Source organism: Hyperolius riggenbachi, chromosome 1 (genome assembly GCF_040937935.1).
Source record: "Hyperolius riggenbachi isolate aHypRig1 chromosome 1, aHypRig1.pri, whole genome shotgun sequence".
Classification (NCBI taxonomy): domain Eukaryota; kingdom Metazoa; phylum Chordata; class Amphibia; order Anura; family Hyperoliidae; genus Hyperolius; species Hyperolius riggenbachi.
In genome coordinates this window covers 159,123,932-159,196,020 of record NC_090646.1, presented here as the reverse complement: position 1 = coordinate 159,196,020, position 72,089 = coordinate 159,123,932, and the positions used below count along the sequence as shown (strand labels likewise).

General features: G+C 44.2%; 1 protein-coding gene and 1 long non-coding RNA gene across 5 annotated transcripts; one reads left to right on the top strand and one right to left on the bottom strand.

Annotated features, from left to right (window-relative positions):
* Positions 1-13,501: 13,501 nt before the first annotated feature.
* SCRG1 (stimulator of chondrogenesis 1) lies at positions 13,502-63,303 on the bottom strand. 4 transcript variants are annotated; one of them, XM_068269225.1, is made up of 4 exons: positions 63,225-63,291; positions 52,354-52,527; positions 24,548-24,824; positions 13,502-13,820 (listed from the first exon to the last, which is right to left on the bottom strand). In XM_068269225.1, the coding sequence occupies exons 3-4, from the start codon at positions 24,784-24,786 to the stop codon at positions 13,766-13,768; spliced, it is 294 nt and encodes a 97-aa protein (XP_068125326.1). In that variant the 5' UTR covers positions 24,787-24,824; positions 52,354-52,527; positions 63,225-63,291; the 3' UTR covers positions 13,502-13,765. The 4 variants fall into 4 exon arrangements, with proteins under 4 accessions (XP_068125326.1, XP_068125334.1, XP_068125342.1 ...); XM_068269233.1 differs by lacking the exon at positions 52,354-52,527 and having other exon boundaries at positions 63,225-63,303; XM_068269241.1 differs by lacking the exons at positions 52,354-52,527; positions 63,225-63,291 and adding an exon at positions 43,129-43,161.
* Positions 43,220-46,708, top strand: LOC137546571 (uncharacterized). Its single transcript, XR_011026291.1, has 3 exons — positions 43,220-43,306; positions 43,943-44,014; positions 46,321-46,708. It is a non-coding gene; the product is annotated as an uncharacterized lncRNA (long non-coding RNA).
* Positions 63,304-72,089: the final 8,786 nt, after the last annotated feature.

Genomic DNA, 72,089 nt, shown 5'->3' with positions numbered 1-72,089 from the left:
TTATTAATGGGAACCTGAAGCAGTACACTCCGGACGTAGACTTGATTGACAGCGGCGCTAGAGTAGGCGTAGTAGAGGATGACCTCGCGAGGTCAGCCTCTAAACCGGTGGGGACCCCAGGCCTGTGGCCGAAAGAGGAGCTGCGGCATGGGACATGTAGGCTGCAAAGGGCTGGAGGAAGCCCCGGGTAAGTAGATGTTGTCTTGTTTTGTTTGCCTGGACATTCTCTTTAAGCCATAGACCCTGAACAAACATGCAGATCAGATGTCAATGACAAATCTGACAAGATTAGCTGCATACTTGTTTCAAATGTGTGATTGAAGGGGCCCTTACACTGGTCAATTTCAGCCATCAATCGATTGATTGATTCTATATAATCGATCAATCAGAAATCGATTCTTTCAAATCTATCAATTGGTTTGTGGCCGATTTCGATGGATTTGATCTATCTGACAGGATGGCAGATCTAGGTCGATCTGCTGCTGGGTAGCAGATCCATGGCCCATAGACTTGCAAATTGGATCTAATGGTCCAATAATGCATTTAGACAGATTGGAAATCTGTTCTTAGTGTGTGCCACACATCAGATAGATTCCTTTCAGATTCGACTTGGCAGCCATCTGACAGAAATCTATCTGATGTTCGAATCTGCGGCAAATCTATAAGTGTATGGCCACCTTTAGACCCTACTGACCAGAAAGCGTAGCAGTACTGCCAGGGAACTGGTATTGTTTAAAAGGAAATAATGCAGCTTCCATAAGTCTCACACCTTGGGTTCCTTTTAAGTAAATTTTATTAGAAAAGTGTCTATGTCTCATAAATCTAGGTAAATCAGCACTGGGCAAGCTACAGGCAATGGGACGTATAAGTTGTGGATTTATCTCCTCCCTCCCTCTCTGCAGAGTTGAGAGCGGGCTAATTCGAGAATGTTTACTCAACTAATTGCCGCTTCCAGCATCGGGTCTCCATGGCCAGCACAGCCCGCTGGCACATACTGATGGAGTGTCACATGATGCTGCTGTAACAATGGAGACCCGATGCTGAAACCGGCAATTTGATGAGTTAACCCTCTCACTTAATCTCGCTCGCAACTCTCCAGGGAGGGAGGAAAAGAGGAAACGAATGCAGCCTGCGACCCGGCCCGCGTAAAGTTTGCGCAGCCCTAGTAAAAACCTATAATAGTGCCAGCACAATGTTGATAAGGTACAAATGGCTAAGAAGGCTGTTCTTTCCGTGCATGCTCCCATGGGAGTGTCCCTTACACTAGATACTACTGAGAGCTGAAGAGTGAATTCCACTACTCATGGGCCCACATGCAATTATATTTTTCACCTGAGTTTTCTCCTAGGAGATAATTATTCATATTTAATGAAAATTAACTTTTTAGCACTTTTCAATGGAAAAATGTACCAAAAATAGCTGAACAGGTTATGTCAATTATTCTGAGTATTTGTTTGCTTGCTGGTGGTTTAAAATGCATTTTATTTACACGCTGTAAAAATATCACCTAGGAGAAAACTCAGGTGAAAAAGTTAACTGCATATGGTAAATGGTGCAGTATCAAAGATTATTACTTCATCATGTTTGGTGCAGTATTAAAAATCCTTACTTCTTCCTGCCCCATTGGATCTACTTCCTGTGTAGTGAGGTGATCCCATTAATGGGAAGGGTCTTTAAACGTAACAGTGATGCCAAGAAGAACTAATGCCAGTATTACCATAACACCTTCTCCCTCTATCCCCTATCCCTCATCAAGGGACATGCTACGTCTTTGACACCTCAACTTGTGGCAACAATGTCCAAGGGCCTACAAAACCTCTCACATTAAAGATTTCCAAGCTAATCTCAAGCTGTGAAGGGAAGGGGGGAAATCTCAGTGTCCAGAAACTCTTGCCCATATGACAGCAGCAGATCATTGATTTGACCATCCCTACCTTCTCTGTTTTAGCATTTGGCATCATCATGAAGGAACCAAGCCGACTGCTACACTGCATCTTGAGAAATCACATCCCTGATATGCAATTTTTTTTTTATCAAGACAAAACAAAGTGTGAGGCTTCTTCAGAAAGTATTACCTTGCAGTTTCCAAGATGTGATCTTTCTTCAGAAGATTCAATGCTGTCATAGTAGTTCTGGCAGAGCTACAAAGGATGCACAGCTTGCCCTTACAAGGACTGTGCTTTCATATGTTGACATGGCTACACCAGCAAAGGAAGTTTGTGAGTAACTTACTGTTTATGTATGGCAAAAGGACTAATCTCATAGGGCCTAATGCATTACACTGAGGTAAAGTTACCATGTGTAGCCAGCGCACAGCAATTTTACCTTTATTTTAGATTGGCCATTGATTTAGAGTGAATTCTTCTACCGACTGATCAAAAATAATTGAGAAAAGATTGATCACTAGGATGATAAAGGATAAGTTGAAGTGGTAAATAACAATTGGCATGGTATGTGTTTATGCAAACAGTCGATACAGGTGAAAACTGAAATTGCTGGCAACAAAATATCAAACAGCTGGGCCCATATGCAATTCACTTTTTATCTTCAGTTTTTTCCAAGTTGATATTTTTACACGTTGTCAATAAAATGCCCTTTAAATGCCCAGCCAGCAAGAAAATACACAAAATAATTTTGATGGTACTTTTTCTACTACCGTCTTTCCCCTAAAGTAAGGCCTACCTTATACTTCAAGCGTGCTTGAAATATAAGCCCTACTCCGAAATTAAGACCTAGCTTGGGGACGCTTTGTGTATGGGGATGTGTGTGGTCTCTTACCGCACCTCCCTTGTGGCTGCGTCCCCCTCCGTTCCTAGTAATTCCTCCGGTGGCGGCATAGTAATTCATCTGTGAGGGCGCCCTTTGACCCTCACGCAGTACGCTGGTTCGGGCTCTGCACTGGCGCTCTCTTCCTGTCATCATGTGCACCCGGCTGATGCGTCCCAGGCGCACATTGAATCAATGTGCGCCTGGGACACATCAGCCGGGCACACATGATGACAGGGTAGAGAGCGCCAGCGCAGAGCCCGAACTAGCGTACTGCGTGAGGGTCAAGGGGCGCCCTCACAGATGAATTACTATGCCGCCGCTGCCGCCACCGGAGGAATTACTAGGAACGGAGGGGAACGCAGCCACAAGGGAGGTACGGTAAGAGCCTCCCCATACACACAGCATCTAGCCCCTCCCACCCCCGAAAATAAGCCCTAGCACTAATTTTCTCCCCAAAAAGAATATAAGACAGTGTCTTATGTTCGGGGAAAGACTGTACTTTTGGTACCATACTTTTTAAATTTCAAAATGCTGAAAAGTTATTTTAAAATGAATATAAAAAATTATCACTTAGGAGAAAACTTAGGAGAAAAAGAAAATTGAATAAGGGCCCCGTTATACAGGATATGTGTGTATGCTGGTTTGACATCTGATTCTTTACCGATCAATGAATCTGTTGGATGACTTACCTAAAAAGCTGGCCACAGTCCGGATCCCGTTGTGTGTACCAGTTCACCCTCCAGGCTTCTGTTACAGAAGGATTCCAGCACATTGGGTGACATATGTGGACCAGTTTGTCCCCTAAAAACATAGACTACTTGCCTTTTATAAAGTGGAGCAGGGTGAAAGAGTCAGCACTCTGAGCTACCCACTGCTGATATGAACTGCTAACCTGACTACACATTACACCACCTTTTTTCACCACTGCTTCAACCACCTCAGTTCCCTCTGCTAGGAAAAATAAATATGTACAATCTATATATATAATAGAGTAAGTGCCTCAACCTTCAAGCAAGAAGAAGAAGTAGCGCCCTGCCCCCAGGGCCGGTCCAAGCAAGAAGAAGGGGCTGGTCCAAGCAAGAAGAAGAAGTAGTGTCATATCAAACCAAGAGAAAAGAGGGATAATTTGCATATTCAGTAGCAGTGCATTGTGGGTAACCACAAATGTTCACTTAGCTGAATTATTGCAGATTTGCTTCTGTTTTAAGAAGGAAAATTACACCAAGCTTTGCTTTTTTTAGTAGGAGGGCTTTTTGGTCTCTTTTATCCTCCTATACATTCTTAGTAGTTTGGGTCACCCTGAGCTGGTTGGTTACTCTGTTGTACTGGTCATACAGCCTTATCAATCCCTGCTATGTACTGATGAGGACTAAATGTCTGAAACAGGCTGCCACATGTGGGGTTGATATAACTGTGTAGAACTTAAAGCTATAGGTTTGCTTGACTTACCAAGGGTGAAAAGGAATAATTTGCATATTTAGTAGCGGTGCATTGTGGGTAATCACAAATGTTCACTTATAACTGAATTATTGCAGATTTTCTTCTGTTTTGAAGCGGATCCAAACCAAACATTTTTTTTTTATTAAAAATATTTAGTTGCACCACTTAACACATACAAAGATAAATAAACACTCCTTCAAGCCTATGAGCATTTCGGTGCATGCTTTTCACTCTTCTCTTTTCATAACTAGGGTTATACTGGGGGCAGCCCTTAGCAATTCCTCCATTGCCGGACACCACCTACTCCACCAGTTTGCCAGATTTTTTCCCGGCAATTTGAAAGGAAGGGAGGGGCTCCTCCAATAAATGTTAAATAGTTTATATTTGTCATCATGCAGCTGAAAAAAGGCTGCTATTTATTATTATAGTTTAGAAAATAGATTTTATTTCTGACATCTTGCATTTTTAATTTGGGTCCACTTTAAGAAGGCAAATTACACCAAGCTTTGATTTTTTTTTAGTAGAAGGTCTTTTTGGTCCCTTTTATCCCTCTATACATTCCAAGTGGTTTGGGTCACCCTGAGCTGCTTGGTTACTCTGTTGTACTGGTCCAAGCCCTATCTCATACAGCCATATCAATCTTTGCCATGTACTGATGAGGGCCAAAGTCTGAAACAGGCTGTCTACATGTGGGTTTGATATGACTGTGTAAAATTTAAAGCTATAGGCTTTAAAGTGGTTCTGGATGCTTGCTTGGCTTACTAAGGGTGAAAAGGAATTATTTGCATATTTAGTAGCAGTGCATTGTGGGTAACCACAAATGTTCACAAAGGGCTGGTGCACACGCGCTGAAACGCATACTCCCGGGCTGAGGCATTTTTTGGATTGTGGATGCGTTTCTGCCTCAATGTTAAGTATAGGAAAAACGCAAACCGCTCTGAAAAACGGCAGTTCAGAGCGGTTTTGCAAGTGTTTTTGTTACAGAAGCTGTTCAGTAACAGCTTTACTGTAACAATATCTGAAATCTACTACACCAAAAACACTTCACAAAACTGCAAAATGCTAGCTGAAACGCTACAGAAAAATAGCAAAAAGCGTTTCAAAATCTGCTAGCATTTTGCGGATCTGCTAGCGTTTTTTGGTGTGTACCAGGCCTTATAGCTGAATTATTGCATGTTGCAAATTACACCAAGCTTTGCTTTTTTTAGTAAGAGGTCTTTTTGGTCCCTTTTATCCCCCTATACATTCCGAGTGGTTTGGGTCACCCTGAGCTGCTTGGTTACTCTGTTGTACTGGTCCAAGCCCTATCTCATACAGCCATATCAATCTTTGCCATGTACTGATGAGGACCAAAAGTCTGAAACAGGCTGTCACATGTGGGTTTGATATGACTGTGTAAAATTTAAAGCTATATGCTTGCTATACACCAGCAGCTCTGAATGCTTGCTTGGCTTACCAAGGGGGAAAAGGAGTAATTTGCATATTTAGTAGTAGTGCATTGTGGGTAATCACAAATGTTCACTTATAGCTGAATTATTGCAGATTTCCTTCTGTTTTAAAAAGGCAAATTACACCACTACAGTGTGCGGCATTCCAGGAAGTGACGGCAGTGGAACGCACGATGGAACACAGAAGAGATGAGTCATCCCCGCCCGCTGCCTCTTACTAATAGTGGTGGCTGCCTCTGTGCTTAAGCAGGAGGGGGAGCGCACATGGGGGACCCAGTTAAGGGGGGGGGGAGTTCCTGCTGAGCTTAAGCAGGAGGGGGAGTGCACATGGGGGACCCAGGTGAGGGGGGGAGTTCCTGCTGAGCTTAAGCAGGAGTGGGAGCGCACATGGGGGACCCAGGTGAGGGGGGGTTCCTGCTGCACTTAAGCTGGAGGTAGAGCACACATGGGGGACCCAGTTGAGGGGGGTCCAACCCCCCTCCCCGCCGCTGTGCCCAATACCCCCTTCCTGCCCTATACCCTCTTATGCGGCGTATGCTACGCCGCGGGTCGGCTAGTAATAAAATAAATGCCCAAAATAGCAGTTACATTCCCTGGCTGTGTTGCTGCTGCTGCAAGTGCTGCTTCCACTGCCATTTTATCAACTGCTAGCACTAGAGATCTTCAATGAAATACATATTTTCTGACATGACTGTAAATTGAATGCATATTTTATGCAGAATGGATCTGGGCTATTCGATTAAAAGGACACCTGAAGTGAGAGGAATACGGAGGCTGCCATATTTATAACCTTCTAGACAATACCAGTTGCGTGGCAGCTCTGCTTGAACATTCTGGCATCAGTAGTATCTGAATCACACACCTGAAACAAGCATGTGGCTAATCTAGTCAGACTTCAGTCAGAAACATCTGATCTGTATGTTTGTTCAGGGTCTATGGCTAAAAGTATAAGGCTCTGTTCCCACCAGAGTGGAGAACATACATTTTTGTATCCATTCTCCACTCATCGAGTGAACGGCTCCTATTTTATAAATAGTAACAGTTCACACTTGTCAAGCTGCAATGGATCAGCGGGATCCGTGGCAGTAAGCGGGACACACTTCTGTGCAGTCGCTCCCCCATATAGCCTATGGAGGTAATGCATCTACTCTGGGCTGTAGCAGGAACCAATCAGAGCGGACATTGCATTGTCTGCTCTCGCTGGTCCGACTCAAGTGGGAACCAAGCCTATTTAAGGCCCATTCCTACCTTGCAATTTTTCTGACAATTTTCCTGATGCCTGACGATTTTTTGAGTGATGAGCGGTCATTTCCACGATCTCGCAGTGTGGTTACAGGCACATGATCAGCGAACGTCACTTAGCATAGGGCGGCCATAAGGACCATGACGGCGGATTGGATCTTTAAGATCCCCAACGACTCCTGCACAAAGTAACACGACAGCTCAAAGTCTCGTTCGCACCCATCGTGTGACGTTGTGCATACCTGCCAGCCGGAAGATGGAGAAAGATGGATCAGGGAGTGCTCATTGTCAGGCAGACGTCACTGGATCCATCACCGTGGGTATGTAGCTTAAAAGGCAGATGATCAGCAAGGCAGCCAGCCAGTTTGCATTGTTTAAAAGGAAATAAATGTCAGCCTCCTTATCCCTCTCTCCAAGGTGATCCAGCACAGTTCTTTTATCAGAAAATTACTTTATTGGATCATAAAAAGTACATAAATATAGCTGCATAGTGGCTACGGTCCACCGTTTCGGACCATCACAGTCCTTGTTCACGCCACACAGCCAAATGAACAACTGCAAGCATGCTCCTTATATATTTAAAGCTATGCCATGGCAACCAATCAGAGGAACCTATGCAAATGACTGGACCTGATGGGGAACTACAGGGCTTGTCCACAAAGGGTACCGCCCTCCCACTCCATTAGTCAAACATTTTGAAATGCATGATGTCATTGCAACAACATAAACATGTAAATGAAACACATTTCTAACTCTGATCTATTGCACCTATTAGACATCTAAAAAGATCCAGGGTGAAGTCCAGGGCATCATGATGCAGAGGGCATGGGCACAGACATGTCATCGGCAGTATAAAACTGCATATAAGAGTACACCGTGCGCTGCCCGCTGTCGCCATGGCAACCGACGTCACATGACCGCCAATGTGGAAAGACGTACAGGGGAGGATCCGCTGCACGCTTATCCCGGACATCGCTTGTGTGCGGTCTCACACATCTTTTTGGCTGTCCTTATCCCTCTCACTGCAGGTCAAATTGACCTTTAGCAGCATATTTATTACAGGTATTTTGAAAAAAAAAAAACAAAAAAAAAAACATGCAGCTTTAGATGTAATGCAGAGCTGAAGAAATAAGAAAAATTGATACTTACCCACTGCTTCCTCCAGCAGCATAAACGTGTGTCCCTCGCTGTCCTCCATTCAGCTGCGATCAACCCCGGTAACTGTCTCAGTCAAGTCCAGTTTGGGTCTTCTGCGCATACAAGACTCAGACTGGACGTGACTGAGACAGTTACCGGGGCTGATCGCGGCTGAATAGTAGGCCGCGGGAGGACGGCGAGGGACTTGCACGTGTTTATGCTGCCAGAGGAAGCAACAGGTTAGTATCGATTTTTCTTATTTCTTCATCTCTAGTACACTTTAATCCTTTTTCCTATATGCTGTGAATTGGCAGATATGACCGGAATTACCCTTCACAGGATACCTGTTTATTGAAGAACATTCATTGGCAGCCATATTCAGCTAATATTTAAAAAGGGTTAGCTGATGATCATTTTTATTTAGCTGCAGTGGATGACTTTCCACTATACCCAGCAATTAGTGTGGTACACAGAAAACAGTGGGACCTCTGAACGGTAGCAGGAAAAAAGGGCGCCTACGGCTAGTGGATGAAAAGGGCGCCGCCATAGACTCTAATGCAATTATCGTTAATACGGCGAAAAAAGGGCACCCGATAAATATCATTAACAACATTACAACATTACAGTTTTTAAAGTATGCTATCATTTTAGAAGCTTACAAGAACGTTACAGTTTTTACCATATTATTACGTTTATATGTACAAATTTTACAGTATCAAAGATATTATCATTTCTATGAGTAAAAGGGTGTTTCTGCAGAGGGAGTGGTTAGGATTAGGCACCACCAAGGGGAGTTTTTAGGGTTAGGAACCACCCAGGCGGCGGTTAGTTTTAGGCACCACCTGGGTGGTGGTTAGGGTTAAGTTCTACCAGGGGAGTGGTTAGTTTTAGGCACCACCAGGGGAGGGTTCTGTGTGAGAGTAGGGTTTGGTTAAGCTGTATTGTTCAATTACTGTATGTAACGATTTTTAACATTAATAACTATTCGTTTTTTTTCACCTGTCTGTTTTTAAAATGGTATTTATCGTTAACCAAGTTCAACAACGATGTTTATCGTTATTAAGATTTCGTTATCCATCGGCGCTATTTCGTCATCCAGCCGGGCCTTTTTTTCCTGGCGCCCTTTCTCATGCACGTCTCTGAACACTTCTGTATCTAGAGTTGAGGCTTTCCCATTAAATTAGCATTTGTTGCTATAGGTCTTGTTTTGTAAAAATGGTGTGAGAAATACTTTTACTTACATATGATTTTGTGTGATGCAAAAAAAAAAAAAATAAATAGAATCACACAATGTGAAATAAACATACCATCTCTGGTGCCATTACCCACTGCTTACTGACAAAGCTAAAACAACAAGCTACACATACAATAAATATTTTGTTACATACAAGTTCTAAAGATGTCCTGTACACTGCTTCCTGTGTACCTATTGATGCTCTTAGCTTTCAGTGACTGGTAAAGCAAACTCTACAACAACAAAAACATTGAAAATTAGTTTCTCTAAAAAAAATTTTTTTTCAAAAACTCAATCTAATGCTGCTGTTATAAGTGTCTATTTAATATAGACGTCCCCAAACCCCGAATTAACACAGTTATGATAAACTAGAGAATTTAAAATGGGTCTAAAATTAAAGAGGGCTTGAAAACATTTTATAAAGATACAATTTATCTCTTTTTGCCCCTGTAAGCCAGACTAGCAACCAGAACCGCTGGTGTATAGCAAGCCTATAGCTTTAAATTTTACATAGTCATATCAAACCCACATGTGACAGCCTGTTTTGGACTTTTGATCCTCACCAGTACATGGCAGGGATTGATATGGCTGTATGGGATTGGACTTGAACCAGTACAACAGAGTAACCAAGCAGCTTGGGGTGACCCAAACCACTAGGAATGTATAGGGGGATAAAAGAGACCAAAAAGCCCTCCAACTAAAATGCAATGCTTGGTTACTCTGTTGTACTGGTCCAAGCCCTATCCCATACAGCAGGGATGTCAAACCGGTCCTCCGAGGGCCGAGGTCCTCACACATTTTTGACACAGCTCAAATTAATTGATGGGTCGGAATCAGGAAAGGTGTGGTCCATCAGGTACAACACATTCCTCTCTTTCTCAGTCAATCCTAAACACTGGGATGGATCTGGCCCTCCAGACCTGGAGTTCGACACCTGTGCCATACAGCCATATCGATCCCTGCCATGTACTGATGAATACCAAAAGTCTGAAACAGGCTGTCTACATGTGAGGTTGATGTGGCTGTGTAAAATTTGAAGCTATAGGCTTGCTATACACCAGCGGTTCTGGCTTACAGGGGCAAAAAGAGATAATTTGCATATTCAGTAATGGTGCATTATGGGTAACCACAAACGTTCACTTATAGCTGAATTGTTGCAAATTTCCTTCTGTTTTAAGAAGGCAAATTTCATGAAGCATTGCTTTTTAGTAGGAGGGCTTTTCTGTCTCTTTTATCCCCCTATACATTCCTAGTGGTTTTGATCACCCCAAGCTGCTTAGTTATTCTATTTTATAAAGATGTAATTGAAAGAAATAGTTATGATAAACAAATAAGTATAATACATGACATGAGGGTCAAAATTGAAGCATGCTGCTGCTGTTATTGATTATTGCCACTGTGAACACAAAGAGCTTTTTCTTGTATGTCCCAGAAAAAGGGAAGTTGTTGAACTTTAGTACACTAAAACAAATGTTTACAGTTGAGAGGAAAGTTTGGAGAGCCTGGAATGCTTTTCACTTAAAAATAATTTAATACATATTTCAAAATCACAAGGCTATTTTATAAGCATAATGCTGGTAGGAACCCAGCTGCATAGACAGTAGGAAAAAGGGCAGAACTCATGGCACACACACAAAAGGTTTTCCTGTTGATGAAGTCAGCTTCAGTAATAGATGGTAGCAAACAATAGGCTGCAGTGGATGCAGAGGCAAGAGCAGTACCAGGCAGCAGTTGCAGACAGTGGCTACAGTGGCAGCACTAGCAGTGTAGACAGGAGCAGCAGCAGCAACAGAAGCAGGGTTGCTCGTAAACTACGCCAGCGCGAATCTACGCGTCGTAGTACGCAACTACGCATCGTAGTTCGTAGATGAAGTTTAAGAACTACACGTACGCATTTCCGCATAGTCGTAGTCCCGCTATGCGAAGCTTCGCCCGCTACGCGTAGTTGATGTATGTATTGCAAAGTCAACTACGCGTGCGGTAACTGCATCTGTATGGATCATTGCGCATGCGCAGAAATATTATTGCCCTTTTATACGCATATAATTCCGCATTGGAAGGTGGAATGTACGCTGATATTAGTTTATATTTGCAAATAGGTTGAAGATTATTGCGGAAATTTTTCCGCATAAGGGCATAAGCGGTCGCATCAACTACGCTTCGCAATACGCAAATCTTGCGTAATTTAACACGTAGTCTATGAAATGCAAACATAGTGAAGCTTCTGATTACATAGCCGTAGATTGCGAAGCGTATTTGCGTAAAAATACGCGTAGTTCCAGCGTAGCGAAGTTGGCTGACTACGACCATCCCTGAACAGAAGAGACGGAAGCATCCACGACCAACTGCCCAATGTGTGCTTCCTGGGCCAACTGTTGACACTCTGACACAGCCAAGACAGAAGCGTCCACGACCGACATCCTGATGAGTGCTCTCCAGGCCAATTGCTGACACTCTGACACAGCTGAGACAGAAGTGTCCACGATCGACAGCATGATGAGTGCTCCCTGAGCCAACTGCTGTCACAGCTGAGACAGAAGTGTCCATGACTGACAGCCTGATGAGCGAGCCCTGGGCCAACTGCTGACACTTTCCTTATATGAGCTATTTATTCTATAAATCCTGCCATGGGAAGGGTGTTTTACTCACCAGAACAGCCAAGATTCTTCTTCAGCTCTACTGTCCACAGTATCATCTCTGTGGCCCCACCAGCGGCACATTTTATTAGGGACGCCACTAAATGACATCATAGAGATGAGACTATGGACGGCAGAGCTAGGAAGAGGATCTTGGCAGCGCTGATAGGTAAGTGATGCACATCTGCTAGCTCGATCCACTTCGGCAGTTTGTTCCCTTGGCACGCAGCGCAACTTTGCGATCTACGCATTGGGCACCCCTGGTTTAGTGTGTGTATTGTAGTCTAGGGCCAATTTGGGGAGAAGCCAGTTAGCTTATCTGTATGTTTTTGGGATCTGGGAGGAAACCATAGTGCCTATAGAAAACTCACACAGACAAGTGGAGAACATACAAACTCCATGCAGATATTGCCCTGGCTGGGATACAAATAGGGGACCCAGCGCTGCAAGGCAAGAGTGCTAACCGCAATACAACTGTACTGCCTGAATATGAAAGTTTTATTTTGCTTGCCCGCTGATGCAAATTCTGACGTCCTTGCTGTTGTGCTAATCCTCTGTCTTAAATGTTTTTAAAATTACTGTCCTAGAACAAGTACAGTATTTACTCAAGTATAAGTCAAGCTTTTGAGGCAAAAAAAGTGGCCTAAAAGTGGGGGTCTTGGCTTATAATCGAGTCATAAGTAATAGGAGCTAATAGGGCCAGATTTGTACTTTCCAGTGCCCAAGGCCAGCTGTCACAAACTGCCCCCCACCACCATTTCCACCTAATATCATTCTCTCTAACACCCAGGGTTGCCACCTCATCCCTTTAAATACCGACACATAGGAATTATACATGACTTGTAGCTAGTTATATGCTGTTTAGGCGCTGATTATGTGTGAGTAAGCCCCTGTTATAACTTAGATGAGTTCGTATTTAAAGGGATAAGATGGCAACCCTGCCTGACTAGCGATTGCAGGAGGAAAAGTTTGGTGGAGGGATTGGGGGTGTGGGGGCTTCATGGTAATGCTGCTGAACAAACAGTTACTGGCATTCTGCAGTCATGTGCCAAGCAGTGCAGAAAGAAAAAAGAGGTTAATCTGGTAGATGCAAGTTACACTGAAAAAATACCTTGCATGGCAGATAAAAGCTAAAGGTTGTTACATTCTGGATGACCATCATATTTTGTAAACTTTTTTTCGCTTCATTATCTCTTTAACTCACTTTTCATTGTTTCTACATCTACTGAATTCTTAGGATATCTACTGAAGTGGGTGCTTTTTGGCAGTCAGTCAACCCTTAGACGTTACATTATGAAATGGGGGTTGAAATCATCTAGCCTATTTCAGCTCTGATAACCTTCATGCAAAGCTCTACAGCTTCAGTGCGAAACAACATGTCACCAAAGCTGATGTAAGTTTCCAGAAAGTTAATGATTTCTGTCAAAACAGCACTGCAAGGAAATAAAATGCTTTGCTTTGTTGCCTGTACTGCACAGGGGATTCTATGTACATTGTATTTATAATGTGTGTATAAATATACCACAAACCAGGCTTGACACTGAGTTTTCTTGGGAATAAAATTCACTTTAATTTTAGCAGCTCTGTTCTGAAAATGTGAAAGTGCACATAGTAATAGCCTTAATCATATACTTCATGATTCATACAGGCTAATGGTCCGACAAAAACCCAGACTTGTTGTGGCCTGTCACCATAATCTTAGTGTGGTGTAAAATAACAACAGATGGATCCTTCTGTTAGGGAGAAGTAGGGCAGGGGTAGCCCGAAGTAACTATGGGGGGAGGTATTTTATTAAAAAACAATCCATTTCCCATGTTAGCCCGCCGTCCTCTTCATCTTCCTCTGTGGAGCTTTCTTTATCATGGGGTAGAACAGGGAATTACAAAGGAAACTTTCGGCCCAAAGAAAATCTCTCTGTGAAACAAGAAGAAAAAATGGCAACAGCGTAAGTTCATGTTCTGCAAAGGCTTGTGGAAAGTTGACAGTATTGCTCTGATGTGCCATGGATGTGATTTATTAATGGAAATTGAAGTTGCCTTCGCTAGTGAGAGCAATATTCTGGCACCTTGAAGACACAGTAGACAACACATTAGAACAAGCCGGCTGCTTTCTGAGCAAGTTCGCAATCTGATGCTTCAGGGGGGGAAGGAACAGAAGCATCATTGTGAGAGCATAATAGCACTTCAGTTGTGCTCTCACATCCAAATAGCCTGGCTGCAACTGCTAGAATATGGGAAAAACAGAGCCCCTGCTAACTCTCTCTGCCAGCCCAGTGTCTGCAGCCTGTGCATTACATTCCCTGCAGCAAAGCCCCTCATTGAAGATTTCTTTTTTGTTTTCTTTATAAATATTTATAGTTGCCAATAGTCTAAATTAATTTTGGTAGACTCCTTCCCTCTGAACTGGTGTATCTTGGCAAGATTGCCCCACATACGAGATCTGTATTTGAGATGTTTTTTCTTTATCACTTTTTTAATTTAGAGTATGGACAACTGTTTGCAATTTAAAAGCTGCTGGTTTGTATGTGGTAACTGGACGTGTTCAAAGGAACATAAAAAGGCCATGATAACTGATGTAACTGATTACAGCAGCTACATCTGTAGTTGGGTAGGGCTTTGTATCCCAGTACTCCTTCTCATGTGTCCTCTAATGCAGGGCTTTTCAACCTGTGGTACGCGTACCACCAGTGGTACTTTGCTGTGAGCCAGGTGGTACACCTCATGTTTGCCTGCCACTTGTCCTGGTCCCATCTTGCCTCCACAAAGTTCAGCTCCCCTCGCTCACTCCTCTCTGTGCTGCCCTGCAGCTTACTTCAGACCTCAGATCAGTGGTGAAGAGACAGCCAGGCGAACGGTGCATAGTGATAGTCAGGTTACTGCTGATCTGAGGTCTGAACTATTCTGCAGGGCAGCACAGCAAGGACCTCGGGGGCTAAAGAGGCTTCCCCCTTCCTCCACAGTAGAGGGGATCCAGCGATAGGACGCCCAAACATCTCCTTGTCCGCATAGCCGTAAATGCAGTAGAAGCTCTCCGCTTGAATTCTGGTGGAAACAGCCAAGCCTGATCGGGTGCACTCTACTGCGCAGGCACACGGGTGGTACTTGTACATTTTCAGGTGATAAAAGTGGTACAATTAGTGAAAAGATTGAAAAGCCCTGCTCTAATGGATTCTCTATGGGTGGCATGTCCAAACTAAGTCCAGCCCAGTGGTCAAATGCGGCCCGCCAAGCCTTTCCTAGAGGTCCACAAAATGTCACAGGCATAGTGTACCTAACAGTATTCAGCAAAAATGATCTTTAATTTTGCTAGTTTGGCCCCCTAGCACTCTCAAGAATGGCAATATGGCCCTTGGCCTAAAAAAATCGTTTGGGCACCCCTGCTCTATAGGAATACATGGAAAACTCAAGATGTCAGTGGCAAGAGTAAATCTGGAATGTCAGTCATTCATTCCTGGAGAGGAAGGTGAAGGAGCAGAGATGAATTAGAACTCAACTGTGTAGTGTACCAGGGGATCGTTTGCTACCTCTCCTGTTCATCCTAAACTCTGTAGCATGACTCAAACACCTTTAACCTTACTCTTCAAATGCTACTCCCGCTGCCATTCTCTTCACTGGCTACCCATCACTCAAAGACTCCAGTTCAAACTGGCAATTCATACCTACAAGGCTCGCTGTAATGCAGACTCTTCATACATTTCTGAACTGATCCCTGGATACCACCATAAACGTAACCACAACTCTGGTAACAAACTCCTCCTCCTGTCTACTCCAGTAATCTCCTCCCATGCTAACATTCAGGACTTCTCACAAGCTTTTCTCTGCTGTGAAACTCTGTTCCACAATCAGTTCAGCACTTACTGCCCCTGAAGGTCTTTAAGCAGGACCGGATTTGTACTTTCCAGCGCCCTGGGCCAACTGTCACCAACCGCCTCCCCCATTCTGTCCAACTCTAACTAGTGATCACTGGGTTGAATGGGCTCCCCTCTTTTTTGCTGCTTTGCCCCCCTATTCAACAAAGAAGCAGTGCATGCTCTGGCCACTCCATGTAATTTTGCACTCCAGCCTGGATGCACAGTAGCCGATAGTGTTCTAGGCTTGCATAATTCATAAATGACGCTCATATATGAGTAGAACTTCTCAAGTACGCACACCGATAACACTCCCAGCCTCGGCTGCTGTGCACATGCATACAGGAGTGCGTAATCACAAGAAGGGTATGCACTGCTTCTTTGTCCTTTGTGCGACTAGCTGCAGTCAGTGCCACAAACAGGGGGCAGTGCAGCGCAAAGGAGAGAAGAGAACAGGTAAGTAGAAGGATCCCAAACTATACACGCTGGCATAGATGTAGTGTAATGCTAGGTACACACAATGCAATTCTGACAGATTTACTGTCAGATCGATTATTTCCAACATGTCTGATCTGATTCTGATACATTTTTCAATCGATTTTCCGTTCATTTCTATGAAAAAATCATTTAGAAAATCATGTTGGAAATAGTCAATCTGACAGGAAATCTGTACGAAAATTGCATCATGTGTACCTAGCATAAGCTGAGGTGTACTTTACACAGTGACAATTTAGCACTTAGGGCAAGTAAAGACAGATCTTAAAATCAGTCAGCAGGAAGTTTTTAAGTTTTGTAATAGAATGATAAAATGTATTTGCTAACCAAAAGAAAACAGTGAGCCTTTGGCTAATGAGCCATTTTCAGACTTCACTACTGTTCCTGTATAAATATAAATACAGTTGTCATTCTGTTTCAAAACATCCTGCTTTCACTGATGGCTAACACAGTACAATGCTTTTCTGCTTCTAAAAAATGTCAGGAAAGAGTTAAACTGTAGCACAAAGAATGTTGCTGTCATTCTCTAGGAAAGAAAAACAAACCATACATTTAACAGGTCTCAGGTCTAACAGCTCTGACCAAGTAATAAACATCAGTCTGGGGGAGAGGAGAGCTGATAATTCCTGTCCATGAATGCGTGCATAAAGATACTAATCTGAACTCAAAAGTTCTACTACTTGAGCCCATATATTTTTCTTCTCACAACAGCTTGTATGTCCCCACTCATTATACTGGACAAGATCCTCAGATGACAACAGATGCTGACTGTCATCACACACACTCTGCAGTGAGAGAGATGCAGGGATCCCTGGAATTCAGGCAGAATAGAGCAAAGCCGAAGTGATTTACTTTGATATGTGACTTCTTATCTCTCCAAGTCCTGCGCCTTGCTGAATTTTATCGCCTAAGGCCATGGCCTTTGTGGCCTTCCCAGAAACCCAACCCTGTCTTTAAGTGTAACCTGAAAACTCTCCTCTTCAAGCAAGCAGCTAATTTGACCTAGGACATTATCATTATTAAGTATTGTGCCGACATCTTCTACTGCACTTTTACTGAGCATATAGTCTTGTCACTAGCTGTCATTCAGAGGGTTTCACAATCTAATCTCTACCTTAGTTTTATGCCCTTCATAGACTAGGGCCAATATAGGGGAAGCCAATTAACCTATCTTTGTTTTTGGGATGGGGGAGGAAACCGGTGTTCCCGGAGGAAATCCATGCAGACACAGCATTTACAAACTCAGTTCAGAAAGTGCCCTGACTGGGATTTAAACTGGTGACCCAGAGCTGTTCCTGATAACCTCCTATCCAACAGATTCCTACTTCCCCCAAATAAAACTTTTATACTCACCCAGCTTGATTGCCCCTTGAAGCAAACTGACAGAAATCTGGAGAACAACCCTCAGGCCACACACCTTCTTCATAAACCATAACAAGATGGAGGATGGCTGACGGTACAAGCTACATCCCAAAATCCCTGTGCCACATCCCAGCACTTATTGTAGGGTATCTGTAGCCACACACATTCAGAAGGAAGAATGAGTGGCAGTAACAGCCAGATTCCCGCACTTTTATAGAGAAAAGTGAGCAACATGCCTCCCCCTCCCCTTACATGCCATGCACACTTCACAGCTACACCACCATGCTGCTGCTAACTGGACAATTCTGTTGGTAGGTCCCATTTACATCAATACTGCATGGAATGCAACAAATCTGATTTCAGTATCTTATTCCATTATCTAATACTAATTCAGTTATTCGTGTTTTCAGCATATTTTCTGGTACATATTATCACACTCACAAGAAGGGATGATCTTTCTTCCACAGTTATTTTAGTATTTCCTTTTATACTCATAATAAAGGGACATTGGTTTAAGCTGCTATGGTGACAGAAAATAATGTCTTGAACTATGGTATGATGGCTGTATATGCACGCTACTGTACATACAACAATAAATATAATGGACCGTTTACTGAAGAAGGTGTCAAGTGAAAGCCACTAGCTCTAGCTTGTATTTACAGGGCAGCCCACACTATGCTGGATTGTAGCCTTGTCAAGATTGTAATAATTCCATTTTTTTGTTTCACAGATCCATTTGTACTTCTGTTCATTAATATCCATTGTTAAATAAACTGCAAACACAGATGATTACAAATCCCTGTTTTATCAACTGTGCTAGGAGGAGTTTGGGACATCTCTATCCCCACACTCTCACACCTATTTCTACAGGCTTTCTCCCTCTCCCTCGCTATCTCTCTCTCACTCCCTTTTTCTGCCACCTTTCTCTGTTTATTGCACATTTAAAGGGATACCAAGCAGGTTTTAAAAGGACAATTTGTACTTTCCTGGACTTCCTCCAGCCCACTGTAGGCCACGAGGTCTCCTAACGCCCTCCTGGCTCCTTTCCCGGTCTCGCTGGCGGCTCCGTTAATTGGCAATTTCCTCCTGAAGTCGCCAGTATGAGTCCCTTCCGTGCATGTTATACGTCATCACGCCGGCCGGTGTGAGAGCCCTGTGCATGCGCGGTTCATAGAGAGAGAACTGCGCATGCACAGAACTCTCACGCCGGCATGCGTGATGATGTGCAGCGGCCGGCGTGCGTGATGACGCGTAATGTGAGCAGTGGGTACTTGTACTGGCGACTTCAGGCGGAAGTAGTCAATTACCGGAGCCGCCAGTGGGACCGTGAGAGGAGCCAGGAGGACACCGGGGGACCTCGTGACCTACGGTAGGCAGGAGTAAGCCCCAAGTAAGTACAAATTATAATTTTAAAACCTGCTCGGTATCCCTTTAATGGAAATTATGAAAGAGGGTTGACATGTAAAAAATTTTTTTTACAACTCTTCATAACCCCATCTGTATTTTACCTTTTGGTGACAGCAGTCGTACAGTGTCAGACGTGTGGGAGCACTGTGGTGGGCGCAACATCATATTTGCTGTAAGAGGCGTACAGTATCATATTTGTGGTTATAACGTGGAATGCGTAGTTCCATATGTGTGAGTGTAATGTGGGGAGCATAAGTACTTTGATATTATGTTAGGAAATAATATGGGAAGGTTGGTGCCAGGGCAGTTTCTAGGCTAAATTGCACACAGGGCGAGGGTGTAAAAATGGTACCCCCCATAGAGTTCAGACTGTTATTTGCGATGTGGTATTTAGCCCCCCAGTATAGGTAGCCAGGTATAGGTGCCCCCAGTATAGCTAGCCAGGTATAAATGCCCACAGTAAAGGTAGTCAGGTATAGGTGCCCCCTGTATAGATAGCCAGGTATAGGTGCCCCCAATATAGGTAGCCAGGTATAGGTACCTCCAGTATAGGTATCCAGGTATAGGTGCACCCAGTATAGGTAGCCAGGTATAGGTGCCTCCAGTATGGGTATCCAGGTATAGGTGCACCCAGTATAGGTGCCCACAGTATAGGTAGCGAGGTATAGGTGCCCCAGTATAGATTAGCCAGTTATAGGTGCCCCAGTATAAGTTAGGTGCCACAGTATAGGTTAGCCAGGTATAGGTGTCTCCAGTATATGTAGCTAAGTATAGGTGTCCCACTATAGGTTAGCTAGGTATAGGTGCCCCTGTATAGGTTACCCAAGTAATGTAAGTGCCCCAGTCAGGAACTACAATTGCATGAAGAGGCATCACAGTGAGAAGGACTGAACAGTCCTGGTCTTTGAGGGCATGTAAGACAGCCTAGGACAGCCTACACCTTAAGGTCAGCTTAAGGTGGAGTGGGGGAGTATATGGAGGGAGTTCAAGAGGCTGACAGCTGAGGGAAAGAACGAGTTCCTGTGCCTAGCAGTTCTGATAGGTATGGCCCGTAGTCTCCAGCCCAGTGGAAGCAGGCTGAAAAAGCGATGACCCGGGTGGGAAGGGTCGTTGGCAATCTGCAATGCTCTAGAGCGCAGTCTGGTGTTGTATAGGATGTCAAGTGAAGGGAGGGGGCTCCCAATAACCCTCTCCGCCGACCTGATAACCCTCTGTAGTTTGTGTCTGTCGTTGATGGTGGTTCCGGCGTACCAGACCAAGATGGAGGAGCAGAGGATCGATTCAATGGTGGCAGAGTAAAAACTAGTCAGGATCTCTCGGACCATGCCAAATTTCCTTAGTTGGCAGAGGAAGAAGAGTCTCTGCTGGGCTTTCCACTGGGTGGCAGTGATGGTGGGCTTCCAGCTGAGGTCGCTGGAGATGGTAGTGCCCAGGAGTCGCGCACAGGGTACTCTGGCCACCTCAGTTCAATCGATGTCGATTGAAGGAAGGGTGGGAGCAGATTTTCTAAAGTTTACGATCAGCTCCATGGTCTTGGCAGTGTTGAGCACCAGCTGGTTCTCCTTGCACCAGAGGCATATTCTCTCGACCTGCTGACAGTACGACTGGATATTGTCCTTAGTGACAAGGCCGACAATGGTGGTGTCATCAGCAAACTTAATAACCTTGACGGAGTCGTCCGTGGATCTGCAATTATTTGTGTACAGGGAGAAAAGAAGCGGCGACAGGACGCAGTCTTGGGGTGCGCCTGTGTTAGTGGCCGCTTCCCGTGAGTAGATATTTCCCAGCTTGACTACTTGGGACCTGTTGGTGAGGAAGTCCGTGATCCATAGGCAAAGGGTTGGGTGGACAACCAGTACAGCTAGATCTTCCTGGAGAATGTGAGGGCAGATAGTATTGAAGGCTGAACTAAAATCCAGGAGTAGTACTCTGGTGTATGAGTCTGGTCTGTCAAGGTGGTCATTGATGAGCTCCATGCAGATGTTTAAGGCATCATCAGTGGACCGGTTCGCCTTGTAGGCGAATTGAAAGGGGTCCAGAAATGGTTGGCTTGAGGATGGATAAGACAACTCTCTCCAGGGTCTCCATGATCACAGACGTCAGTGCCACAGGCCTAAAGTTGTTCAGGTCGGAGACGCCTTGTTTCTTAGGGACGGTATGATGGTTGATCTCTTAAAGCATGCCGGGACCTTGCCTTCCTCCAGTGATTTTGTGAAGTTGGTGGTGAGTATGGGGGCCAGTTGCATCGAACAGGGTTTAATTCAGGCTGGCGTGAGACTGTCGGGGCCCAAGGCTTTTCTGGGTTCAGTGTGGATAGCAGTCGCTGGACCTCTGCGTCACAGACCCCTGGAGAGGGTAAGCTTAGGATTTGGGCAGCGCTCTCTGGGACTGAGGGGGGTGTGTGTGGTGGCTGATGCCCCCTTGGTCCTTCCTGACTTTCGAACCTGCAGTAGAATTTACTGAGTTCTTCTGCTAGTTCTAAACTAGGTGGAGGCTGCCATATTTATTTCCTTTTAAGCAATACCAGTTGCCTGGATGCCCTGCTGGTCCTCTGCCTCTAATACTTTCAACCATAGACCCTGAACAAGCATGCAGCAGGTCGGGGGTTTCTGACATTATTGTCAGAACTGACAAGATTAGCTGCATGCTTGTTTCTGGTGTAATCCAGTTAACTACTGCAGCCAAATAGATCAGCAGGACTGCCAGGCAACTTGTATTGTTTAAAAGGAAATAAATATGGCAGCCTCTATATCACTCTCACCTCAGGTTCACTTTAACAGCCAGGAAATTGTCATAGCCATGCTAAAACATCACAGTTTCACCTCAATATCAGCATATTGGCTACTAATTGGGATGGAGTTCAATCCTGGGCTAAAGTTACTCTTCAAGTTAAATAATTATTATTTAAATATAAAATAAAACTGTGGCATATCTAAAAAGGTCATTTTTTAGGCGTAAGAAGACAGATACAATTGTTTCTCTGATCAGTTTATTTTCACCTTGTATTTACTTTAAAGAGAACCCGAAGTGGGATTTCATTATGTTAGTGGGGAACAGAGGCTGGTTGTGCACACTAACACCAGCCTCTGTTGCCCCATGGTGTGCCTCCAGGACCCCCCTGCGCGCCGCTATACCCCCCGCAGTGCTAGTGACACGCAGCGTGTCGCCAGCACAATGTTTACCTAAGCCTGTCTGTTAGCGCCGCTCCCCCGCTTCCTCCATATCGGCGCTACCCGCCCACGTCCCTTCCCTCCCGCTGATTGGAGGGAAGTGACGCGGGCGGGTAGCGCCGATACGGAGGAGTCGGGGGAGCGGCGCTAACAGACAGGCTTAGGTAAACATTGTGCTGGCGACACACTGCGTGTCGCTAGCACTGCGGGGGGTATAGCGGCGCGCAGGGGGGTCCTGGAGGCACACCATGGGCCAACAGATGCTGGTGTTAGTGTAAACAACCAGCCTCTGTGCCCCACTAACATAATGAAATCCCACCTCGGGTTCTCTTTAAGGAGAATCTAGTACCTAGCATTGCACATAATGCAAACTCAAAAAAGAAGAATAAAGCCATAAAGGACACCATGTAATTATTTAACTATAATTAAGTATAATTAAAATAAATTCATTTTCTGTTCACAATTTGGGATAAATACATTTTACACAGGTACCAGAAATGACTTCTGTCTGAACAGAAAAAGATTCTCTTAGGCCTAGTTTTTATGGCTGGTCTCCCAAAACTAAAATCACGTTTAAATGATCCACAGCTGCACTTATGAGAAATCTCCATTTATGCCAATGTGCCAATCTACATGAGAGTGATTATAAGGAGTCAATGGCCAAGTAAATGTGAAATAGAGTGTCTGGAAAGGAAAAAAACAACAAATATGTACAAACAACCAAATTCCTACTTTAAAATAGTCATTTGCATGGCTACAATAATTTCCTGCGTTAAAACATCCAGTTTAGATACCTGAAAAATCCTACTATTCACAATAAACTTGAAAGATGTCTTTATAACATATACAAACACCATACTACAGAGTCATGAGCAGAGCCTGTAGAGAGTTGACTCACCTGTCCATGCTCCATCGATGCATCTCGCTTCATCCTCCGTGTCCCCATCTCCAGCAGAGTCTGGAGTAGTGTTGGGCGAACACCTGGATGTCCGGGTTCGGGAACGTTCGCCGAACATGGCCGCGATGTTCGGCATGTTCGGGCCGAACCCCGAACTCCCCGAACATCCCGCTTTTGGGGGCCCTATGGGGTTGCAGGCATAAGGGGGGAGCATGCCCCGATCGCGGGGGGGGGGGTCGGAAATTCCCCCCACCCCCTCCGCTAGCGCTCCCCCCTCTGCCCGCTTCCCCATACAAAAGTTTAAGGAAAGTAAAATAGTACCAGTGGTAGTGGCTGGCAGTGGCACTGTGAAGTGAGTGAGGAGGAGGAGTCCGGAGAGTGACGCGTTGAGGGAGGCCGGGCAGCGGGCGGTTCAGCGGTAGTACCCTTGTGGTACTTCCGCCCTTTCTCTGACCTCACGTCCTCTGCATACGAGGGTACGCGTCACGCAGAGGGGGTGGGGGGAATTTCCGACCCCCCCCCCCCCCCCCGCGATCGGGGCATGCTCCCCCCTTATGCCTGCGACCCCATAGGGGGGCCGTATTCGGCCGAACAGGGCCCTGTTCGGCTGAATACGGCCCTGTTCGGCCAGGCATTGAGCCGTTCGGGCGAACCCGAACAGTTTGGCCGAACACCATCAGGTGTTCGGCCGAACTTGAACATCACCCGAACAGGGTGATGTTCTGCAGAACCCGAACAGTGGCGAACACTGTTCGCCCAACACTAGTCTGGAGTCATGTGACCCGCCCCACCAACACGTACTAACAGGTTACATGATGAGAGATGCTGCTGGAGCCATAGAGATGGCTGAGGACTCTGAGGACCTTAGCTTAATTGATACTGGGTCAAGTAATGAGTGAAAATCCCCCATTTCATTGTATCGGTGAAAGAAAATAAGGAACCTTTTCATCCTGATGCATTTTTGACCATTATCAGATATTACCATAATGGCATTGTGGTGTAAGGATGGCCATTCTTGTCATTTTATGTTTCTGCACTGTAGGGTCTCTAAACACAGTACAGTCACCAACATGCTCATGAGGGTTGGGTACATGTGCCAACTGAAAATCAAAAATGGCAAAAACTGAGGATTTACATAAGTCAGAGTGACTGTTTTGGTGAAAAAATGTAAACTTAGGTTAGATTCCATTTGGACATTTTTTTTAATTATTGTCATGAACAAAGGAACTAATTATTTCATATTTTTGTAGTGGGTTTTGTGTAATTACCTTTATATGCATGGAAAGGAATGATTTTTTCCGATGTTTACATTTTATTCATACTGAGTGGAGGCTCACTGTATTGCTTTGTTCAAGTGCTGTTCGAATTTGTTTTTTTGAAAAACTTTCCTTAATGCAATATGAGAAGATGCATATATAAATCGATGCATAAAACACTGCATGCAGGATGCAACAACTCTTACCTGGGACAGCAGAGCAGCTCATTGAAGTTACAGTAGCACACCAGCTCACACCCTGTCCCTTCCCAGAAGTAGTCTTGGAGATGGTCACTCTTTGGCCAGAGATTCTGGACTCCCTCTGGGACATTATGACAGTTCCGATCTTTCAGAATCTTCTTGTAGCAGGAGAGACGGCCAACTGGAGTAGCAGTGATTGCCCAGACAGTGATCAGTAACAATAAAACAACTTGCATAACCTTCATTTTTACTGGCGTTAAATATAAATAGTGATGTGTTCCACCTAAAAGAAAAAGAGGATATATCCACTTTAAGCAGGTATGTATGGATTTGCCGCAGTTTGTTTTGGTGGCCGCTCCCAATAAGTAGAGTACTGCAAATGCAGTTACCAATGTTGCACTATTTTGGGTTTTCCCTTTCTAATGCCTAACCGAAACCTTCCAACTCTGGCAATTAATGCTAATCCACCCCTACTCTATCCTCAGTGGCGTAGCTAAGAAGCTGTAGGCCCCAGTGCAAGTTTTACATGGGCCCCCCAAAGCACTCTATACATAACAATTGACACGGCACACCAAAACCAATCAAGCACAACCACAGTGTCAGAGGTGCAAGAAAGGGATGGGAAACAATGTGTTAATGATCACTGTTATTTAAAGCATCTATAGAAGGGAATATTACTGACACAAGATCAATAGAGAGCCAATACTGTGGTTGAGGGAGGGCCCCGATGCGGTCGCAACCTCTGTAACCCCTATTGCTACGCCTCTACCTATCCTTCATAATCTCAGCACCTAGCCATAAATTATACTCACCTACTATCACCCACTTCAGAATCCTGATTTCAGCATGTTATGGGTGAATGTATTATGACATTGCCGGTGGTGAGTTGGGGGAAGGGTGTGCCGGCTTTCTGATATAACTATATGGGATGCTTTCAAATGTGTAATAAGAAAAGTTTGAATCAAAATTAAAAGTAAGAAATACAAAATAAAAAAGACCGGGATAACATAACTTTTTTTTGGGAAGCAGACACCCTGGGGTTCTTCTGATCTCTCCAGAGAGGCAACATGAATAATGCACTATAATTCTGCTATTGCTCTGGTGGCTATTTACAATTGATGTACTATATTTATTTTATAACTACACTTATCCTTTAAGCAGATCTGGGCTCCCATTGTGTTATATCATCATGCCAGCATGTTATTTATCTTTCTAGCAGCCACACCGCATTGTGCTGTCAGCTGTGGAAGGAATCAGCTTTCATTTATATTGAAAACTTTGAAAATAAAATAATTTTTGGATTAAAAGGTCTGACCAAAAAAAAAAAAAATCAGTTTTAGATTACTTTCTATTATTTGTTCATGCTTTAATGAATAAATTGCCAAACCTATATCCAGCAGCACTACCTCAACATAAATGTTAAGAAGAGCCCTTTGTCATGAAGAAACTTGAAAACAATTGCTATAAACGCCACTATAGCAGCAGCGTCAAGTAGCATCGCCAGTGTGAAGGGAATTGGAGCACCATCTGTTGGTTAAAAATGATATGACAACACTATTTTCTGATTTTAAGATTTTTTTTTGTATACTAATAAAGCCCTTAAAACAGTATTACCCTTTTTTATACGGGAATGAAAGATTTTTTATTCTACTCACCAGTACATGACTCTTTTTCAAGGCTCTATTTATTTCAAATTCCTCAAGATCAAATACTGGAGGTAGACATAAATATAGGTGCATGCACAATTCAGATCATGCACCAGTTAGATAAACACTAAAAATGTCTAAAGAGGAGTACCAAAACTATTGGAGGTTAACTAATTGGAGGTTAGATGTAAGGTTGCTTAACGAAAGTCTGAAGCCTAAAAACTAGCTCTTTTTACAGGGCAGTCCTCTTCAGCAACAAGCCCATAGTTTAAACGCCGCATTCCCACGGTAGAACGAGGGCTTAATCACCCCGAAATCCCCTGGGCAAAATTCGGGGCTCCTTCCGGGTAGAGGCAGAGCTTTGTGCAGTAGCTCTGCCTCTGCTAGCGGCAGATCTCCACCTCCTCCCGCCCCTTTCAGTCTTCTTTCAATGAGAGGGGTGGGGAGAGGTGGAGATCCGCGGAGATTGACGTGACTGGAGGCAGAGCTACAGCGCAAAGCCTGGAAAGTCATGGAATTTTGCCCTGGGATTTTGGGGGATACAACCTTGTTCTGCCGCAGGAATGCGACGTTTCAGCTATGTGCTTATTGCTGAAGAGGACTGCCTTGTAAAACAGAGCTATTTTTATAGGTTTCAGACTCTCTTTAAAGAGTACCTTTAACCAAGGATTGAACTGCATTCCAATCAGTAGCTGATACCTCCTTTCCCAGGAGAAATGTTTACCTTTTCTCAAACAGATCATCAGGGGGTCTGTATGGCTGATATTGTGGTGAAACCCCTCCCACAGTGTGATGTCATGACCAAGGTCAAGACAGTTTTCTGTCTGTGAACCTTATTGCATTGTGGAAAATAATGGCTTTCTTCAACTGCCAAGCAAGCAATATCTCCCTCTGTGCATAGAACTCTCAGTAACGAACATTATGTACAGATCACCAAGCAGAACTAAAGATTTCACCACAGGTGATTCCTTTCAGAATGTGAATCAGGCAGAGGAAAGATTTTACAATGGGCAAACACTGACTAAATCTGTAAATGAATATTGAAAACAATAAGCAATTTTATTAATTACACTACATTTTCACTACAATTTCTCTATAAGGAGGGAGTAACTAGAATAAAAATTAAAAACAACACCCAGAACTTCTTTGCAGAGAATTTAGATCCAGGGCTTTCTGATATAACTACTGGATATGGGATGCTTTCAAATGCGTAATAAGAGTAGCTGTAATCAATATTAAACATAAGAAAAGCAAAATAAAAAATACTAGGATAACAGAACTCATAAAGGAACTACACAAATTAGAACAGTTATACAAAGGTAATTATGATCCAGATTTGGCCTTTCAAGCAATAAAACTTGTGCAGAGATAAATTGATTATTAAATGAAAAGTGTGTGCAGGTTTACAAGTGGTTAAAAAAAAAAAAAAAAGATATCTCATGGGTAAAAATAGATCTGAAAAGCAGGGGTATAACTAGAAATTACTGAGCCCCTACTGCGAAACGTTGGATACCCCCTCGATTTCTGCACAGGTAAACTGAGAACAAATGTTATTCGATTGGCTAGTGCAAATTTCAATGTGTGTTCCACAAGCAGATAAAAATAGACAGGAGTGAAGCACTGCACGCTTTTCCTCTATATATATATTACAATAACTTCTGTGGTAAAACGTGCATGTTTTCACACATACAGACACACATTGGGCTTGATTCACTAAACCGTGACAAGACAAATATCACACATTATCAAAGTTATCACACATTATCAAAAGTTATCACACGTTATCAAAGTTAACATGCCTTATCAGAGTAGCATAGCGAGCAATACAAACTTATGCTTGCTAATTGGCAATGGCACTCGTCCTGCCCTGAGCCCCTGCGGGTTTGTAGTGCTTGCTATGCTACTCTGATAAGGTGTGATATTTGACTTTTCACGGTTTAGTGAATCAAGCCCATGGTGTGCAGAAAATACATACAGAAAAACGCACACAGAAAACTGATAGACAAGTGTGCTTCCGGCCTCAGCTTATTACACTCACTCTGTGCATCTCCGATGGAGAAAAACTGGCTCTGCAGACTTCTCCAGCATCCCCGCAGTACAGGGAACATGGGGCGGGGTAGAGAGGTTGTGGGCAGGGCACTGTACACTAGAGCCTGCTGCAAATTGAATCGGGACTGTCTACGAAACTTTGTATGATTCCTTATCAGTGACTGAGCAGATGCAGTCATTAAAACAATTGTACAGAGAATAGAAAACTTTTTCTCTCTGGGCCCTTAGTTGTCAGTCTCTCAGGACAGGGAAAGAAACTTCTCCCCACATGGGGCCCCTGCTGCTTCTGGGCCCCCTGCGGCTGCATCCCTTGCAGGGTCTATTGTTACGCCCCTGCTGAAAAGATACTGGATAATATGCTTAAAAAAGGAAAGGCATATAATTATATAGAAAAAAAATGAAGGACGAAGAAGGTAGAGCTACACATAGTACACAAGAAATAGGGAAAATATTCTCAACATTTTACAAGCAGCTACATAACTTGTAAACAATTGCAACCCCTAAATCAAGAAAAAGCTTGCTAGACTCACTTTAAATCACAGCGAATAAATGAAAAGATTAAAAAACTCCTAGACTCACCAACTTCAAAAATAGAATTTATGGAGGCAGGTTCACCAAAAGGAAAAAGTTCTGGTCTGGATGGATTTCTGGCAGAGTTCTATCATGTTTTCTTGGAGGAAATAGACTCTTGTTTTGTAATATGGTAAACATTCAAATTGGAGACAAGATCTTCTCGGATCAAACAAATGAGGCCTCAATTACAATAATACCCAGTGAAGGGAAACCCATGAATGAATGAGAAAATGACCACCCAATAGCCATATTAAATGTAATGTAAATATATATTTAACCACTTCCGGATTCTCGGAGCGTATATACACGCCCCTGAATCCAGAAGTGTATACCATGGAAACGGCCGCTCGTATGAGCGGCCGTTCCATGTCAGTTCCCGGAGGGAAATCCGTCCTGCGCCGCTCACAGGGGGAGGGAGAGGGAGGGAAGGGGAAGGAGGCCAGGAAGCGCTGCGGAGGGGGGCTTTGAAGAGCCCCCCCCCCCGCAAGCGCAAGCAGCCGGCGGCGATCAGACCCCCCCAGCAGGACATCCCCCTAGTGGGGAAAAAAGGGGGGAAGTCTGATCGCCCTGGCTGCTAGCTGATCTGTGCTGTGGGCTGGAGAGCCCACGCTGCACAGATCAGCATAAAATAACATGGTGTGGAAGTGGTTAAAGTGGATCCGAGGTGAACGTTTACACATTGCATAATTGTGTTCCTTTCCTATTGTTTATAGGGCATTCCTCAAGCCAAATACTTTTTTGTTTTTGTTTTAATACTCTAATTCCATATAAACTAAATAAACCACGCCCATAGGTTTTCAGAGAGCCTTGGCAGTAGCAAGGGCTCATGGGAGCTCAGTCTGGGCAGGAGGAGGGGGAGGTGTTACTAGCCATTGATTTCAGAGGCAGAGGGAAGGAGGAGAGGGGATTAGGCTGATGGCTCAAGATACAGATAAGCCTGCCTCTGTGTAATGTTTACAAACAACATGGCTGCTGTCATTGTATCACAGTAATAAATAATCATATTCTATTAAAATTGTTTGCAGCTAGATTTGCTGTGTAAACCATCTAAACTTTAGATAAGACATATAGACAAGTTACTTGTTATAGTTAGTTTTTCATCTCGGATCCGTTTTAAGAATCCTTGCTACAAGGCTTCAAAAAATATCAGACAGTATCTTAGGCATTCAACAAGCAGGATTTAGAAAGAACAGGAAATTGCAGGATAATATTTTTTCTCTAAGTTTTGTCCACTAATGTAGGTCTCAAAATTAAGAAGGGGTCCTTATAACCTTGGACCCTGAAAAAGCTTACAAGGTTATAAAAAAGAGGTTTGCAATGAACCTTTCAGCTGGGATAGTATGAAAGAGGCAGAGTTTGAAAAAAAATAAACAGAACAGAAACAGAATTTCAATTTTAATTATTCCAAAGAGGCAGATATGAGAATGGACATTTGTGTAGTACCTTATATTTCTGAATGCAGAGGTTTAGAAGGCAAATGGGAGAATATCACACAAAGTTGCAACACAATGAAGTCCAAATGGAGAAGAACCTGATCAAAGGGGAAATTTCCTAGGAGCGGCTGATTTCCAAAACGTATTCCAAGTGTGCGGTATTCGCTGCAGAGACCTATCTACCTTCAGTTAGAGAGCTTGTGACTCCAGAATCAGACACTGGCCAAACATTTGATATACTGTATAGGAAAGTAGCAAGCTCAGCAGCCTTAGTAGCCCAGTCCCATCCATAAGCTTGGTTTCATCAGGACCTGATGTGATGTGTGGGAATGATTTGCATCATGGTTTGAGTTTATAATTATACACCTAATTTTTTATTACCTACAGCGATACAAAATACCTTTAAACTAACAAAGTAGGGCTACTGGCCATGCATCTGACTTGCCTCTCAGCCATGCAACCTCACAAAAGCTCCATGCCTCATCACCCAAACAAACCAGACCCTCCCCTCCACCCCCTCCCTCCTACTTCCATCTCAACACTAATCCCTGTAAGACTATCTTTCCTACTCCAATTATCTATATATGTTATATCCACACTTCCTACACTTGCATTACCCCCATTCAACCATTCCTTGTCCTGCCACTCTCCCCCATCATCTAACTTATCTGTATAACAACTTCTCCCACAATTGCTTTTATTCTTTCCCTAATCCTGGGGTTAATTTAGACCCTCCTCTTCCCCAGTCTCATCTTCTTCACCCTCATCCTCCAGAAAAATTGACTTTTCTTCTATCCATTCTTCAAGGGACAGAGATCTCTGGTTGCTCCACATCTTTAGAATAAGTCTTCTTGCAATAGATGTCTCTATATCTGACCCTCGCACCAGAACCACTATTGGTTTTCCATCCCCTCCTCCAAACAATGCCTTTATCAAATCAAAGTCTACATCAGGACAAAATGTATCTCTACAGAAGGTCTCCACCTCCCCCCAAAACAGTCTTACCACAGGGCACTCCTACATCATATGCACCAAATGTCCAAGGAATCTTTTACATTTCCAGCAAAGATCGTTTGCTGTTAGTCTACTTCTCATCATACAAATCTGGGTAAGATACCACCTACTTACCAACCTACTGAGATAGTTGGTTAGGATGATGAGGATCATATTTTTTTCAAAAATCTTCTCCCATAGCTTACTGTCCAGCCTTAAAGTGTACATGAGGCGACATGTGACATGATGAGATAAACATGTGTATGTACAGTACTAAACATATTAATAACCAGGGTGTTTTACTTGTTTTATTTTGCTGTCTGAAATAGTTAATTTTTAAGGGTGGAAGTGACAGCTTTTGTCTTGTCAGGAGCTTGTCAGGGATATTGTAAATATCACAGATAATCAAATTACAGCCATAAAAGTTTTCCTGGCAAAATACATTTTTCTACATATTTCTGAGAGCAGAGGGAGAGAGAAAGGGTCAATATAGTTCATGTATTTTAATTTAGGGACACTTAATAGACTGCAACTGAGCAGAGACAACAAAACATTCAATCTACTTTCTAAATGTTTAAATATAAAATAAAATCCTGGGATGTCTAAAAAAGTTATTTTTACTAGTAGGAGGATAAATATAATTGTTTATCTCATCAGTTTATTTTCACCTCGGGTTCACTTTAACCATTTTCGTTTTCCCATTTAGTAGCATCTCATCCAATAGTTTATAAACCTTAGACAATGCATCAGTTGGCCTATTCTTCATCATTGTTCATATATGATTATATCTTGTCTGTATATGTCTGGCCTTTTTATAAATTTCCTCCAAAAATGTGACAACTGTATCCTGACAAAAAAAGGATAGACTGTCTGTGTCCAACACAGGCTGTATATTTAACTTCTTGTTACCAAAAAATATGGATAAACCTTAGATCTCTATCCAACTTATTAGGGCTCTTTCACATTAGGGCAGACTTTCTGCGTTAACGCAAACGGAAGCCGTTTGCGTTAACCAAGGTAAGATAAAAGTCCATAGACTTTCATTTTACCTTTCACACTCGACGCTGCGTTTCGATGCGTTGCGGTTCCGACGCACCCGGGCGCAATTTTTCCTCCAACGCACCCACGAGCCGGCGTTTTCCGTCGGGTTTAATTACCAGCTACCGCCGCTGATTGCGTCGCACCGCAGATACCCGACGACACGCCGCAGGCAGACAACACGTGCAGGAGAACGGCTCCTGTTCGCGTTGTCTGATGTGAAAGAGCCCTTAGTAATGTACTAAGATTTATCCCTGGCTGGACCAAAGTCGGGGGCAGCTTATCGCGGATGAGAATCTAGCTTGTGTACAGCTGTCCTACAACGTTATTTATCGATCTGCAAAAATGGATAGAAAAGTCATAAGCAATGAATAATCTATGAATGAGTACATTGTTTTCTTTGCTCACCTGCGCTGCCAAGTGCCACTTAATTGTGCCCCTCCCATTATCCGTCCTCTTCTCTCCAAAGAACAATACACACTGTTCAGCTGTAGCCAAACATGTCTATCTAACCCTTGTTATCTGAAATGTCAGCCTAATAATCAATCCACGGCCATCAAGGAAAACATTTCTTGAATGTTTGCATCCACCTTTAGAGGTCTGTATATCCATTAGGGCAACTAAACAAATGCTATATTTACTGTATGGGCTGTGGCATAGCATTAGGGGATGCAGAGGTTGCAGCCGCACTAGTCCCCTGGTCCAGAGCAGCCCACTAGGGACCATCCTTCATCCTTTATTCTCTCCTTTATTAGCTTTTCATTGGTGCTGCGCTGGTGATGATCATCTCTATAGGTGCTTTGAATAGTGGTAATCCTTAAAAAGAATTTGTACTGTGAAAATCTTACATAAATAAAAGTACCAGCCTGTTTGTTGTCTTCTCCTAGCCATCTCTGTGACATTTTCACATCTCCCCGCTGCTTTCTTGATGATAAAATCACTGTTTTATTCATTGTTTTTGTAAACAATGAAGATGGCCGCCAAACAGGATATACGTCATCTGAACAGGTGCCCATTTGCAGTGGCTCCTCTCAAGCCTGACTTGACTTCTGGAATGTTACTCTTACTTTTTGCCTAATGGTGGCCACTAATGATCCAATCTTTTTCATCCAATTTTACCAAATCTATGTAGTATAAGGGTAAACTAAGTGAAAATATTGAATGGTTAATTTAGGCAGTTCCTTATATTACATAGAAATGGTAAGTTTGGGTGAAAAAGATTGGCTCATTAGTGGGCACCATTAGCTGCTTGTCTGGGCTCTGCACTGATCGCTCTGCACTCACAGCTGTTTGAAATGTCACAGCTCCATTAGTCTCGCAGACACGCTGGCTGAGAGCAAAGACCATGCCTGTGACTCATACACACAGCACACAGGAGAGCATAGGGGGAGGGGCGTGGAGGGGGAGTGCATAACTTGTCCCTCCCTATCACACAGGGGCGTATCTGGGTAAAATAGTGCCTATGGCAAACACTGAATTTGCGCCCCCCTCCCCCATTGCCTGTGCAGTAGATCAGACCTGATTTGGGCTTGGATATCTCCATCTGAGCACATCAGAAAGCCACTACTGTGCCTGCGCTTACGCCACAACCGACACAGGCTGTCGGTTGTGGTTTCAGGGAGCCAGCACTGGAACAGAGGGAGAGAGGAGGATGGGGGAAGCCTCATTAGGACCCAGAGGCTTCCCCCTCCGGAGGTAAGTATCCCCAGAGGGATTTTTTAAAGTTATAGTGTCTCTTTAAAATCTGACGACTCCGCAAAAGTACCGCAAACGCTTGACTTTGTTTGTAATGTTGCCTGTGTAACATTGCCCGCAGGAAGGTGGATCGGGGAACGCTTTACATCGGGGGACTTCGCTGAATACATCTTCCTATGTTGTGCTGGTGAATATTCAGCCTGTGATTTTGACTGAAGAGCTGTGTGTGAAGACAGTGAGTTGACCTAATGATGTTCAGTCCCTTCCCCCTACCCCAGCATCTACTTCCTTATGTAGTCATTGCTGGTCAGTGCTCTTATCAGGATAATCTCCTTCGGCAGGGCTTATAAAAGCAAAGGACCTGTGTGAGTCTTCTGACCTGCTGCTGTGTACAGTGAGCCTGCTGAGAGCAATGTTGGCAGTGTAGGCTGGCTGTAAATCTGACAATGCTGATATAGGCTCACTGTATACAGCAGCCGGTCAGAAGATTCACAGGTCCTTTGCTTTTATAAGCCCTGCTGCAGGAGATCATCCTGATAAGAGCACTGACCAGCTTGATGATCTCTGTTCCTGCCTGCCGCCCTCTGCACAGCGTGTCTACTTGCTCGTTCTGCTCTTGTGTCACCTCGTGGCTGCTACACACACGTCACATTCCTCTCCTCTCCCAGCCCCAGCGGCACAGACCAATCAGGAGGGGGTTGCGAGCAGCGTTGACAACAGAAGCTGACAGGAAGGAGATGGACGGGACACAGAGTCCTCTCCCTCTTATGAATGTACTGCACGGTTGCTGGTTTGTTTGGGAGGGAGGGGTGATTTGCTGACGTATGCGCCCCCTGGGAGGTGAGTCACAAGGGGCGCCTATACCAGGAGCCCTATATGCACGGCTCTAGATACCCGTCTGCTATTACAGCAGAGGCATTCCATTCCTCCTTGGGTCGATAAAGCTTGACAAAGAAAAGAAGATTAGATATATTACAGAGACAGTGCTACTAGAAAATGTTGCAGTACTCCAGACCACATTAGAGCAGGTAAAGGAACTTGTAGGATAGAAGAAATAAGACTGAAAATGTTGTAACAGAGTCTCTTTAACAAACAACTCTGTTTACACATTTTGTACATTGTAGACGTCCAAATAGCAGTTTATGGTGCTCCATATCAATAAAGTGCTAAGCGGGCCCAATTTAAAACTTGTTCTGGGGCCCATATTTAAACTTCCCCTGCCCAACCATATCTGAGTGATGAGCTATCCTCCTATACAACTGCACTTATTTCTCTAGGTACATAAAAAAAAAAGCCCTAGACAGTTTAACGATGTGTTTAATAAAGAATGACCACATTTATGTGTATATGCAGCCAGTAATTCTGTAATGGGCTACATAAAATATCAACACTATCTAAATAACTAATTATAACTGTGGTACCCGATTCTCTCTTCATATTGGCTTACTGTAACGATCGGTGTCGGCACACAGAGAGAATCTGATTATTGGTGATCTGCAGTATCACCAAGAATACAGCTATATACCTGATTATTGATGATCTGCAGAATCACCAATAATACAAGTATAACTAAACTCTGGACGCCTGACAAAGTGTAAGTGTTTGGTGTAACAGTATATGAGCCAGTGATTCCCTGACTGCTGGGAATCAGACTCTACTGCAGTCAAAGGACACCTAAGAGATGGAGTCCCTGACTGGATTGCAGAGAGGTCCCTTTAAGAGACAGGGAGTCTCTACAGACAGTAAGAGAGGTCGGCCAGGCCGGGTCGGTAACACACGAGCAGATAAGGTACAAAGACAGAAGGCTGATATAGTAGCCAGGGACAGGCAGAGTTGGCAACAAGTAATCAGATGTGCATAAGTACCGAATCAGAGAGCAGAAGGAGGGTCAGAATAGCAATAGGTCATAACAGATATCAAGCATACGCCTAGTCTAGAGTGTCAGGTCCGTGTTCTCAACACCCAGAACTGGCCTAAGAATAACACAGTAATGACTCAGTATTCCTAGTCTTGGATGTGAGGTCCGTGGTCTCAACACCCTGGAACTAGTCTGAAGTATAACACAATAATAACACAGTATCCCTAGTCTTGGGTGTGAGGTCCGTGGTCTCAACACCCTGGAACTAGTCTGGAGTATAACACAATAATAACACAATATTCCTAGTCTTGGGTGTGAGGTCCGTGGTCTCAACACCCTGGAACTAGTCTGGAGTATAACACAATAATAACACAGTAATCTGGCTAAGTGTGGATTCCCAGGTCCACCTGGTTCTAACACACTGAAGGATCTGACTATGGTCTGAGTGCTAACACGTAAGCATTTGCAACGGCAGACAACAGGCAACTGACAGGGAAGAAGTATATATAGCAGAGCGCTCCTCAGCGCCGCCCAGTCCCATTCAACCAATCGCCTGCTGCGCTGGGATCAGCTGATCGTCCAGATCAGCTGATCCCTCTCCTATTGGCATAAAGGGCTTGCCTGTTAGCGTGCGCACGCATAGCTCTCCATCTGTGTGCACTACTAGGTTCAGACAAATCAGGCACACGCTGCTGCTGCCGAGAAACCGCCGGTCTGAACGCGACTTTAGCCGCCTCGCTGTCAGACTGTGCGGCGGTGTCTCCGCCATCCATTACACTTACACAGTAGAACCTTGGTTTGCGAGCATAATGCATTGTAGAAACATGCTTGTAATCTAAAGCACTCTTATATCAAAGCAAATTTCCCCATAGGAAATAATGGAAACTCAAATGATTCGTTCCACAATCCAAAAACATTTGCAGAAAAATAATAAATAAAAAGTACTGTATAAAGTAAAAATGTAAAAAAGACTTTCACTACAAATAACGGAATCATTGCTTTTTTTGTGTCCAAAACGTATGCAATGACAGTGACAGTTGCTTTTGCCTACTTTTGAGGATTTTATGGAAATGTGAAATTGTGCAGTCCCTACACTAAGATTAAAGAGAACCTGAGATCAATAAATACTCTGTATTTATACTTACCTGGGGCTTCCTCCAGCCCCATGAGATCCATGGAGTCCCTCGCCGTCCTCCACGGGCCAGCCACACTTTTCAGCACATGCTTAGCTGGACCTTGTGTGCACTCTTGTTGTGCACCTATGCCTGGGAGCTTTCTGCGCCTGTGCAGTACTACTACTCCTGGAGTCGGGAGCGCGACAGGGTCATGTGGCTGAGCCGCGCATGAGCTGAAGGGGACTGTCATGAATGGTACGGAAGTCAAGACGATTAGCGATTCTTAATCGTTTCGCAAAACAGAGCAGAATGTCACTTTGTGTTTAAACTTACAACAGATGTATTTTCCTTCTCTTCTGAGTGAAAGCAAACCCATCACCCACACTGGAAAATAATTCCTTGCTGGCCAGTGACTTGTTAATTAGTCAAGGGGTGTGAAACCCTAGCCTGGTATAATACATCAAAGGTTGTTCTAGCTGTTCACACTCAGATGCTAATTGAGCACCAAAAGTTCCTTTCATCACAGGAAAGGCTAAGGCAGCTTTCCCAGTGGGAGTCCAGCCGAAGAGGCTCCGATTAGGAACAGATTTAAATGCATGTAGTTTATAATTTCGGTCTGTTAAATGAAAACCGTGTATAGCACAGTTATGAAATTAATATAGTCTTATTCGTTAAAATCTGCCCAATGTTTTGATATAAAATTCATAACAATAACCTGACCGGTTCTTGGTTTACAACCCTTCTCGGGGACAGGACAGCCTAACGCACTCATGCCGGCAGGCGGACTTTGGTCCTCCAAATCCCATCTTCACGAGAGCCTGCTGATGCTAACCAGAGGACCATGTGGTTAGCGGCCATCTTGGAACTGTAACATCTGCTTGGATTACAAAATATACCTAAAGGCCTATGATTCTGAAACCAAGGACTTTGCATTTCTTCTCCCAGAAAGAAACATCCCCACACAGACTGCATTTCGGCTAAGTAAACCTTTCACAAGTATTCCCTTTTATTTTAAAGGACTTACGAGCCCAAATCACTAAAAAAAGGTCTGTACCTGGATGACGTTTGAAGGCACGGAGGACGCCATCCGTGCCCTCCGTGCAGCTCCGCCAGGTCCACGCTGCTTATCCTCCCTTCAGCCTGACCCCGACCCCACAGCCCAGGTCGGGCTCTCCTGCCTCCTCAAATATGGGCGCCGGAGGATGCCGCGGCTGCGCAGTCTGCACCGATGCGAGTGCGGCTGCGCAGCTCTAGGGCCTACGTAGCGTGGATCGGGGAGGGAGGCCCTAGAGCTGCACAGCCGCACTCGCATCGGTGCAAACTGCGCAGCCACGGCCTCCTCCGGCGGCCATATTTGAGGAGGCAGGAGAGCCCGACCCGGGCTGTGGGGTCGGGCTCCGGCCGGGGGCAGGATAAACAGCGGGGACCCGGCGGAGCTGCACAGAGGGCGCGGATGACGTCCTCCGTGCCTTCAAACTTCATCTAGGTACAGACCTTTTTTGTGTGATTTGGGCTTGTAAGTCCTTTAAGCTTTGTGTGTATATGTTAATTAGTGGATGTAAATGTGTGTAATGCATTTTAGTTATTAAAGAGAATCTGTATTGTTAAAATCGCACAAAAGTTAACATACCAGTGCGTTAGGGGACATCTCCTATTACCCTCTGTCACAATTTCACCGCTCCCCGCCGCATTAAAAGTAGTCAAAAACTGTTTTAAAAAGTTTGTTTATAAACAAACAAAATGGCCACCAAAACAGGAAGTAGGTTGATGTACAGTATGTCCACACATAGAAAATACATCCATACACAAGCAGGCTGTATACAGCCTTACTTCTGAATCTCAAGAGATCACTTGTGTGTGTTTACCTTCTGTCCCCAGCTTCTCTCATGCACTGAACATTACAGGCTTCCTGCAGACAGCTCTGCCTATGTCGTTAATTCCTTAGTATGTGACAGACCAGCTCCTTTCACAGCCTCCAGAGGAGGATTTTTATCCAGCTCTCTTCTATCACTGATAAGATAGCAGAGAAGCTGCTGGCTTATGTAAATAAAACACACACTGGAGTGTGCATAGAGGAACAGTTCAACACTGAAGAACTTGGCAGCCTTCCAGACACAGGCCGACAAGTCTGACAGGGGAAAGATACATTGATTTATTACAGAGATGGTTATAGTAGAAAGAGCTGCAGCAAGCCAGATCACATTAGAATAGGTTTAGGAACTTGTAGGATGGTAGAAAAAACGTTGTAATTTTTGTTACAGAGTCACTTTAAAACGTTTAAAAATCGTTTAACGGTTATGATCTGTTCCTGAACATACACAATCGTACTTACTCCTCCGAAAACTTTAACTCGTGTTCTAGAGTACCTTGTATTTATAACCCGTATGCTTGAATCGGGCACAGACAGACAGATCTGGCGCCGATCCCTGCATACAGCTAAGGGTTAACTTACAGTGTTCGCAGTGTGCTAATATATTTACAGTCATGTGCTGACTCACATGTGGTGGCAAGCTTTTGAATTGTACGTGTGTGGTAAATCCTTTGGAGCCAGGACGCTCCTCTCAGCTAGTTGGTTCATAGCCTGCGAATCCACATATGGGCATCTATGCGCAAAGCGACAGCGAGACCGAGTTTCTGACTCTGAGTGATTGACCCGATCAAGGACTGGCCCGTGCGGTCTATGACAGGGACGACTGGCCATGACTGGCAGGATTTGTGGGCCAAATAGTGGAAGAACATAGAAGCAGAGGAGGACGACCAGAGAACCCACGGACCACATGGGGCTGGAGGAAGCCCCAGGTAAGTGTAAATAAAGGCTATTTATTGATCTCAGGTACATTTTAAGTACAATTCTGCAGAGTTAAAGGGAGAAGAACCATAGGCTCCGTTGTGATGACATGACGTGTGTAAACGTCCTCTGCTTATATATTAAGACATTGCTTTCTTATCAAGTCAAAATTTCATAAAAAACATTGCTTGTCTCGAAAAGTGCAAGTTACTTGTAATCCAAGGCTTTACAGTATAATCTTTGCGCATCTGCAGCCACAGGCTGGGAGGGATGTTATAGACTTATAATATAGTTAGTACCATTGCCCTTTTAAAATTCCTTTTTATTCCTGTTGCCTAGATATTCCTTCTCTGCAACTCAACATTTTGCTATAATTACTGATCCATGGTAATGTGTAACAATTAACTTCTGTTAAAAACAACTGTGTAAATAGGTCATAAATGCACTGTGATCTTTACATGTGTTGTTCCAGTAAGGAGTATGAGTTCCAGCAACACTACAGTCTAATTTAAACACACAAACATGATTGCAACCTTAGAAAGAAAAAAACAATAAGCATTTCAATTAAGATAAAAGTCAAAGCCTGGTCGTATTGCATATGCACTGCTGTGTTTTCTGGCAAGAAGCCTAGATAGGAGGAAGCATGCGTCATATTTCTCAGTAGGGTAGAGAAAGTGCTTAGTTGCTGTTGAATGGCAAACAATCCATCACTCAGATCCACTTAAGATGCAAAGCAAGAAATATGAATATGGATTTCAGGTATAGAATACAAATGAAATACTTTAGCTGGGTTTCGTTGAGACGAGTACCAGTACAACTCTCTGATTGGGGTTGAGCATAATCTTCCTCGCGTATAAGGAGAACATGTGGTGCCTGCCAACAGACATGTATAATCGACCAGTGGCTACCATCATCATCTGGTGTGTAGCTTCTGGGAAAAGAGGAGAGTAAAACCTTGGATTGCAAGTAACTCGGTTTGAGAACACTTTGCAAGACAAGAAAAACCTTTTTATGAAATTTTAAGCTACAATATCTTGATATACAAGCACAGTAAATATACGTGTCAAGTCATTACAACTGAGCAGATGATTCTTCTCACTTTGACGCTGCAGGATTGTACGTAATCCGAGTGTAGTGGATGTTAAATGCTACATTTCTGGGAAATCCTCAAAACTAGGCAATGGCCACTGTAATTTAAAAAGTTCCTTGTTAACGCCACACAAAAAGAAAAAGAGTCAACAGACAGCAATGGTTCTGTTTGTCATAGAAGAAGTCTTCCTACACAACCCTTCTCTTCTTGTCTCCACCTGCCAAAATTCTTTTCAAAGTAAAGAGCAGGTCAATGTTACTGTATGCATTTTTACTTTATATAGTACAGTACGTTATATTAAACATTTTTCTTTAAATATTTTTGGATTGTGGAACAAATCATCCGAGTTCCAATTAATTCTTATAGGGAAAATCCCTTTGATATAAGATTACTTTCTATTACTGGATGTGATATAAAGTTCCTGGAAGTGATACATTAAATTCTCCACGGGTTTCTCATCTTGTGGTCATGTAGAAGGACTGTGAAATCTGTACATTTACACTTTTTGATAGCAAGTGCTACCTTCCAGTAAACAGGAAATGGTAATCAGTAATGTTCTAATAAAGGTGACTGGAAAGTATTTGGGAAAGAGTGATCCTTTGGACTCCTGATCATCAAAATAAGAATCAGCAACAAGCATCTTTAAAGGCCCATACACACTGATAACTGATGTTGACCGTCGTTATCAGGATCCAATCCCCTTAGGTGACATTGCTGGGCCAATGCTGTACAGATGCATAGTCAGCTTGTAGGCTAACTATGCGCTCTGTTTTACTGTGGGAGGGCCGGCGAAGCAGCACAGAAGTGACTTAGCGCAAGGACAAAGTAATCAGCCATCGCTCGGCTAAGTTGATCTGTTTGGTGGATGGCTGGCAGAGCAGCGGTTGCTCGTCAGGGGCCCACGTGGACAAAGTGGCCATTGCTTGGCTAAGTTGATCTGCCTGGCAGATCGCTGGTAAAGTGGCAGTCACTCGTTGGGGGCCTCGAGGATAGAGTAATATGCCATTGCTCGGCTAAGTTTATCTACCTGGCAGATTGCTGATAGAGCGGTGGTCGCTCGTCGGGAGCCGCGACAACAAAGTAATTGGCCATTGCTAGGCTAAGTTCATATGCCTGGCGCGATCACTGGCAGAGCGGCAGTCGCTCATCAGGGGCCATTGTACACATGCTAAATTATTTGCTGGGCAGTCATTATCGGTCACCGCAGCCGACTTAAATCATAAGACAGAGGCCCTAGGCTGAGTCATAGACACTTGTTACTGTATGCTTCATCCCCATTGCCTGATGAAGTGGGGTCACACCTGCGAAATGCGTTGCTTTGACCCTTTGGAGTATATATATGAATACATTTGCTGTTGATATAATATCAACCTGTTTTTGTGTCTGCTTGGAGGAAGTAAGTCCACCACTGCCTCCCCCAATTTTTAAAAGTTTTAGCTACTTTTATTCTTTTGGCGCCTCTGTTCATTTCCGTATAGACTTAAATCATACTTGTGTACGGGGCTTGAGTCTGGAACTCGTTAGAAATCATGGCTGTTAAACCCTTTGATGATAACAATTTCTGTCACTGATACTTACCTTCCCCACTCCCATCACCCTGCAGCTCCCTCGCCCTCTGCACCACTTGCAGAACATTAAACATTCATTTTAGCTGCAGCATAGCATTAAAAATAAGAATTACTGATAAGTCTGCACCTGTGTCATACAGCTTGCTCATGCCGCATACTGATATATGCTCTGAATCCACATCAATTGAGTGTAATTACATTCAGTTCTGTTCTCTTATATAACAGTAGAGGAAACTGGTAGACAAAAGGTAATGAGAAAGAGAATGTGTGAGAAGAGAAAGCTTGAACAGAATATGATTATCGTCGGTGAGACACCTGGTGTATAAATGATCTCTTCTTTTCCAGGGTCCCAATTGAGAAGGCCTCTCAGCCTCCAACAAGATGATTTTAATGTATAGTACTTCTCCTCTAATAGGACCCAGAGCCTCTGTCTGTTGAATTGGAGAGATAACACTCAACATTTAATTAGCATCACTACAAGGAAGACTGGATAAAAGTGCACATCAGAGGGAGATGAATTCAGGGAAGTACAACCTTATCATAATATAAAGCTAGATATTGGTTATTCAAAGTTATATAGAGCAATTCAAGTTAGGGGTCGTCTTCTAAAGCAAAGAGTAAAGTCATAAGCACTCTGCCTGCTGGAGTTTTATGGCAGAGTTTAGGTGCAGGGTGGCTGACTTAAAGAGAAGCTGTAGCAAAAATAACATAATTAATACAATTTTTTTTTACAATACTAACTTATAAATTACACAGAGGGAGATACTGCTTGCTTGGCAGTTGGAAAAAGCCGTTATTTCCCACAATGCAAGGAGGTTCACAGACAGCAAACTGTCAGGACCAAAGTCACACACTGTGGGAGGGGTTTCAGCACAATTCCTGCCATACAGATATCCCTGATGATCCGTTCGAGAAAAGGGTAAAGATTTCTCGTGGAAAATGGGGTATCAGCTACTGATTGAAATAAAGTTCAATCATTGGTTAAAGTTCCTCTTGAAACTCTGACATATCATTCAAACAAAATGTGTTTCCTACTTTTTATTACCCAAACAGTTACCATATTTGCTTTTTGCTTTTGTGCACAAGTAATATTGCCTGTACAAATTACAAGTTCCCAAAGTGCAGTTTTTATGCTCTGAAAGCTTCCATTGCATTTTATTCAAGCTACTTTTTAGTAAATATGAAAATCTTCTAGTGAGCTGTTCTGAACTGTGTGTATGCTGGAAGCAGAGACAGCTTCTCAGAGAGTGTTTTCAGTTGTTACACACAAATGTAACAACATCGGAATATAAACAAAGATAATGTTATCTCCAGTATGGATGCTGATCTTAAGCTGAATGGCCTTTCCATGGCAGGACAAAGTGCTGGGTTTAACAGTTTGAATGCTGTTCTGCTACAAATTTGCTTTGAAGCTGTAAGGAATCTTTTAGAGCAAAAAAGAAATGCTGAGTTTTAGACCACTTTAAAGCAAATTAATAAAAATAGTTATTTATTAATCTTTATGATAAGAAGGGTTCACTGAATGTAATTGTTAATCATCAGTTTTGTTTGACAGGGCAGTGACAGACTGCTTATGATCCTATGAGATGGTGGCTGGAAGATGTTCTGGCAGAAGTGTAAGAAATAGGTAAAACATACGGAACTTTGTGCCTCATTGTCTCTCCCTATTGGATGCCTCAAAAATGGATTAAAGAGAATCTGTATTGTTAAAATCGCACAAAAGTAAACATACCAGTGCGTTAGGGGACATCTCCTATTACCCTCTGACACAATTTCGCCGCTCCTCGCCACATTAAAAGTGTTTAAAAACAGTTTTTAAAAGTTTGTTTATAAACAAACAAAATGGCCACCAAAACAGGAAGTAGGTTGATGTACAGTATGTCCACACATAGAAAATACATCCATACACAAGCAGGCTGTATACAGCCTTCCTTTTGAATCTCAAGAGATCATTTGTGTGTTTCTTTCCCCCTGTTCTCATGCACTGAAGTTTCAGGCTGCTCGTTTCTTCCTGCAAACAGCTTTGCCCTTGTCTGTAAATCTTCAGTATGTGAAAGCCCAGCCAGCTCAGAGGACGATTTATCCAGCTTGTAAAAGATAAGAGAGAAGAGAGAAGCTGCTCTAATCCTAAATAACACACAGGCAGTGTGCATAGAGGGGCCTGGAAGGGGGAGTTCATAGCAGAACCACAACACTGAAGAACTTGGCAGCCTTCCAGACACAGGCCGACAAGTCTGACAGGGGAAAGATACATTGATTTATTACAGAGACTGTGGTAGTAGAAAGTGCTGCAGTCAGCCAGAACACATTAGAATAGCTTTTTGAACTTGTAGGATGATAAAAAACAGAATGCAATTTTTGTTACGGAGTCTCTTTAAGGAGGATCTAGTTTGTAATAAATTTAATTAAGAGGGCCTGACTTTTGTTCTGTTTTTGACTTGATGATTTTGTTCCATTCAATGTCGTTTTTGAATGGAATGTCTAATCTGTTAACAATGCCTATTATTATTTTTGATTCATATAAAGTCAACATCTTTCGTAGTGCTGTACATAATGAAGTGCATAGATGCATGACATGAGCAGTTCAACACACTATACAATCATGACATCAAACAACACAAGTACAAATATGTACAATTGATGTGTACTTTGAGAACATCACCAATACTGGTACATGTTAATTTGGTAAAGTGTAACAGAAACAGGAAATGGTAGGGGGAGGTCCCCTCCCTTGCAAACTTACAATCTAGAGGGTAGTGGGGTGGAGACCTAGGGGCGTAGACAAAGGGTAAGCAGATGAGGCAGTGTGCTTCAAACTCTAGCTATAACAAACGTAAAGCTTGCCTACCAGTGTGTTAACCCTTATGCCACTGGCAGTGTGTGTGCACATGCAATAGTGGTTGGAAGATTCCTGCACTTTGGAAAGTGGCAAATTTAGATCGACAAGAAGTTAATTTGATTGGCCCAGTTCCAAGCTGCATACAATGTGCAATAAATGTTTCCCCAGCCTCTACCTGATACCATTTACCGCTTTTAATTGTGCCCCATCAGATAGTAGATCAGATTTTAGATCTCCAATGATGTAAGCTTTGTACAGCTAAATGTCATACAAAGCTATTACAGTGTTGCTTTTGCATTTCATTCCTTTGTTTTTTCCTAAAGCCTTACCTTGGAAAAGTACCACTGCTGCTTATTATCAAGAGGAGCTCCCCTAGTGTCAGAAGGAAGCACATCCATTGTGATCTTTTAAGCTTCTCTACTGGTACTTTAGGGCTGTTGCAGATGGACTTCTGAACCAGCTGCCTGTGGTAGCCCGGCCACTCGTTTCAAATGCTTTTCTGCAAGGGTGCAGAAAAGCATTTGCTGGCTTTTGGCGGTGCTTCCCAGCATGCAGCGTTTTTCATCCCTGCAGGGGGACACAGAAGCGTAGCGGTAAACAATCCTGGAAGCAATATGTTTCTTCTAGGATCGGCTAAGTGCCGGGTAAACAACAGCGAAGATCGAGATTAAAAGGTGGCGTTTGCGCAACGTCAGTTAGCGATCATACCAACGGCTGTCCATTTATCTGAATTTACAGTGTTAAACGACGAGTGCCGAGGCAGTTGTTTAACGTCATAGAAATGTCCGTGTGAACCATACTGACCTACAGTTCAAGTAATGTTTTAATATGCCATGATATGTAAAACCTACTTTTTATGTCTCATGAATATATCTGTATCTCCAGTATGTAGAAATGCTGAACATTTTAGACCTTCAGTTTTCACAGTAGGTAAGCTGTGATTATGCAGTTCATTATCCTATGCTCAGTTTATACTTTGCAGGCTTGCTGGCTGCCCCACGCAGGATTTTGGCAAACATTAAAAATAACATTGTTATCTCTGGCACAACATGCCTACATAGTCAATGCGTCATTAATAAAAACTGTCTCTGCAGCTCATGAGGAGCCACACAGACTACAAACTGACAGCTGGTGTATGAAAACTTGGAGGAGGACACTTTGAAAATCAGATCTGCTTTGATGTGAAAATATGCCAGAGTTTGAAAACACCATCAATGAGGGGAGAAGAATGCAAATTGTACACGCTGAACATCAAAAACGCTTCACTAATAGTCAAAGCAGATATACAGGAAAGGTATCAAAATATAATATCAGTATATATCTGATGACGGCAGCAAGCCGAAACCTGGTCAGAAAGGAGAACGGGAATTTTCTAAACTACAAACTGGTAACTTTCTGAGCACTTGGCATTTTATCAGTTATTGTGCTATAACATATTGATGCGTTTTAAAGCAAAATGGTCCAGTGTGCATGGACCCACGATGTGAGTTTGTGTTTTCTTTTAATGACTTAGAGCTGTTGCAATAAAGTGTACAGCCCCTATGTATGAACTGAATCCTACGTATATGTTTTTTGGTGATGGCACGCTCTCCAATATTGCGCCCAGGGAGTCTAAAGGCTGCACAGTGTGCAGGAGTGCAATAGAGAGGATTTTATCTCAATTTCACACAAAATAATTATAGTCTGAATACTGGCCACTTTGGATAAGCACAAACAGTACGAGAACAAAAGCTGCATATATACAGTATATATACTGTATATATACATATATATATATATATATATATATATATATATATATATATATATATATATATATATATATATATACATATGTATATATACATAGTACAGACCAAAAGTTTGGACACACCTTCTCATTCAAAGAGTTTTCTTTATTTTCATGACTATGAACATTGTAGATTCACACTGAAGGCATCCAAACTATGAATTAACACATGAGGAAGTATAGTACATAACCAAAAAGTGTGAAACAACTGAACAAGCTGAACAAGCTCATCAAGAGAATGCCAAGAGTGTGCAAAGCAGTAATCAAAGCAAAAGGTGGCTACTTTGAAGAACCTAGAATATGACATATTTTCAGTTGTTTCACACTTTTTGGTTATGTACTATTCTTCCTCATGTGTTAATTCATAGTTTGGATGCCTTCAGTGTGAATCTACAATGTTCATAGTCATGAAAATAAAGAAAACTCTTTGAATGAGAAGGTGTGTCCAAACTTTTGGTCTGTAATATATATATGTTGTACAGCTACCCATAGAAACAGTTTCTTTGATTCCAGTACCTCTACGTGGACATGCTGAGCTCTCTATAAAGCTCTGCATTCATCTTGTGTATATATAGACACACATAAGATCCCACTGAGAATGATCACTCGAATTTCAGATTTGCTTAAAACCTCTAAAACTAACATGAAACTATAATGTTAGTAACAAGCTTTCACACTGCAATACTGCTCCCTTCTTCTTCCCAAGTCCAGGGAGAGGTGCTGGTTTGATAGTGGATAGGCTGCTTGGCACCACATATTTGTTTTGGATATGATTTATCCACAGTGATCAGAGCAGAATAAAACAGGGTCATTGGCCAGCATAAGCAGACTTGGAAAAGGAACACAGCGGTAAATCTTAAAATACCCTGAAAATGTCTAGAAGAGGTCTCTAATGCCTGACCCAGCTCCTTAAAGGGAAATTTCCATTTTTTCCCTTAAATAACTATGTTGTGCATCAGTGGTATTTTGTAGCCTACTGATATAAAAAAAATATATATTTCCATTGAAGCTTGAATCCTGCACATATTAAAGGGGCTGAAGGTTTCAATTTTTTTCCAAACAAAAAATCTGTACTTTTTTGTGCTGTGTGTAAAATACAGGTTGCCCAGAAATTGTCCGGGGAGATGAATTAGATGAACTGACAAACGGAACTGCAGTTCTGGAGAAGCATAACCTAATGTGGTGGCTGGAAAGGGTAATGGTTAAGGGCTCTGCCTCTGACACAGGAGACCTGGGTTCAAATCTTGTCTCTGCCTGTTCAGTAACCCAGCACCTATTCAGTAGGAGACCTTGGGCAAGTCTCCCTAACACTGCTACTGCCTATAGAGCGTGTCCTAGTGGCTGCAGCTCTGGCGCTTTTAGTCCACCAGGAGAAAAACGCGATGGCAGCACGGTGGCGTAGTGGTTAGCTCTCTCGCCTTGCAGCACTGGGTCCCTGGTTTGAATCCCAGCCAGGGCACTATCTGCAAAGAGTTTGTATGTTCTCTCCGTGTCTGCGTGGGTTTCCTCCGGGCACTCCGGTTTCCTCCCACATTCCAAAAACATACGGATAAGTTAATTGGCTCCCCCTAAAAAATTGGCCCTAGACTACAGTACTTACACTACATAATATAGACATATGGCAATGGTAGGGATTAGATTGTGAGCTCCTTTGAGGGACAGTTAGCGACAAGACAATATATATATATATATATATATATATATATATATATATATATACACTGTACAGCGCTGCGTAATATGTCGGCGCTATATAAATACTAAATAATAATAATAATAATAATAATAATAATAATATAAATGTTCTATGTTTGTTTGTTTGTAATCTAATCAGAAATCTGACATATCCCATACTGCCTTGCCGGCAGGAAGGCTGAGCTATGGACGTGGCCATGGCTGCAGATGCAACCAAGGTAATACCGGTACATTTCAAGGGATGTAGTAAAAATCCTTTGTGATGTATAGATCTGAACTGAAAGAATAGCTTTTTTGACCAGAAAGAGTGGAACTTCACTCTAAAGAGACCGGACTGGCTCTTATCATTAGAAAATGAATACAAAAAGAATTACAACATAGGTTCAAGAGACACGCACGCTTGAATATGAAAGAAAACAAAATCATACTTATACTTTTCCCCCAAGATATTCCTAGAGATGCAATTCATTAGTCGTAGAGGAAGGCTGGGGGCTAGAGGTTAAACACTGAAGCCTCTTGTTTTTGAGAGCTCTAATTGCCACATATAATTGTGCCACACATTTGGCCTAAAAAATAAACCAAAGGCTGTGACCCACTGAGAAGCTGACTCCCCCCTTCCCCCCCACACACACACACACACACCAATGTTCCATCCTAGCCCCCATTCATGGTACACGTTGGAAGCATGGCCCTACTGCCGTGTACATAAGGCAGTGAGCAAAAAAAGTATTGCTATCCTCACGTTTTCCAAAAGAATTCCAATTTTCAGTGAAAAAAGTGACACAAGAAAATAGCATCCAACATTCTTATCTCCACAGTCCATACAGCAAAGACTTTGCTTCTTCTTTAGACCTTTCATCTTCTGTATACTGTATATTAAAATGAATAAAAAATAAAATGGACATGCTTATTGTTACCTGTAACCTTATCAGTTGCAGCACACAGTTCTGAAGCAATAACTACACTGACTGACCTCTCAAACTATCTGTTGCTAAGACTTTACATTTGCAAATATTTTGGCCACTCTTCTTCTGAAGTTGCATCAGTTCCTCCTCCCATCTGTGAGCTTCAGCTCTTTCCATTGACGTTTTTTAAATTCAGATCAGAACCCATACAGTTCAGTGTTTTCTGCTATTATTGGGGTTTCTCAGATGTATTGTTTGGGTTATTGTTCTGCTGGATGACCCATGACCTATAACTGAGACAAAATGATTTCTCCCCAGGCACTATGTTTTCCTCATGCGTGTCATGACTGTAGTTTGATTTGATTGTGCCCTGCACAGGTTCATGCCCCTAATGCCTGATACAGCAAAACGACTTCATAGCAATAGAGACACTCTTCCATGTTTCCTAATAAGTATGGAGTTTTTAGCTAGATTGAAATTTGCTGTAAGCTGTTGTTTTGTTTTATTCCTCCAAAGTCCCGTCTCGCAGAAGGACTGCCACTTGGCAACATGCATTTCAGCAATCTCTATCCAGGCTTTTTTTTTTACTGTGACAAAAAAACCTTGAGTGGGGCTATGAAACAGTTATAAAGAGTTTTGACCGGCACACCCTTCTCATTAGGTGCTGGATTATAGTGTCAGCTTCCACATATACATGAATACAATAAAGATCTGCATACTAACATCAAGTGTGCTTTATTCAACCAGATAGCAAAAATGTTGGAAATAGTAGTGTATTAACCCTCTTGGAGTGAAACAATTGTAGAAACTTTATTAATTTAATTACACAGAAATAGATTCAAGAACAGTATAGAAGCAATTAATTTGCAAGTATTGCAAAAAATATGCTAAACTAGCTAGAGGTCGACCTCAGAAGACTTACATTTCCACATACATCCTGAAAACACACAGCCAAGATGGCCACCCTTCAGCTTCCAATATGATTGTAGATCCTGCTGTTCTAATATTATCAATGGGATCTCAGCGTAAAGGTAGCCATACACTGGTCGATTTGCCATCAGATTCGACCAACAGACAGATCTCTATCTGATCGAATCTGATCAGAGAGGGATCTTATGGCTACCTTTACTGCAAACAGATTGTGAACCGATTTCAGCCTGAAACCGTTCACAATCTGTGGTGGTGGTGGTGCTGCCGCCGCTTCCCCCCATCCCGCATACATTACCTGCTCCGCCGGCGCGACTCCCGGGTCTCTGCTCTTCTTCTCCGCTCTGGTCTGGTCTCCGAAATGCTTCCCTTCTTCCTGTCTGGCGGAAGTTTAAACAGTAGAGCGCCCTCTACTGTTTAAACTTCCTGCCGGGACAGGAAGAAGGGAAGCATGCCCGAGTCCAGACCAGACCAGAGCGGAGAAGAAGAGCGGAGACCTGGGAGTCGCGCTGGCAGAGCAGGTAATGTATTGCAGCTCTATTGCGTTGGTCGTCGGGCACTCGAACGCCGCTAGCGATGCACTCTTTACCCGCGGGCGATCGACAGTTATTTTCCTCACGGCGCGATCGACGGGATCGGACGGAATGGATCGAAATTTGGCGTGTAGCGTGAACGATTGGCAGCAGATTCGATCCCAGTGTTCGAATCTGCTGTCGAAACGGCGGCAAATCGGGCCAGTGTATGGCCAGCTTTATTGTCTCTCAGACTCATCATAAAGCAAAAAGAGTTCCTTGCTGTTTGTTGGCATTGGGATCCATCATAGTTCAATACATCATAGGTTCTTTATTCACCCATACACTGCTAAACAGACAATTGTTTAGAGCCAAGTAGGGGACCCTGACTGAGTACAGATCTCCACTCAAATAGCCCAAGGGACTAATAAAGTGATGAAAAAAACTAGTAATAGTGTGTAAGATAAATTCTCTGCTTGAGAGATCACCACAATGAAGTCAAGTAAACTTCTAAGGGTTAGGAATAATTATGGCAATGCCATTTCCACTTTCTTTGATGCCCGATAAGGTATCTAAACCGATTCAGGAAAAAAGGGTGTACAGAGGGAAGCAGAAAGAAGGCCGCCGCCATAGGCTGCAATGATAAAAGCTGTAATTAGTGACAATAGATGACATTTTGGGTGTCAGGAACCGGCCCGCGGCACGCCTGCGTATACGATTCCCGACTGCGGGTTTGACCAGTTCAAGCGGGGAGCAGCCTTATTCAAGCTGCAAACAAAGCTGTGACCCTTCAAAAGCTCCTTACTGCCACCACTAGCGGTTTGCTAGACATGTTCACTCAGCTGTCGAGTGCTCAACACGCAATCTGCGTTTTCGTATTTGGGTCAGCTTTGCGCTTAGGCCGAATACGAGAACACCGCGCACACATACACAGTTGCAATCTTACACTGTAGTCAAGCAAAACCACTAACAGTCATTCCGAACGATACTTTTAGACTTCCCACTCGGCTGTCGAGCGCAGAAGTGCCACACACACACAATGCAATTACAATTTCATATGGTAGTGTTGCTCTAGCATACAATTAGGCATTGACTTATACACAGCTACACTGCAGTCTCCTCTAGGCTATGAGTGTTAGTTTAGTACAGCAGAAGTCAAGCTTATTAAATAATAATTTAATATTCCAGGAAAAAAGTGGAACAATGCAGAACAGAATATATACAAAAGATTACAAAAAACAAAATAAAAAGTTACAAAATTAAGAGTTTACAAAGATACACACAAAGCGATTTGCTTACCAAAATACAGGGATCCAGATAGAAGAACCTTGGACTTTTGTGGACAGACACAGTTCTGGCTTGACCAGGAGCCCCTTAGCTTGAGTCCAGCTGCAGCTACCGTCAGGAGAGGACTGATTTCAGGTATCTGTCCCCTGCTTTTTATAATGGAATATTTGCCTTGAGGCTGCAAACCTGTTTGGACGGGGAGGGGGGGGGAACTAGATTTAATTACATCCTCAGACATAATTGGATTTCCAGAGATCTAACATCCACATGTGAAAAGTGTATTATAGCAGACACACAACAAAAGACTTCCTTAACATCCAATTTCCCCAGGTAAAAGTCTCTACATCAAAAGATTGCATTTTGGTTACAGGTAGCAGTTTGCCTGTAAACAGACACAGTCAATCACATCCGAGATTGTCTGCTATTGTTCTCCCTCAGATGGCTGCTAATTAGCAGTACCCTGCTACCCCAGGAATACAAAGCAAATTTAGTTTCACAGACAATCACACCTGGGACAGCAGATCAAAGGGTACTGCTAGTGGCCTAATGAGCCCCTTCCTTGCCTATTGAAGGTGACTGGTCTATTCAATGAAGACAATGGCCGTTCCCTTGATCTCTGCCCTGAATGACTGTTTTAATCTACATACAGACATTATCCAGGTGACACCTTCCAAAAGACAGACTGGCTGACATACCTACACCTCTGACAAAATATACTGTATAGCAGACAGAAAAATGACAAAATATGTCCCTGTCTTACCCTTAACCTCATAACTAGCTGCTATATTCCTGACATTGGGCACCTGAAAACTATGGCAATAAATTGCTTTTGTCATTGCAGCCTATGGTGGCGCCATTCTTTCCACTAAATGCCATTTTGCGTCAGTGTTTGAGTGGAGTGGTAATTAGTGGCAATTGATGGAATTTTGGTTGCCCAGAAATTGTGGCTATGCTCCTGCAATTTATAGTGGCAATTTCCGGGAACCCAAAATTCCAACTATTGCCACTAATCGTGGTTTTGCAGCAGGGAGGAGGTTAAGATTTAGGCACTATGGGGAGGATTTTAGGTTTAGGCACCACTGGGGGGATTTGGAAGAAAAAGTAGAATATCGGTAAATTTACTGATATTCTACTACCGGCAATTCCTTGTGCCCTTTTTTCAGGCAACTTTATTCCATGTACGCATTTAACCCTAAATTAAAAGTGTCTGTCATGTGCACTGTTGAATAAATAAATCTAGATTCGTTTATTTCTGTCCCTGAAAATTGTCATTCTTTTGGAAAAAGCATGGGGCATTGATGCTTTTAGGTCTTATTTATATCCCTTGTATCAGAGATTAGGAAGGGCAGGGAAGATTATTGTCAGGATGTTACTCTTAAGCCTCGTACACACATTAGAGGACTGTCACCAGCAGGGATCCGGACTTGATCCCCCGGGGACAGTTAAGGGCGGAGTTCTTTACAAATACATTACTAGCTTGCAGACTACCAATGAGTTTTGTTCCTGTGGAGGAGGGCAGAGGGATGGGGTAAGAAATAGAACAATGGGCTAGGCCTGCTCTTGTCCAGGGTGATTCAGCACTCCAGATGTCTGGGCAACACATCATGTCCGCCATACAGACACTACACAGAATCATCTAACCTGTGTACGAAGCCTTAGGCTTTATGTAAATAAGAGCATTAGGCAAAGTTTTAATTTTAAATTAGAGTTAGTTGTGAAAGATGGTGCTCAGCCTTTCCCTGTACAGCAATATTCCAGCTCATTGAGCAATAATCAGAGCAATAGCAGAGGCTGAATGGAACAGTCACAGGGGGCTGAGTCCGACTGAATAGTTAAACACACAATAGACTTCTACAGTGTATTTTAATAGAAACATGACCTGATTCTCTAGCTGTGTTAACTCCACATTCACTGTCTCATTCACATAGGAGTTTCTCATAACTGTGAGTGATTGTTTACTATTAGTAGCCCCATTCAATATTCCCCAGAAGAACACATAATCAGCTCTAATGCAGCTTTTCTTGTGCAGAGGCGATACTCATTCTGTAGATCCAGCAGGGAAGACTTAGTGATAACATTTCTACTTTTTAATAAAGATAAATGATGCATAAATACTTGAAGAACAATACTACCAAATAAACACAGGCAACAGTACAAACAGAAGGTTGAAAAGTGATCTTTCATTAAGAGGGATATTGAAGCTGCCTTATTTATTTCCTTTTAAACAATGCCAATAGGCTGGTTATTCTGCTGATCCTTTGTCTCTCATACTTGACATGACCCCTGCAGCCCGCACGGCATTGGGATCACCGCTGAGAGCAGTCTCACTACAGAATTCAGATTGCGGATAGGAGGTTGTCGTAGGCCCACGGATGCTTTGTGTACGGTGTGCCTCTGAGGAAGCGGCTGTTGGCCGTGAAACACGTGTCAGGCATTTTGTGATGTGAAGTGAAGGTCTGATGTTGTATCTACATACATTATCCGCAAATTGAAGAAATTACGTATGAAGAATAAATAAGAGAACTCTGGTTCAAATAAAACCCCGCCTTGGAGTGTGTTTTGAAATATTGTATATTTAGGGGTGAACCACACCACTTTTTTTTATTCTGTCAGTTTTATACTTGACATGACTAACCCGGAATAAGTATGTTATGGTGCTCTGAATTAAAGCACATCCGAGGTGACATGTGACATGGTGAGATAGACATATGTATGTACAGTGCCAAGCATACAAATAACTATGCTGTGTTTCTTTTTTTTTTTTCTTTCTCTGCCTGAAAGAGTTAAAAATCAGGTATGCAAATGACAATTTCTTTCTGGGTCGGGACCAAGTCGGACAATAATGTAACCCTCACTGATAAGGAATTGCAGCCATATAACACTTTTCTGACAGTAAATGACTTCTTAGAGTAGGAAAGAGATAAAATGGGTCAATAGTTCACAGATTTTAGCTCTGGCATACTCCAATGAATGTGTCATTGAGAAGAGGCCACTAGGGATGCTCATTCGGATTTCGCGGAATTGAAATTTCCAACTCAAATTGGAAAATGGAACTCAGAAATCGGATTTCTGCAGAAATATTGCATTACTGCAATTCGGTAATTTTAGCTCAATCAGAAAACTCAAAATCAATGGACCAATCAGAGAATGCAGAAACAACTCAGAAGTATTTGGCCAATCAGAGAATGCAAAAAAAATGTCAATAAAACACTACTCGGAAGCTTTTAGTTTTGTTTTAATATGTTTTTTGTTTTCTTTTTCTGTGTCTTTTTTTATCAGCTATTTCTGTTTTACACCATTTCTTTACCTACCAGACACCTGTAAAGCATGATAGCACAGGTGTTTCCAATTTACCGTCTGACATTGGAAACACCAAGGTGCTTTTGCTCAGCAATTGTTCAGCCCAGAGTGGCCATGACAATGAGCAATTGCTGACATTACCCCAGAATGCCTTCTATACCATAATACCTTTTTACTATGTATTAACATAGTCACTGTTTAAGATGTCTGTATTGGAAATAGCTGGTTATATATGTTCAAATGTTGCTACTATTTCTGTATGTTTTTGAAAAATTTACAATAAAAACAAATTATATAAAAAAAAAACCACTACTCGGAAATCCGAACTCAGAAATCGGATTTCTGTAGAAATACTTCATTACCACAACTCGGTAATTTTTAGCCCAATCACAGAACTCGGAAGCATTGGACCAATCAGAGAATGCAGAGTCAACTTGGAAGTACTTGGCCAATCAGAGAATGCAAAAATGACCCCCCAAAAAATCTACTCGAAAATCCGAACTCGGAAACCGATGGGAAATCCATGAAATCAGTATTGGCGGAAATCGGAATTTCTGCAAAATCCCTAGAGGCCATGAAATAGTTAAAACTTAAAAAGTAGATTTAAAGGGACTCCGAGCAGTGCAGAAACTATGGAAAGATGCATATCATTTCGAAGCTCTCTTTCTCCTCTTTCCAACGATATATAAACCGCTACCCTACGCCTTTTAGTTTTCGCTATTTTTGCGATCGAAGTCGCGGCAAATGCGATTTCGATCGCGAAAATAACGAAAACTAAAAGGTGTAGGGCGGTGGTTTAGGTTTCGTTGGAAAGAGGAGAAAGATAGCTTCAAAATGGTATTCATATTTTCATAGTTACTTGTATTACACAGGACGACACTTTCCCCGGTGTCAGCAGCTCCATTCAGCTGCCGACTTTGGGTAAAGGTCGACCTGTGTAATACAAGTAACTATGGAAAGATGCATACCATTTTGAATCTCTCTTTCTCCTCTTTCCAACGACACCTAAACCGCCACCCTACGCATTTTAGTTTTCGTTATTTTCGCGATCGAAATCACGTTTGCCGCAACTTCGATCTTGAAAACTAAAAGGCGTAGGGCGGCGGTTTATATATCGTTGGAAACAGGAGAAAGAGAGCTTCAAAATGGTATGCATCTTTCCATAGTTTCTGCACTGCTCGGAGTCCCTTTAAATATAAAATAAAACATAACATACAATTGTTTATCTCATTAGTTAATTTTCACCTCGGATGTCTATTAAATCCGACTACACTAACTGTTTGTTTGTTCCAAGTGTGGGATTGAGACACCACTGAAGCAAGAAAGATCAGCAAGACAAGCGGACAAATGGCATTTGTCTTAGTACAGCCAGGCAATTGGTATTATTTAAAAGGAAATACATACAGCAACTTCAATATCTCAGTACCATTGTTTAGCATCGATTTGATCCCGATTTTTCATGTGGTTTGAGGTGACTCTCTAAGCAATAGATTGCTTCCAGGGCTGTTAACCCCCACACCTTTGTGTCCCCCTGCGAGAGTTAAAAACATAATAGCCCCAAACAAGCTGCCAACGCTGCATGCTTACAGAGATGCATCTTAGCGTGACGCCGCAGGACGCCCATGTAAACGGGGCAACACAACATTGAACAATGTTACCAGGGCCATTACAGCATTTAACAATGGTACACAAAGTGATATTTGACATTTAATTTCCTTATATATCAAAGTATCAGGATTAAGTGAAGGAGAAGAAAATATACAGTCTGAAGTCTTCTCATCATAATTACAAATATCACATATTCCTTTTTTTGTTAACATGGAACTACACAAATAATCTTAATTGGAGCACTTTTGTGTTGGGTCAGGTTCACATCATCGTTTGTTAAATTCTTATTTCATTTTTTGCTTCACTTTTCTGTATTTTCTTTTTTTTTCTTTCAAATAAACAAAAGACTCATCTACACGATACAATTCCATGTGCGATCGATCGAAATCGATCGGATCAAATTCGATTGGATCGCTTAAATCTGACATGTACGATCGGGACTTGATCGATAGTGTGGTTGATTTTGCATTGATAACAATGCAAAATCGATCGATTGGGACTCGATCGATAGTGTGGTCGATTTGGATTGATAACAATGCAAAATCAATCACACTATCGATCAAGTCAGATCAGACATGTCGGATTTAAGGGTAAGCCAATTAAGTTATCTGTATGTTTTATGGATATGGGAGGAAACTTGAGTGCCCGGAAGAAACCCACACAATGGAGAACATACAAACTCTGTGCAGATAGAGCCTTGACTGGGATTAGAACCAGGGACCCAGCGCTCCAAGGCGAGTGTACTAACCACTATGTCACCATGCTGTCTAACTAAATTTTTCATCTTTTCAGCACATAGCAGTTAAGAAAGTACTAAAAAGTACGTAAAAAAATCATATCAAACTCATTCGGAGTATTTTCATGCATGCGGTGAGCTATAAATATAGGTATTTTATTGGTAAGGTTTGAAAATTTCTGTGATTATAAATTTATAAAACACTCACTTTCCTCCCAGAACCTGTTGCATTGAAGCACATAGCAACATTTTAAAGGGCCATCAATGCCCAGTTACTTGATGATAGGAATCTCATGCGCATACATTTTTATGACTTTTCACTGAGGTATAATCGATAACTAATAAAGTTTCACTAAAGAAAAAAATGTAGAAAACAATTATACAGAAACAACATTAAATTTTATGTTCTGAGTAGTGAACTGAACTTTGAAATGTGAGCATAAAGTTTGTTTAAAATGATGTTTAATGGTGGTCTGCCCATACTGCAGTAGGATAATATATGGGCAGTGTGTGCTATGGCACTGATAGTGGATTACGTGTTAGTGCACTGTGTCACTGCCACACATTCATTCCAAGAATCACCTCATAAATGTTATAACCGGCTATGTTCCAGTATTTGCATAAAAGACCATTACGGGTTTCTCCCATACAGACCATTTAGGTAGGATAAGAATATATTGTAAGTCTCAACATGTTTCTCTTCTATTCCATTTTTTTCTTTTTTATGCACAGTACACAATGTATTTGCTGTATATACAGGGGTCATTTTTTCCTGTTAATAATTGTATTGCATTTACAGTCTTTAGCTCCTGCTGGGACATAAAGTCCTCATCTAACTAAACCTTTATCTCCTTATTGATATCTGTCAGTTAAGAAGAAGGACAACTGAAGTGAGAGGTATATGGAGGCTGCCATATTTATTTCCTTTTAAACGATGCAAATTGCCTGGCTGTCTTGCTGATCCTCTGCCTCTAATACTTTTAGTCATAGACCCTGTACAAGCAGTCAGCAGATCAGGTGTTTCTTTTTGTTAAATCTGACAAGATTAGATGCATGCTTGTTTCTGGTGTGATTCAGACCCTTTGCAGCCAAAAAGTCCAGCAGGGCTGCCAGGCAACTGGTATTGTTTAAAATGAAATAAATATGGCAGCCTCCATATAACTTTTACTTCAGTTGTCCTTTAAGAGGTAAATGCACTCTGAAAAGCAGACAGAAGAATTAAAGTGGCATAGTAGTAGCAGATAACTGCTGATGAATAATACAGGTGGGTTCTGTCAGCAAGTAACTTGGTCCCCATATCTGGTCCCATCATCAGTCACCTTCACCTCCCCATCTCTATCAGCACAAACCTTCTTGATCCCTACAACTCTGCCAGGAGACTTCTGTTACATTTCAGTACCCACCACGGGCCCTTGTTTCTCTCAACAGGCAACTTGATCACCAACTTTTAGCAATCAGTTTGGGCTTCCTAACTCACTCAGCACTCACCAGAAGCTCTTCACCTCTGTCCTCAGATATCTTGGTATCCACATCTCTGTCAGCATTCACCACGGGTGCACCCATCTTTGTCAGCAGGCAGCTTTAAACCCAATCTTTCTCTGCAGCTTGGTCTCCTATCTCTGTATGCATCTACTATGTCTTCCCCATCTTTGTGAGCAGCAACCATTGGTCTTTCTATCTCAGTCAGATGGCAGATTGCCTCCCACTTCCCTGACAGCGCCCACCACGAACCCCTATCTCTTTCAGAAGACCCACCTCATCAAAAGCCAATGGAGATGGAGCAAGTAGACAATTCATTCTTTTACTGATGACAAGGCTGTATCCAAGACTAAAAACACTCATGCTGATGTTTAAAATAAAGTGTTTTATGTTCTACCTTTGTTTCCATCATTCTTGCTTAAAGCTTTTGCATGTATTTAATGGGGAAGCTCTTCAAATGCACTACCAAACTAATGGGTATTTCATTGACTGAGCATGTTTATATGTGCTGATGTACTACTGTCAGTGTCATCACTGACGCTCCTTCAATGTTCTTTAGGGTCAAAGTGAGACAAAGATGTAAAAGGAGAGGGAGTGGATTGCAGAATATTGTGGGACATAGTAAACTTTTTTAAAAGTCATTGCCAGTATTTTCTTATTTGAAAGTGTAAAATCTTTGATGTGTATGTTGGTAATGCTGTTAGTAAATAAAGGGTATAAGATCTCTCGTAGTCATTCAGCAGGGAAAAAGTGTGTATGTGCTTTACCTTCCTTATTATAAGGTTTCCTCATCAGTTCAGGGGGGAATCTGGAAAGCTCATTTCCAATTGTCATTTGGCAAAGTGCTTTGAATACAGTGGGAGGTGGATTTACTGCCTGCCCTAGCAAGGCACCCAAGAGTACTGTAAGTCAAAAAGGGCTGGTGGAGTCAGTATCAGAGGACCCAAACACAAACCAGACCTTTTTTTCCCCCCTTTTTTTCCTGTGCCTGGGAATGGGGCTTATAGTCATAGGTAGGTAGCTCAACATAGTTTTTTTTTTTTAATTCACAGTTATCAAGATCAGAAGTATATATCCAAACAACAGAGTTAAAACATAAGATATCACACTAACAACATTTATTGAATCAAAAACACAGTGTCTAATTACTTATTTCAATACATGAGACAGTTGATTTCAGATTATTTAAAAAAAAACATGCCTTTTAAAAATAAGCCATAGCTGCTGTGGCTTATGTATATGGAATTACCTCCAAAAAAGCCTATATTGGCCCCTGAGTAGTCTAGGCCAATCAAAGCATTGGAGCATTATCATGCATTTATTTACCCCATTAATGTATTATTATGAAGTCATGAACCATAACCATAGGAAAAGCCAGAGAGGCCTGTAATTGTCTTTATATACTTGGAGGTGGCTTGTAACTTCCTAGATGAGTTTTACTGTATTGTTTAAGTATGGATAACAAGCCAGGCACCCCTGGTGAGATTAACCACTGTATCAAGAATTCTCCTTTAGGAGATAATAGTTCTCACCACTGCTCAGTGGAATCCAATAAGTTAAAGACTAACTCCAGCCAAAAAAGGTCTGCATGGTTCGTTGCAGCTCTGTTCCCAGTACATACATACACACACAGCTGTATTATTTTACTACATGAGAGCACATGCTATATGGAGGAACAACAATGACATGCTGAACATAAGATATAGTATCAATGTAACTTTGGCAAAACATTCAGAATGTCACTGATTGATACTGTTATTACAAGAACTTTGACTTCATTGAGACAACAAGCTCTCAATGAAGCAGCAACAGTAATGGCCCATACTCACGGCCACTTTTGTGGCCTGTCGCTAGCACACGAGAGCGTGTGCGCGACAGGCCGGCGACAGCTCGTCGCCAGGTCCCTCCGCGTACACACGCGGAAGAGGAATCAGCGGTGCGACGGAAGCTGTCGCCGACGTTCCTTCCCCCCCCCCCCTCCCCCCCGCCGGAAGCTCCGTGTTCTACATAGAGGTTGCTGTCATACACACGCGGACTAGCGACAGTTGCGGCAAAGTTGCGGCGGCAACTGTCGCCAGGTGACAGCAGCGGCGAGCGACGGTTCGGGGTGCGCGCGCCATACTCACGGGCGACCTGTCGCCGCAACACGCACGCGCCACATGGTTGCGGCGACAATTGTAGCCCGTGATTGTTGCATAACTTTGCTCCTTAAGTAATTAACCTCTTGCAGTCCGCGTCACGCCGATTGGCGTGAATGTAGCAGCAGCCCCAGGACCGATCCACGCCAATTGTCGTAAAGTCTTGGGGTGGGATTTTGCAGGAGATTGCGAATGCATCTCGGCTTGAATGATGGAGCTCCACCACTAGAAGACTGTTAGACGGCAAAAGCGCTGTCTATTTACTCTGTACAGCGCTGCAAAAATGTATTAACCCTTCGCACTCTCACATGCAAATGTTCAAACAAATGCATTCACAGATTCACTCATCCAGGCACAACTGTTATCCCTACAGCTAATACAGCTTTAATGTCCTAACTAGATGCGATGTGCCTGGATATATGTATTCTGTACAGCGCTGCGATCTACGGCAGCGTTGTACTGGGTACAGCCGTGTGATATGGCTGTCCCCCCGGGCGGCAAATAAGCGATCCGCTGTCATAGGCTAAAGCCTGTGACATTGCGCAAAAGATAGATCAACGCATCACCAGGCCGCCTCCGAATGGCCTCCAATCAGAGGTGCGCTGAGCCCCCCCAGAAACTGCAAACGCACCTTGAACCCAAACAGAAGCTCTGCATATACACCAAAAGCAATGCTGTTAAGTGGGAGCAGCTGACCAAAAATGAATTTCCTTGCCATGTACTAAAGCCTGGGACAGCCGATCACACTGATTGGCTGGCGGGGAAAGGGAGGGTTAAAAAAAAATAAAACAAAAAATAGGGAAACTTATTGTTAAAAAAAAAGAAATACATATTTGTAAAAAAAAACAACAAATAAATAAACATCCTGGGAGCCATCGTAGCCCTCCACAGAAAGCTCTGTTGGTGGGCAGAAAAGGAGGGGGGGGGGGAATCACTTGTGTGCTGAGTTGTGTGGCCCTGCAGCAAGCCCTTAAAGCTGCAGTGGCCTTAATAGTAAAAAAAGTTGCCTGGTCACTAGGGGGGGTGTAAGACCGTTGTCCTTAAGTGGTTACAGTAACAATAATATTCACTGGTCCTATTTGTTTATTAGTACATCACATTTTAATACAGAAAGCATACCAGTGCATTCAGGGAGGGGGCAAATACTTTTATACACTCTTGTACTTGGATTAGATTAGCACTCTCATTTTAGTACAAAAAGAGACAGCTAAACCCACTAAACCACAAAATACACATTTTATGTATTCAGCTCCAACCTCCACAGAAAGCTCCTGTAGCCTAAGGCTTCCACTATTGGCTGTCAGAAAACTGGCAAATGGCCATTGCCACAATAAATATGGACAATTTCTAACATGAACATTGTCTGAATCTAAAAATGTCTTTTTGTATAATAATAGTACATTCATCATCTAATAAAAGCTAAAAGAAAACAGTGAATTAAATTTTATTTTACATATATATTACATTTCCACCTAATGTATTAGAGTTATTATTAGATAAAAGATCACACTAAAGTGATTAACCTACAGTGAATAACTGTCATTTTAGTTTGTAAATTCTCTTATCTGGAGCTGTAATATCACATGTTCTGCTTTGTTATAAATGATAAATGGAGATATTACCTGATTCCTCTGTAAGTTTCCTGTATGTCCTTCAGAGCTCTTGGTTGAAGAGTGCTTGCTCTGTGCAGAATGAGGTACAGTGCTAGTGAAGGGGCCAGAGACTAGTATAAGGATGGAGGGGTGGGCTGACTATGCTGAATGAATTAGGCATAAATGTGGCTTTGTTTTCCCAGCAGTGACAAGTTCTACCTCTGCGCCAGCTCTGGCCAGAGCTATCTGAGAATAACAGACTTCTTCAGCTACTTCCAGTGCTTTGGACATCCACGATCAGCTTGACTCCAGTACTTAACACAATCCTTCTTTATTTAGTCTGAAAGGAGAATATTGATGCCTCGAGAGCTATAAGGAGCAGGAGCATACCAATAATTAGCTACCATTAGAGATGTAGCGAACGGTTCGCCGGCGAACGGTTCCAGGCGAACTTTGGGGGTTCGCGTTCGCCTGGACCAAGCGAACTTTTGCGGAAGTTCGATTCGCCCCATAATGCACTATGAGGGTCAACTTTGACCCTCTGCTTCACAGTCAGCAGGCACATTGTAGCCATTCAGGCTACACTAAGCCCTGGAGCCCCACCCCCCCTTATATAAGGCAGGTTTGCCGGCCATTACACTCACTCGTGTGCCTGCTAGAGACAGACTAGGGACAGCTGCTGCAGACTTGTTCTCCTAGGGAAAGATTAGTTAGGCTCTTGGTCTTGGCTTGCCCCTGGCTGATTGTTATTGCTAAAATAGCACCCCTCAACAGCTCTTTTGAGAGATAATGTTTTCCAGATGTGTTTTTTTATTTTTGTGTGTGTTGCTCACTGACATTATACAGCCCTATCTGTTGCAGCTGGACCTTGGTAATTGTTATTACTGTGCCAGCCAGGCCCTGCCTAACTATCTATACTGGGACACCTACCTATGCCTACCTAACTACTGGGGCACCTACTTACCTATACGGGGACACCTACCTACCTACCTATACTAGGGGACCTACCTATGCCTACCTACCTATACTGGGACTCCTACCTATGCCTAGCTAACTACTGGGACACCTACCTATGCCTACCTACCTATACTGGGACTCTTACCTATGCCTACCTACCTATACTGGGACTCCTACCTATGCCTAGCTAACTACTGGGACACCTACCTATGCCTACCTACCAGGGGCGTCGCTAGCACTATTTTGGGGGGGCACGTGCCCCCAATCTGTCCTGGGGTGCCACGGATCTCTTCGGGCCGCCACCCCCTCTGTCAGCGGCTCCCTCCAGCTGCCACCGCCGCGTCACTCAGACCTCAGGATCAGGCGGCGAGCCGGCGACCAATCGTGCGGGCGCTAGGACCCAGCGCCCGCACTGATATGCAGAAGTGACATCACTTCCGCATATCGAGCGGGTGCGTCCGACGCCCGCTAGTACTGGTCGGGTCGCCGCTGATCCTGAGGTCTGACTACACTGCCAGGTGAGGGGGGAGCGGCGGCGGCTAGAGGGGGGGGGGGCCTCCCTGTCACTCACTCACTTCCTAAAGGGGCTCCCTGTCACTCACTCACTTCCTAAAGGGGCCTCCCTGTCACTCACTCACTTCCTAAAGGGGCCTCCCTGTCACTCACTCACTTCCTAAAGGGGCTCCCTGTCACTCACTCACTACCTAAAGGGACTCCCTGTCACTCACTCACTGCCTAAAGGGGCTCCCTGGCACTCACTCACTGCCTAAAGGGCCTCCCTGTCACTCACTCACTTCCTAAAGGGGCCTCCCTGTCACTCACTCACTTCCTAAAGGGGCCTCCCTGTCACTCACTCACTACCTAAAGGAACTCCCTGTCACTTACTCACTGCCTAAAGGGGCTCCCTGGCACTCACTCACTGCCTAAAGGGCCTCCCTGTCACTCACTCACTACCTAAAGGGACTCTCTGTCACTCACTCACTACCTAAAGGGGTTCCCTGTCACTCACTCACTTCCTAAAGGGGCCTCCCTGTCACTCACTCACTTCCTAAAGGGGCCTCCCTGTCACTCACTCACTTCCTAAAGGGGCTCCCTGTCACTCACTCACTACCTAAAGGGCCTCCCTGTCACTCACTCACTACCTAAAGGGACTCCCAGTCACTCACTCACTGCCTAAAGGGGCTCCCTGGCACTCACTCACTGCCTAAACGGCCTCCCTGTCACTCACTCACTACCTAAAGGGGCTCCCTGTCACTCACTCACTTCCTAAAGGGGCTCCCTGTCACTCACTGACTACCTAATGGGGCTCCCTGTCACTCACTTACTACCTAAAGGGGCTCCGTGTCACTCACTCACTACCTAAAGGGGCTCCCTGTCACTCACTCACTTCCTAAAGGGGCTCCCTGTCACTCACTCACTTCCTAAATGGGCTCCCTGTCACTCACTCACTACCTAAAGGGACTCCCTGTCACTCACTCACTTCCTAAAGGGGCTTCCTGTCACTCACTCACTTCCAAAAAGGGCCTCCCTGTCACTCACTCACTTCCTAAAAGGGCCTCCCTGTCACTCACTCACTCACTTCCTAAAGGGGCCTCCCTGTCACTCACTCACTCCCTAATGGGGCTCCCTGTCACTCACTCACTACCTAAAGGGGCTCCCTGTCACTCACTCACTACCTAAAGGGGCTCCCTGTCACTCACTCACTACCTAAAGGGGCTCCCTGGCACTCACTCACTGCCTAAAGGGCCTCCCTGTCACTCACTCACTACCTAAAGGGGCTCCCTGTCACTCACTCCCTTCCTAAAGGGACTCCCTGTCACTCACTCACTACCTTAAGGGGTTCCCTGTCACTCAATCACTTCCTAAAGGGGCTCCCTGGCACTCACTCACTGCCTAAAGGGGCTCCCTGTCACTCACTCACTTCCTAAAGGGGCCTCCCTGTCACTCACTCACTTCCTAAAGGGGCCTCCCTGTCACTCACTCACTTCCTAAAGGGGCCTCCCTGTCACTCACTCACTTCCTAAAGGGGCTCCCTGTCACCCACTCACTTCCTAAAGGGGCTCCCTGGCAATCACTCACTGCCTAAAGGGGCTCCCTGTCACTCACTCACTTCCTAAAGGGGCCTCCCTGTCACTCACTCACTTCCTAAAGGGGCCTCCCTGTCACTCACTCACTTCCTAAAGGGGCTCCCTGTCACTCACTCACTACCTAAAGGGACTCCCTGTCACTCACTCACTGCCTAAAGGGGCTCCCTGGCACTCACTCACTGCCTAAAGGGCCTCCCTGTCACTCACTCACTTCCTAAAGGGGCCTCCCTGTCACTCACTCACTTCCTAAAGGGGCCTCCCTGTCACTCACTCACTACCTAAAGGGACTCCCTGTCACTTACTCACTGCCTAAAAGGGCTCCCTGGCACTCACTCACTGCCTAAAGGGCCTCCCTGTCACTCACTCACTACCTAAAGGGACTCTCTGTCACTCACTCACTACCTAAAGGGGTTCCCTGTCACTCAATCACTTCCTAAAGGGGCTCCCTGGCACTCACTCACTGCCTAAAGGGGCTCCCTGTCACTCACTCACTTCCTAAAGGGGCCTCCCTGTCACTCACTCACTTCCTAAAGGGGCCTCCCTGTCACTCACTCACTACCTAAAGGAACTCCCTGTCACTTACTCACTGCCTAAAGGGGCTCCCTGGCACTCACTCACTGCCTAAAGGGCCTCCCTGTCACTCACTCACTACCTAAAGGGACTCTCTGTCACTCACTCACTACCTAAAGGGGTTCCCTGTCACTCACTCACTTCCTAAAGGGGCCTCCCTGTCACTCACTCACTTCCTAAAGGGGCCTCCCTGTCACTCACTCACTTCCTAAAGGGGCTCCCTGTCACTCACTCACTACCTAAAGGGCCTCCCTGTCACTCACTCACTACCTAAAGGGACTCCCAGTCACTCACTCACTGCCTAAAGGGGCTCCCTGGCACTCACTCACTGCCTAAACGGCCTCCCTGTCACTCACTCACTACCTAAAGGGGCTCCCTGTCACTCACTCACTTCCTAAAGGGGCTCCCTGTCACTCACTGACTACCTAATGGGGCTCCCTGTCACTCACTTACTACCTAAAGGGGCTCCGTGTCACTCACTCACTACCTAAAGGGGCTCCCTGTCACTCACTCACTTCCTAAAGGGGCTCCCTGTCACTCACTCACTTCCTAAATGGGCTCCCTGTCACTCACTCACTACCTAAAGGGACTCCCTGTCACTCACTCACTTCCTAAAGGGGCTTCCTGTCACTCACTCACTTCCAAAAAGGGCCTCCCTGTCACTCACTCACTTCCTAAAAGGGCCTCCCTGTCACTCACTCACTCACTTCCTAAAGGGGCCTCCCTGTCACTCACTCACTCCCTAATGGGGCTCCCTGTCACTCACTCACTACCTAAAGGGGCTCCCTGTCACTCACTCACTACCTAAAGGGGCTCCCTGTCACTCACTCACTACCTAAAGGGGCTCCCTGGCACTCACTCACTGCCTAAAGGGCCTCCCTGTCACTCACTCACTACCTAAAGGGGCTCCCTGTCACTCACTCCCTTCCTAAAGGGACTCCCTGTCACTCACTCACTACCTTAAGGGGTTCCCTGTCACTCAATCACTTCCTAAAGGGGCTCCCTGGCACTCACTCACTGCCTAAAGGGGCTCCCTGTCACTCACTCACTTCCTAAAGGGGCCTCCCTGTCACTCACTCACTTCCTAAAGGGGCCTCCCTGTCACTCACTCACTTCCTAAAGGGGCCTCCCTGTCACTCACTCACTTCCTAAAGGGGCTCCCTGTCACCCACTCACTTCCTAAAGGGGCTCCCTGGCAATCACTCACTGCCTAAAGGGGCTCCCTGTCACTCACTCACTTCCTAAAGGGGCCTCCCTGTCACTCACTCACTTCCTAAAGGGGCCTCCCTGTCACTCACTCACTTCCTAAAGGGGCTCCCTGTCACTCACTCACTACCTAAAGGGACTCCCTGTCACTCACTCACTGCCTAAAGGGGCTCCCTGGCACTCACTCACTGCCTAAAGGGCCTCCCTGTCACTCACTCACTTCCTAAAGGGGCCTCCCTGTCACTCACTCACTTCCTAAAGGGGCCTCCCTGTCACTCACTCACTACCTAAAGGGACTCCCTGTCACTTACTCACTGCCTAAAAGGGCTCCCTGGCACTCACTCACTGCCTAAAGGGCCTCCCTGTCACTCACTCACTACCTAAAGGGACTCTCTGTCACTCACTCACTACCTAAAGGGGTTCCCTGTCACTCAATCACTTCCTAAAGGGGCTCCCTGGCACTCACTCACTGCCTAAAGGGGCTCCCTGTCACTCACTCACTTCCTAAAGGGGCCTCCCTGTCACTCACTCACTTCCTAAAGGGGCTCCCTGTCACTCACTCACTACCTAAAGGGCCTCTCTGTCACTCACTCACTACCTAAAGGGACTCCCAGTCACTCACTCACTGCCTAAAGGGGCTCCCTGGCACTCACTCACTGCCTAAACGGCCTCCCTGTCACTCACTCACTACCTAAAGGGGCTCCCTGTCACTCACTCACTTCCTAAAGGGGCTCCCTGTCACTCACTGACTACCTAATGGGGCTCCCTGTCACTCACTTACTACCTAAAGGGGCTCCGTGTCACTCACTCACTACCTAAAGGGGCTCCCTGTCACTCACTCACTTCCTAAAGGGGCTCCCTGTCACTCACTCACTTCCTAAATGGGCTCCCTGTCACTCACTCACTACCTAAAGGGACTCCCTGTCACTCACTCACTTCCTAAAGGGGCTTCCTGTCACTCACTCACTTCCAAAAAGGGCCTCCCTGTCACTCACTCACTTCCTAAAAGGGCCTCCCTGTCACTCACTCACTCACTTCCTAAAGGGGCCTCCCTGTCACTCACTCACTCACTCCCTAATGGGGCTCCCTGTCACTCACTCACTACCTAAAGGGCCTCCCTGTCACTCACTCACTCCCTAATGGGGCTCCCTGTCACTCACTCACTACCTAAAGGGGCTCCCTGTCACTCACTCACTACCTAAAGGGGCTCCCTGTCACTCACTCACTACCTAAAGGGGCTCCCTGGCACTCACTCACTGCCTAAAGGGCCTCCCTGTCACTCACTCACTACCTAAAGGGGCTCCCTGTCACTCACTCCCTTCCTAAAGGGACTCCCTGTCACTCACTCACTACCTAATGGGGCTCCCTATCACTCACTCACTACCTAAAGGGGCTCCGTGTCACTCACTCACTACCTAAAGGGGCTCCCTGTCACTCATTCACTTCCTAAAGGGGCTCCCTGGCACTCACTCACTTCCTAAAGGGGCTCCCTGTCACTCACTTACTACCTAAAGGGACTCCCTGTCACTCACTCACTTCCTAAAGGGGCTCCCTGTCACTCACTCACTTCCTAAAGGGGCCTCCCTGTCACTCACTCACTTCCTAAAAGGGCCTCCCTGTCACTCACTCACTTCCTAAAGGGGCTCCCTGTCACTCACTCACTACCTAAAGGGGCTCCGTGTCACTCACTCACTACCAAAAGGGACTCCCTGTCACTCATTCACTTCCTAAAGGGGCTCCCTGGCACTCACTCACTTCCTAAAGGGGCTCCCTGTCACTCACTCACTACCTAAAGGGACTCCCTGTCACTCACTCACTTCCTAAAGGGGCTCCCTGTCACTCACTAACTCCCTAATGGGCCTCCCTGTCACTCACTCACTTCCTAAAGGGGCCTCCCTGTCACTCACTCACTCCCTAATGGGGCTCCCTGTCACTCACTCACTACCTAAAGGGCCTCCCTGTCACTCACTCACTACCTAAAGGGGCTCCCTGTCACTCACTCACTACCTAAAGGGGCTTCCTGGCACTCACTCACTACCTAAACGGGCTCCCTGTCACTCAATCACTACCTAAAGGGGCTCCCTGGCACTCACTCACTACCTAAAGGGGCTCCCTGTCACTCACTGCCTAAAGGGGCTCCCTGGCACTCACTCACTGCCTGAAGGGGCTCCCTGGCACTCACTCACTGCCTGAAGGGGCTCCCTGGCACTCACTCACTACCTAAAGGGCCTCCCTGGCACTCACTCACTGCCTGAAGGGGCTCCCTTGCACTCACTCACTGCCTGAAGGGGCTCCCTGGCACTCACTCACTGCCTAAAGGGGCTCCCTGGCACTCACTCACTACCTAAAGGGGCTCCCTGGCACTCACTCACTACCTAAAGGGGCTCCCTGGCACTTACTCACTATCTAAAGGGGCTCCCTGTCAGGGCCAGGCCGAGGCAGAGGCCGGAGAGGCTCCAGCCTCAGGGCGCAGTGTAGGAGGGGGCTCCCTGTCACTCACTGCCTAAAGGGGCTCCCTGGCACTCACTCACTGCCTGAGGGGGCTCCCTGGCACTCACTCACTGCCTGAAGGGGCTCCCTGGCACTCACTCACTACCTAAAGGGACTCCCTGTCACTCACTCACTACCTAATGGGGCTCCCTATCACTCACTCACTACCTAAAGGGGCTCTGTGTCACTCACTCACTACCTAAAGGGGCTCCCTGTCACTCATTCACTTCCTAAAGGGGCTCCCTGGCACTCACTCACTTCCTAAAGGGGCTCCCTGTCACTCACTCACTACCTAAAGGGACTCCCTGTCACTCACTCACTTCCTAAAGGGGCTCCCTGTCACTCACTCACTTCCTAAAGGGGCCTCCCTGTCACTCACTCACTTCCTAAAAGGGCCTCCCTGTCACTCACTCACTTCCTAAAGGAGCTCCCTGTCACTCACTCACTACCTAAAGGGGCTCCGTGTCACTTACTCACTACCAAAAGGGACTCACTGTCACTCATTCACTTCCTAAAGGGGCTCCCTGTCACTCACTCACTCCCTAATGGGGCTCCCTGTCACTCACTCACTACCTAAAGGGCCTCCCTGTCACTCACTCACTACCTAAAGGGGCTCCCTGTCACTCACTCACTACCTAAAGGGGCTTTCTGGCACTCACTCACTACCTAAACGGGCTCCCTGTCACTCAATCACTACCTAAAGGGGCTCCCTGGCACTCACTCACTACCTAAAGGGGCTCCCTGTCACTCACTGCCTAAAGGGGCTCCCTGGCACTCACTCACTGCCTGAGGGGGCTCCCTGGCACTCACTCACTGCCTGAAGGGGCTCCCTGGCACTCACTCACTACCTAAAGGGCCTCCCTGGCACTCACTCACTGCCTGAAGGGGCTCCCTTGCACTCACTCACTGCCTGAAGGGGCTCCCTGGCACTCACTCACTGCCTAAAGGGGCTCCCTGGCACTCACTCACTACCTAAAGGGGCTCCCTGGCACTCACTCACTACCTAAAGGGGCTCCCTGGCACTCACTCACTATCTAAAGGGGCTCCCTGTCAGGGCCAGGCCGAGGCAGAGGCCGGAGAGGCTCCAGCCTCAGGGCGCAGTGTAGGAGGGGGCGCACAATTCATTCAGCTGTCATTCACAATTATGTTTGAAGCAGAAATAAATAAGAAAAGGGGATACATGACAGTGACTGCAAGCCAGATAACTAGAGATTAAGGTGTTGGGGAGGTTGGTCTAATAGCAATCAGTGTGTGAAGGCTGGAGTGGGAGGGATGGAGGGGCGCACTTTGCTGTCTCAGCCTCGGGTGCTGGAGGACCTTGTCCCGGCTCTGCTCCCTGTCACTCACTATCGGGGTCCCTGTCACTCGCTACCTAACTGGAGGCACCTGTCACTCACTAGCTAACCTGGGGGTCCCTGTCACTCACTACCTAACTTGGGGGGCTACCATATTAAGGGGACATTCTGCCTATTTATGTGAAATGCTGTCTATTTATGTGCCTCATGACTGCTGAATTTGTCTTGTTGGGAGCATTATGATTTGTTGGGGGCCTGAAGATTGCTGAATTTGTCTTGTTGGGGGCCTC

What these genes read in the sequence shown, in the direction of transcription:
- SCRG1 (XM_068269216.1), bottom strand. An exon ending in GAGCTGCTCTGCTGTCCCAG is followed by an intron (nt 13,821 to 24,547) that starts GTAAGAGTTGTT and finishes CTTGTTTCACAG; the next exon opens with AGAGATTTTCTTTGGGCCGA.